The following is a 71,702-nucleotide window of genomic DNA, read 5'->3' as shown; positions in this document are numbered from 1 at the left end:
AGCTCCTTCTTCTGTGCTAGAGAACCCACACCTAGGAGCAGATAAAAAATACCTTTTTTATAATAAAATACCATTAGTTTTTATTTCTGTCCTAAAGCACACGCAGCTGGCTTGGTCGGCTGTTTCACCGGCTTTGGTGAGAATCATCCAACAGAAAAGCATAAGGATCAGCAAAGGTTTTCCCAAGGTCAATTGCTCTTATTAACTGCTAATCTATTAACTGTTTACTGATCTTCTCCTGATAGTGGATGTGATTCTACCTGAACTGCCACATACAAAGATATTCATTAAACGAAAGAAGATCAAGACTGGTATAAAAGATGGAAGGAGAGGGTGTTTCCTTCAAAGGACAACACATGAGACAGGAACACAACCAACACAAACACAACCACAAGGCTCCTCTCGATCCATCTTTGAAATAATCTGGTTTTTAAATTTTCATCAATGATCTTGGGCATGTTAAAAAGTAGGAGCTGAAATCTGGATGCTGGAGGAGGGAAATACCAGAAGAGAAGGACCAAGCAGGCCCGAGGCACTGAGTGATGGCAGCAACATGTGAATATAGTAACAGATAGTGTCAAAGCAGGAATGGTTATAACAAGAATTTTTGCTACATGTTCAGAATATAACACATTAAAAAAAGGGCAAAGAGGAAGATGTGTTTATAAACAGAGGAAAAAGATTAATCCAGCCCTGGAATATATCAGAGGAGATATTAAGAGACAGGAAAGTATCACTGTTGTTGTACTATTGTAGATGACTTTTTTAAACTGGAAGACTATGTATTTTTTTTTTTTAACTATAATACTTTGTTCAATATTCTGCACATTTCTCTATATTTGGTGGAATGGTGAATCAAACATGAAAATGGCACCAAAAAGGGGATATACCATTAGTTTATTAACTGACTACAGAATCTTGGAAATGCTCATTGGGAAGCGTACAAATGCACAACTGACTTCCAAAGAAGAACCCATCTTGTTTCCTTTTCTTTTTTCCTGGTCTTTCTAGAACATCTTATCATTGACTCTGGTCTCATTGGGATGCCGAAACTCATTTTGCATCTTAAATTTCTTGATTTTTGTCTCTAAATACTTGTGCTGCTTTCCTATAGTCATTCTCAGTAATCAAACTGCTTTTAGAAGCATATCAAGTTCTTCCAAAAATTAACAGTTTTTGAAGACAAAAGGGGGAGAACAATGAACTAGGACAATTTGAGTCGGTGCCAGACTTGCCAGTCATCTCATCCGCTTCGTGTTTTAAAAAGTACCCCTTGCATTCTCCTTGCTAAATGGTTCTAGTGCAGCCTTTCAGATCTCATTCCACAATTTTTTTGCTCCCTTATTAAAAATAAAAGGAAAACAAACGTTAGATGTGATAGGGCTTTCAACAACAGGGTTTGAATATTGTGGATGCTCCGAGTCACTGGCCACCCTCCTCCATGCCCCCAACCGCTGCCCGTTATTGAGCTTAATTGTCTTTGCAATCACGCACAGCCAACTTCATTATGATTATTATGTCCCTTTATGCCGGCGATGTTTCCATCCATTCCTGCACTTGAGACCAAATTGAAATTAAAGTGATGTTTTAGCATGTGCATGCTGTGCACAGCACACTTGCCTATTTTTCACTTCCTTTTCACATCATTTTTAATGGGCCTTTGAGGACATATCTGTATTCCCGCAGCGTTATTTATGGTTCTGACATCATCCCTCAAGGTGAACAGCACTTTGCTGTAGAGTATTTACTCTTTTATAGTAAATCTGCCTGCTGCTTTCTATAAAAACAGGAAAACAGCTGCAGCTTTTATAGGTGAGAATGAACGTTTCTCCCTCCTCTTAATGTATATTTTGTCATGGGGAAGTTAAAAGTGATCTTGGGAGGAGAGACACAAAGCATGAGTGTGGTCTTTCATGGCTGAACTTTATCTGTATTCCTTCAGCTGACGTTAAACAAAATGCATAAAGCCACACCAGATGTTTTCATTATCATTCGTTACTTACACGAATGCAATATGGGCAAGAATGGTACAGAATGCAGAAGGAAAAAGCGGCCTTGGCTCACAGGACCAGATCTTTCTTTGCAAACATCTTGTTAAATACTTAAGTGTATGCACAATGTCTTTGGATTAATCAGTGTTGAGTGAAACAAAACCTATAAGGAAATACAGCCAAATGAAGAAATAGGCAACTTGTTTGTTGTTTTTTTTTTTTTTTCTCTTTTGTAACCGCAAATTTAAAAGAAGTTGCTTCTATTATTTGCACTTGTATTTGATCTGAACAAAGCGATACCATGCAGTACACAACACGCCTTTCACTCCAACTGCCCCCAGCCCTTTCTGCACTCAATGCAAAGAAGCTGGAAAGATTTTCTGAATGGCTGGGTGGGTCGGATGGAAATTGCTGAGTATTATCACCTCTAGGACATGCCCTTATATCAGCATTTGGGGTGAGGGATTCTCATGAATGAGACCCTGCTGCTCATCAGTGGGAGGGCGTCTGTGCCAACCCATTCAGGTAAATTTGAATACCAGACATTTACACACACAGAAAAATATGGAGTAAATCCACGGCCAAACCAAGAATCAACACTGTTCTGATCCAAAATGTCCACTTGCTTAAAGCTTCACGGTTCCTAACACAGGTAATTCACAATATTACAGTTGCACCAGAGCAGTGCTGAACTCCTCTGGGCTTCAATAGCAACTAGAGGCTTTATTTTGTTAATCGACTGGTCAAACATTATTTCTGGATCTTCAGGCAGCTTTTCCTCTAAGTGTTCCCCACCAAGCTAATGGGGATGTGTGACCACAAATGTGTTTAAATAAAGACAACTGGTGGAAAACTTCCCTAAGGACAATGCTGCTTCTCTTGAGCAGCAGATCTTGCTGATGTGTGGAGACTGAAACTTCCAAAGAACTTCAGAATTTGATCTCTCACTTTTATTTCTTTTCACTGCCAACTGGCCAAATATTTCAAACAAATATTTCTTTTAACAAATGTGTCCTTGTGGGGGAAAGTCCATTAGTAACAGAGTAGTTGCATCTTGTCAGGACCAGACTTTAATGGCTGTTTGAATTTTAACTATTATTTGCTCAGTATTCCTGTTCAAGCTAACTAAGACCATAATAAAAGCCATTACACACCGACTAAGTGGCCTCAGTGTAGCTGCAGGGTATAACACTGAGTATGATCTGAATTTATCCAGTGCAAAGCGAACACTTTGACCCTCACAGACTTTTTGGAGATGGAAACTTTTTGGTTTTTTCCTCAGAGAAGATTGCCCAGAAGAATAAAATTACTCTTCTTTGCCCCAGGGAAGGCCACGCACAGTTTGAAGGTAACATGACACACCGTAATCCATTTTCCTATTTACAGGATGAATGAAGATACTGTAAAATATCTGGCACTGATTTGCTAAAATACCGAGGACAATGCAATCCCGTGTTTGAATCAGTGGAAAAATACCCTGTGTAGGATAAGAGGCCGGACAAGCTGAGTGAAAGTATCGCACCACAAACCCAGGGAAAATACAACGCAACCTCTCCAGAGATTTATCCTCTACATTCTTCATGGGGTTTCTGCAAAGACCTGGGGACAAAAATTAATACTGGCAGCATTTTCACTTTATACAACAAATCTGATTTGAAGCCAGTTAAGATGCATAGAACTAATAAATCAAAATGTGTAAAAGCTAAAGAGAGAAGTCAAAGGCATGAATCGTCATCTGAAGAATTTGTATCTTTAAACATAGGTGTGAGGTAACAGGCACAAGTAAGATCATCAGTCCAGGAAAGGAGAAACGCAGGACCAAAGTTAAAATAATTAAAATCTCCTGGTTATTTATTCGTGGCTCAAGGAAAGTCTGTTGAAGTAAACAGCAAGCCTCAGTGGGCTTTGGAATAGGCTGTTAAGACATTTGCACATCTTAAATGATCGCTGGATGTAACCAGTGCACTGAGGCTGGAGTACAGAATGGAGAATTAAAAATAAGCAACACATTAGCTCAAATGGGAGCATAACAGAGACCTCACGGAGCAATTTTCCATGCAAAGCCCTTAACTCACAAAAACAACAACAAAAAAGGCCCAGTCCAAACCAAAACCCAGCCCTCACAAGCGATGTTCAAAACAATGCTTGGCTAGAAAGATGAGCTTTACACCACGTTCCAAATGTGAGCGAACTCCACAGCTGGAGACACTAATCCGAAAACGTTCACCGCACGAACCGAGCGCCGCAGGGATCCGGAAGGAATTTATTTCCCTGATGATCAATAACAGATTGGCGAGGTGGACCGCAGAAATCTTTCACCTTTTTGAACCAGCGAGTGTTGCTGACCATGAGGTGTCACTTGGTGAGGCAGCATCAATGCAAGAGTGAAAAATGGTGTTTAGCCGAAAGGGCTTTTGACATGTCATTCTGTGGAAATAACTTACTGGGGCTTCACTAACAAGTAGCCCAAAGCTGAGATTCTTACTCATAACATTTTGCTCACTATCTTAGGTAAACCACAGCACACGCTTTGCATTTAAGGTGCTTAATTAAAAGCCAGCAGGGCGTGGGGGAGCGGGGTAGAGTTCTCTGAATGAGCTGGCCTGTGCAGAATTGGCTCTCTGTCTCACCGAAAGGTATAATGCTGCGTAACCTGCGGGGCTGAAAAGCCGACACCAACATAGGTTGAGATTTAAACTGCTCGCAGAGTGCTTGGATCACCTCTGTGTGCGAGCGAAACGTGCCGGTTGTCGCCCAGGCCCAGGAGAGCATTAGGGAGCAGCAAATCCCAGCTGTCCGGCAGCGGTTTTCACAGAATGATATCCCAGTGCCTGAGTTATGAGACTAATTTGCTTCTAAATACGTTCTTTTCTTTTTTTTTTGCATGGTTTCAGTGATGTTTAATGGGGATTAGTTTGAAGTGAAAATGTGGTTTTCATTTGTCTAAGAGGGACACACCAGGGAGCAGAGCCCCAGGGATTATTGAGAGCTCTGGGTGGTTCTGCGAGGCCAAAGGCCGAGCGACTTCACATTTCAGCGCAGTGTAATAATCCCCTGGAAACGCACAGCCCGGCGCGTCTTATTGCACAATTATGGGATGGAAATTGTAGCAGGTTTCTGACCCGTGGATCATTCACTGTGTATCATTAACGCAGGTATGAGATGATCGTTAAGCAGTCGGGCAGCACCAGCTGCATCTGGAGTCACCTACAGAACCATCTCCACTCCCGTGCTCGCTGCTCCGTTTGGGTGCAGAACCTCTCAATCAGTTTAACAAGAGTTTAACGACAAGAGTAGCAAATAATGTAGCTGGTAAAGCTTATTCCCTGATTCATGGATAATGAGTTAGTCATTTGCCCACCTCAGGATATTTATACAGCTAATTAGTGGCACAAAAATTGCTATTTCGGGGCTCAAAGACATGACACTGTGCGTTGTCATTCTATTCAGTGGCGTCTGTGACATATGGTAGGCTTAAATTTTTGTACTTATTAAATGACTTGCAAACATAGGAACATACTGTTGGATTTATTTTTTCCATATTACTTATTTTATTTATTCACCCATATGAACCTTCCCCTTTGGCTGCTCAACACCCCATTGTCCCCAGAGGAAGGTTCGGTATCTCCTCAGGATGCAGCATCCCTGTGATCCTTAATCGCCCCTTGGATTCCTGCATTTGGAGAGCCAGGTTATTTTATTCGCCATGCGAGGTACAAAATAATATTGTTCCTATTGTTCCTCTCCTTCATCCCAACTCTTTGCTAGCTGCATTTCGTGGGACAGCTTTGAATGCTGTTGGTGACCTTGTGAAAACACCGTCTTCATTATTAAAACCAGGTCAGAAATACCCCTGGGCACAGTGAAATGCCTCACCTGCAATTCTTCAAATAGTTTCCACTGCTATTAATTCTTTGAGGTGTATGAGGTCTCACACATGTCTGTTCACTAAATAGATATCATCTGGAGGTAGCTGAATATAACATTTTGGCATCAACTGGCCTGTATATAGAACACCTAGAAGTATTATTTGTGGATTTATCAATGTACCCAATTCTTGATTTCCTGGAACAGCTCATCTGGAGGGAGGAAATCCAGCTTCAAACAGGAAACTGAACTTCTCCAAAGTTCATTGGTGTTGGAGGTCAAGCTTTAGTTCAGCTCATTACAGAGACAGATGTTCAGTTCAGATTAGGAGATACATTTTGGGAAAGTTTAAGAGGTTTTGGGATCTGTGGTTTCGGCCTAACTGGCTCTTGAATCAAAACCGACATCCCTGGGCAAGAGTCTTCAGCTCTCTCCGAAATCTGCATTCGAGAGGTACAGAAGCCATTTCCATCTCAATGAGGAAACCCAGGTCATGCTTATTCCCCTAATACAGTTGAATAATCTCCTCCAGTTCACAAGAAAACTGTTTTCTCCACCCACATTTCATTGTTTGTCTCTGACTTTTACAACCTTGCGGGTGTGTTCTGTTTTGATAAGAAAAAACGCTTGATGGGGATTGTCAAGTCAAACATCCTTGATTCCCAAGAAAAATGTAAATAAGGACTCTTCCAGTTTGTCAGCCATGACTTCTAAAGTGGTGGTTGCTAGAAATGATTTGCCATATATATGCCCTTCCAGACAATATTTTGAGTTGTTTTTAATTACTTTGATTAGAAACACAATGACTAAAGTGATGTTAAATTTAGAAAACAGCTTCAAGTCCCTGAAATGAATTCTTGCACACTCATTCAGTGACACTGGTTTTGTATCTTCCACTTAAAGGTCTGAAAAATCCCTAATATCCCCTTTATGTGAAGCATGTGGGTGTCAAGCTTGGCCCGTAGAAATAGCCTGTCAGGTGCAGGTGTCCTCCAGCCACCTCCCCGCCAGAGGAAAGTCTGTGCTACATCCTTGTTTAAAAAAATCAAATATAAAGCCTTTAGATAACAGCCAATTTACACGATCGTATTACAGGCACAGCTACAAATGCGATTATCGTGATGTATTATGTAAACAGCATTTATGAATGCTTATAAAAACGAATGTAGCTACTCAATGTTACTCTTTAAAGGAGGTAAATATAATTTGCATTTTTATCTGCAGGTGAACACCAGCTGGCTGCAGTCATGTGAAACCTGGAACTGACCCCAGGCTCCAGGTCTGCTTTTTCAGTCTAACATTACTCTGTATAGAAAAGGAATTTACTGATATATTGCATTTTCCACCCACTATATATGCCAAAGAATTAGACAAACAAGTTAAATGAACGCAGGTGAAAGAAAAAGGAAATATCTCCATAACTATTAGTAGATGAGAGTAGTTAGTTCTTGGTGATATCATACAAAAATAGTATTATCAGATTAGACAGCATTCAGAAGTGATCAACAATAATGATTTTGAACAGGAGACACTGATTCCTAAAAGTAAAATAGTATTATTAGTTTGCAGGCCCCGTTTTACCAAATCTTACATCAGCATTGGAAAGGGACAGCTTAATGTGGTGTATGGACACAGCTACAACTAACGGGGTGAAGACAAGGAAAACAATGCCCTGTAGCAGGGAAAACTTCTTGAAACTGCTATTTCTTAAGCTGCAACAGTCTGCATAGAGAAATGACAGAGGCAACGTCTCTCGGAACGTTTGAAACTCGCTTCACCAAAGCACCAGAAGCTGCGAATGGTCCTGGGCGAATGGTCCTGACAGTGCTGGCAAAGGGATCCCCCCAGGGGCTGCTGGGGGCTCAGAGCTATTTGTGTCTTTTACGACAATTGTTTGATGAAGAACTCTTATTATTTCCCAGTCGTCAATGAATTAGAGGGAAGAGTTTCCTGCGGAGTAAAATCTTTCCTCCAAGGTGAAGAATCAATCGGAGACAAATACCAATGTCACATTCCAGCCCTTTGCTCCTTATTGTGCTTGGCACGGCGCTTCCTCCGTCCTGCTCTGCAATTGGTCCGTACCAGGGCAGAACCAGCCTGTTCTGTCTAATAAAATTTTATTGCTTTGCTTTTCAAAATAACAATTCCTACACTGGCACTTGGAAAGCCAGGAAGGCACACAGGCAAGAAAAAACATGCCTACGACTCGTTAAGGCTACTAGAATAGTTGCATAAAGGGATCTGACAACGCAGCACAGTTTGTCATTCCAGTTTCATTCCACTAATTGTTCTTTTTTTTTTCTTAAATGAAGAATTACCACCCCAAAATAGACTGTTTTCGTAAGAACGAACAAAGATGAAACTGCAAATAAAAATCATTAACTCTTGTTATGTGTACAGTCATGCATTTTTTTTTTTCCAATGACCTTCTCAAATTATTTCTTTTTCTGTCAGTTGTGCTCTTGTAAGTCCTGCTGGAAAGGAGGGGAAAGGATGAAGGGAAGTGATCGAAGCACCGTGTTCTCTGGCATGACAATAATGAGAAGCTGAGCGTATTCTGAGTTGTCAGTAACTCCTGTGCAGGTCCAGCCCCAGCAAAAACGCGTCACTGAGGGTGTGCTGTCTGCACCAGGCCCCTTCAGTCCCTGACTTCCAAAAAACCTAAGGAAAACCTATCAGAAGCTGGGCATGAATCCGCTTTGCCTTTGGATGTCTGAGCTTCCCACAGTGGCTCCATCCCTGGGTACAGAAGCAAACCGGCTTCTCAGGAGCCTCGGTGGCCTCGCGGTGCCCTGAATCTCAGCCCACAGGAGCAGCCCTGGCCTGGCACCTGCCACTGGCGGCCTCGGCACCTCCTTTCATTCATTTTTTTTTATTATTTCCCTAAAAGTCACACACTGAACAGCCCAGCGCCTCCTGCGTTCGGCCGCTGCCTGAGCCCCGCACTGCGCGGGGGCTGGGGCGGCCCAGGTGGCTGCCAGCTGCGACCTCAGGCCTCGCTTTGAAGCCGTCTCGGGCTGTCTGGGGGCTGCTCTGCCTCTCGCACACCCTTTTGCCTTCGACGTTGCCGTGAACTCTTCCCCTGAGCGCTGCCAGAGCCCCCTCGGACCCCCCACTTCCAACCCCGGGTCCCTCCATTGCCCCCGCCATGGACCCGCATGCGCAGAAACCAGGCAAATCACGTGACAGCGCCATCACGTGAGGGCGGCGCGGCCCGGGCGGCGTTGCCATGGCGACGCGCGGTGCCGGGGTGGGCGGGCCGCTGGGCCTGTAATCCCTCCGGGAGTCCCCAGGGGGGTTTTAGGAGATAAGGAGGAGATAAGGAGCCTGTTTGGTGAGGGAGGTAAGTGTTAGGGGCACGTGTGGGACGGGGATTGTCGAGGTAGGGAGTAACAGGGTGTAAAATGTGAAATAAGCGGCTCCATCCCGTGGTCCCAGAGGGGGATCAGTGGGGTGTGAGATGTTCATTGCAGTGACCTGCATGCAAAAGCTCCCAATGATAAAGCCCATGCCCACGGCAAGCTGGTCACTTTCAGAAAACATTCACTGAGAAAATTTATATTTCTCCTTCTGGTGTTTTATTTGTTGTATTTTTTGTTTGTTTGTTTCTCTGCCAGGGTTCCCCGCAGAGCAGGTTCCAGCGCTGCCCCTTCCAGAGGGCCCAGAGTTCCTTGCTCAGCCCTGTGTTCCAGTTCAGACACCAACCTGAAGGGAGAGGAAACTGGCCCAGAAACCCCGCAGGGTACATGCGAGCTCCCCTGGAACACCAGGACCAGCAGGGCAGCGCAGCTGTGCAGCAGCAGGGTCTGCCATTTCACCCCAGAAATGCTGCCAAGCAGAGAAAGTAAGTGATTGTATTTTCCCAGGGTGTTACTTCACTTAAAAATAATACAAACCTGCTACATCTTTCTGATCTCCCCCCTTTCTCTCACAGCCTTGAAAGCCCAAGGAGAGGTCTGTGTTTGAGAATGGGAGAAAATGCTTCGAAGATGGTTTCAAATGAACTCTTTAATATTAAAAAAGTGCACATCTCCATTTAATTTCCGTTGTTTGCGGCAAGATAACTCCATCCTTCTCTTGTTACATCCTGCAACAGCCTATAATCTCTTGTTTCGTCCTTCTGCGAGATAAGTAGGAAGGAACCTAATGTGTCCTTGGCTCTTGCATGGGTTGATGGGGCAGAGTCACCCACAGAAAGTTAAGAGCGGTTCCAGCCTGTTTAGCAACAACCGCCCCAGAAGGGCTTGAAAAAAAGGTGGGTCATTGCCGGGCACAGCCCATTACACACACTTAAAGGCTGGTGCATCGTCAGCGCACATTGATCCTCCAGGCACAAGCTCCTATTTAGGCCGAGCATCTCCACGGCGTCTGTACTTTGTACTGTCTCATTGTGTGCACACTTTGTTTGCCTGTCATATTCTGCTAATGGTGAAAATCATTCAATTTTAAAAGGGGAAAAAAATGGAAAAGAAAAGCATAGTGCCATTGAGTCCTAAGAGTGCCATTGAGCCCGTAACTCGTTCCCCAGCTGTTGCTCTGAGGCACTGGGGAGTTACGAATCGCTGGAGGCAAGAGTGCAGAACAGTGGAATATACATTTTGTAAATGGAGCTCTAAGCAATGTCCTTGTTTCAGGACCAATGAAGTCAATAACGGCCTAGAATCTACCTCCATGTGCAGGTTATTATAACAAGGAATAATCATAAAAGCGTTCCTGGATTTTCACAAGTTCAGGCCATAAAGAGGAGGGAAATTATATACTTATTCTGCCTTCCAGTCTCTTTTTGTAGCTTTTATTGTAATTTTTCTCGAAGAAGGGAAGGGAAGGGTAATGTTGGCCTTCTCTGGGTGAAGAAGAAAAAGAAAAGGGGGGAAAAAGACACAAAAGACTCAAGTCTAACTTCAGCTCTGCTGGCATCTTTCAGGCTTAACACTGCTGCACTCAGTAGTAATAATCACGGAAGCAAGTTGGTATCTGTTCCAGTGGCTTCCAATTATAGACAGCTTTGCAAATAAAGGAATCAGTGACAAAACTACTGTTGATTATCATGCATTATTTGCCAGTGCAAGCAATGTTTCTTCATTATTACCAAGGAGAATTACTGTTAGTCATTCTAGCAGAAAATTAGAAGCATGCACCATAGTTAGTAGTAAATGTTAGGTATATTATGCTCTAGGAAAAAAAAAATATGAGGACTTCTGTAATATGGGACTGGGTACAAGGATTTATGGATACATCTCCTGCTATTCCATTGGGTTCTATCACAATAGCAGTGCACTGAAACCAAGATTCGTGTACGTGTGAGCAAAAAAATCAGCTAATTGAAATTTCCCTATTGGATTGAATTTTGCTTGGTTTGTTTGAGGGGTTTTTTTTGAGTGAAGTAGAATTATATTAACTGAAGTAATTTGTTGTCTCTGCGCTCTGGTAAAGTGTCTCTGCACCGAAGTAGAGAAAATAATAAGTAGGAAAAGAAGGAGCGTCTGACCAAATCAAGGCTAAAAAGAAATGCAGAAATGCTACAATCATCAGGCAGAGCAAACGGCGATTGGTTCAAGGCAGGAAGAGCCAAGGCAAAAAAAGATGCTTCACATGCAGCTGCTTCGGTTCCAAGTGTGTGCTGTGCACATGCTACTGGAGCTCCAGCTTGTGTGACGGGAACATTCATCTGCAGGCAAAGGGGGTCATGTATTATCTACTCCAAGATGATCTTGTTTTCATTTTTATCTTGCGTGTGTTGTCATCTCCTGCTTTGTAGTGCTACGGTCTTGTCTTTGCTACAAGCATGAGGCTGCATTCAGCAGCGTGTGATAATTAAGCCCTTTGAGGGGCATGCATATTTTAATTATTACTTGTTTTATTGTCAAAAGCTTGCCCACATGAGATGCAGTCTTGCATTCCATGTGGGACTGAAATAAGGGTCAACACATTCCTTCAGAACCCCAAATATTAAACAGACATTAATTTGTTTTGAGCTTTGCACATTTTAGATGAGCATAAATCATGGATGTATAATGGTGAAAAAATTTCCTCCATATGTTGGAAAGCTGAACTGAGACACTAACTCTAAGTGACAAAAAGTGGTGGCTGCAACAGAAAATGATTAAATGATTTGTTTAGCGTTTATGTAATGTATGAATTCACCTTGTCTGTGTTAAAGCAAAGTAATGATTGGTTTTCCACCAGCAAGGGCTGTGAATTTTAGCTCTATTCCCTTTTGGGATTCTAAAGTTCTCGGGTTCCGGCTTACACAACAGCAAAGTCTAAACGCAGACCAGTTTTTCATCCATGGAATGGAAGTTAAATAACGTTTGACTGAAGTAGACAAAACAAGAAGATACGTAGACTAACTGGAAACATCAAGATTTCAAAATTACCTGATAGGAAAAGGGAGGGGAGGGGGATCAAAGACGTCCCACAGAATGAAAAATTCCTTCAGAGCGCTTCCTGTTCTCTCTGTTATGCTAACCAAGGTAGGATTAGGTTTCAGCTGCCAAAAGAAATAACATTTGTAGCTTTTTTTTTTCTTTTGGTCTGGGGAAGTGGGATAGAAAGATTTAAGACAGCTTTTTCCAAACTATTTGCTTTCTGTCAAGCAGTCAAGTCTAGTTATTGTTATTAATTTGTATTACAGAACTAGCAAACTGAGGCTGGATTTCCAATGTACATGGTGCTGTACAAATACCCAGTCAGAGACCGGTTGTACCTCAAGGAGCTCAGAGCCTAAAGAGAGCACACAGAGAAAGGGCATTTTGCACTAAGTTGTGTGGCCGCTCAGCAGAGCTGGGAATGATCTCTCCTGAGGCACAGGCTGGTGCCTCAGCTACCTGAGTGCAGTTCTGGAGAACAGAGCTGTTGTTAAAAGAAATGAGCCTGTCACCTTGTGTTCAAGCACAGGACAGCGTGAGACTGATTCAGCAAAACCAGGTCAATGTGAGTGAGCAGAAATTACCATTGATACCTGTATGAGCTGGGGAAACCTCACGCCACCTTGCACCAAGTCAGTTCTCTGTTTAGTCCTTACAGTTTGCTTTTGCTTTGGTTTAATTACAGCTTTATTTCATAGAAAAGGTTCAGAAAGGGAGAGGGTCTCTGTGCGAGGATTGCGTTCTGCACCACTCCTGACCTCGCGTGGTACAGAACCATACCTGGAAATTCAGAAGGCCTATATTAATCTTAAAGTTCCTAAATTAACAGCCTGAATGTCATGTTGTGAGAAGGAAAAGCAGTAGCTGGTATGCTCTCTGAAAGGTCTTGAGACAGCAGAGCTGCTGAGCAGGGCCGAAGGCTGCGCTCTACACTCACCTTTTCCAGGAATGTGCCCAGCAGGAGCTGACATGTAATGCTACGTGCTCTGTGACTGCGATAACAAAGGAGATGACACTTCTTGTGTAAAGTGGAAGTCTTTGCCTTAGCCTTATGCTAATATGGGAACAAAAGAGTTTCTGTAGAAAAAAAAAATGAATTAATAAAGTAGAATGTAAGTATAAACTTGAACCTGTTTATATTAAAGTTGTATGTCAGTGAGTAATTCCAAGTCCAATCCCATGTGTCAACATTTGAAGTCCCATTTGAATTGTGAAGGGCTTTTCTTGCATGGGAGGATTTCCCCCTCCTTATGTTTGAGCTCCTGGCCCGGGCGTGCAAGGTGAGTTCACGTTTGGCCGTGTGTCCGAGCTGCGGGCAGGGAAGTCGCTGGCCCAGCAGCAGACGGACAGGCAGCGCTTTCTCCAGATGCCAGCGCTCAGCAGAGCAGCCCCTCGGAGTTTGCTCCCAAGAACAAACTGGAGTAAATGTTTAACTTGAGTCTTTAGAGTCTGTGGCTCGTACCTTTCTTTATTATTAACCCAACCCCTGTTTTTCTTTACAGTTGCACAGCTGCTGGCACACAAGAAACAAAGGACCCTTGAAATAACTTCCTCATGGAGGCATGAGCAAAGGTAAAGTACCTTTTGTATTGTTTCCGTACCTCTGCATGGGAAAGCAGTTACACATTTCTGTGTTCTGCATTTCTGTTAGGGCAGAACAACCTGTCAATAGCAAGCATGGTTTAATCTTTTTTTAAACTAAATCACTAGATACATCCAGCTAATTCATCCTAATTGGACACAAACTGGAAAAGCCTCTATATACATAGTATAAGGGTCTGCACGGTGAATTTGTTCAGATATTCACATACTCAGCGGTATGCACACTGCTTTCCATCACTTTTTTCTTCACACCAATAGCTTTATCTTTGTAACAATTGATTTCCTCTTAATTGTTTTTTGTGCTGCTCAAGTCCGAAAAGGTCTGCCTCTTCTTCTCCCTGAGGAAAGGTGTGACCACACCATGAAGATCTGGATTTACAGCAGCCCTTTCTCTAAGTTCACACAAACCAGCTGTACCGTTTGTTTTGCATTCATTCTGCGCCCTTGATCTTTTCTCTTCTCTTGGGTAAGCTGTGAATTCTAGAAGAAAGCTTCGTGGGGAGGCAGGCAGCCACCAGCAAGTACAGAAATGTCTGGACTCTCATACCATGGTGGGAATACTTGTTTTAAATGTTAAATATCTATGTATGATATGTGGCAACTCAAAATTGGTTTGCAGAGAGAAGGATTCGCTTGCTCAACTCTTATTTACCATGACATAAATTTACATAGAAAATGATATAATTGAGCTTTAGCCATTAGGTTTGTAGGCACATTATGAAATGTGGCAGGATCACAAAGCGCTGTGAAGACACACCATCTTCATAGCTCCTGAAAAGAGACTAAAAATAGCTGTTCAGGAGTAGTTCACACATCTCTGATTCCTTTAAGCCTATTAGATTAGGAAAAAGACTCTGCTGTTGTGTGTTTTGATCAGATCCAGCTGTTTGTTTAGCCCTAAAGATCATTGGCACCACAAGCGAGGGATGGTACAGGGATGATAATGTGGCTAACAGATATTTCCAAAACATCTGTCAGATATAGCTAAATTCTGTCACTTTACTCTCACTGAAGGATACTAAAATGAATGGGAGAATTAGTGGAATAAATTAGTATGTATTGGAAGGATGTCAGAATACAGGCCCATGTGACTATGAAAATCTGAATTATAACACACAAAAAGTAAATGGAGAGTTGCATGAATTTCAAGAGATTTTCACCTTGGTTGTGGTGTAAGTGGGAAGTCAGTTGTGAAGCTTCTAACCTGTTTCTACAATGGTCAAATTCAGATTTTGCAATTTACTCAAAGATTAAGAGATAAACAAGCAAAGAAAACACAACAAAACACAAACCCATTCTCTAAAAGAATGGGAGAACTGACAAGTTGATAAAGAACCTGTTGTCTGTTCAAAGGTGACCCAGGTCAGCGGAGGTTGAATTTGCCTTCTTTTTTGTCAGGAGTTTAATGTTTGTCGAGGGTCTGCGGATTTCTCCATTTCCTGAGCATTTTTTTTTTCCAATCTGGCAATTCTACAAAGCAGACGTTGGACTTTAAATGTATTTGCCCAGCTTGTTCTGGGTGCTATGAACTGCAAATAAAGACGCTGGCATCAAAAGGGGATGGGGTGCTTTGAAGATGAAGGGCTTGACAAGGAGCCAAGGGGCCGATGGACCAGTGAGAACTGGGATTCTCATGGGACTTAAATGACACTGCCGGCTGGTGAAAGCAAATGCTCCAGAAAGGAACGGGGGAGATCTTCATGGCTTCTTAACATGCTTCTCATCTCCTGTATCTCGGCGGCAAAAGCCTCAATTGGCTGGGAACAATGTGTGGTGGCAAGTGTTGAAATGCAGCGGTAATCACAAAAATAACACTGTCTAATGATATGATCAGGCTTCCTTTTTCAGAATCTAATGATGTTAAAATAAATGGAATTACGTTGCTTTTCATTTTTTTTAAGTCAGTAAATTCCAAAAGAGGATTTGCCCCATTTCTACAATGTGCTTAAGGACTTAGAGCACACGATCAACTGCAGATTTATTAGGCATTCGGCATACGGCATTCTCTGCTTAAAGCTGCTCAGCGCCTTTTCGTTCTGGTCAAGGAGGATTTTTTTCATCTTAATCATTATTTGTGAGACCATATGTGGCATTGCATTTTCGAGAGCTTCTTTTTTATTGCACAGAAAATGCGATGAACACTCTTTACTATGAACAGCAAGGAAAGCCGATGTTATTGGTAAGACCTCGAAAACACAAATTGGAGAAAATACCACAGAAAGGTCTCTAGCGGAAGGTTTTTCCCTTTTATTGGTGTGGTCAGTGAGAATTCTTCCCGTGACTTCAGTGGACCTTGGATCAAATCACTCTCTAACTCTCCCCCTCTGCTGGCAGTTGAGCTCTTGCTGCGCTGTCAGAGCTGCACAGCATCTCTGAGCTTTGCTAAAAAATCTTTTAACAAGTCACATAGCGGGAAAAGTAACAGACCCTAGAGAAGGACAGGGAGATTCTGCAGTCTGAACTGTGTCTGTTTATTTGTTTGTAGCAATTGGAACCAAGCACAGAGACTGTGATTGATAACAGCGGGTCAAGAGGAGTTTGTTTCTGGTTCAAACACAGAGCAAGCATTCGGTAAGGGCACCTCAGACTTTTACCGTCCTTTGTTTGATAAACCAAATCAATCTCCACCACTAAGTCAACAAAGCATTATACTGTTCTTATATTTTGAAACACAAAATAGATAACATACAAACCGGTGGCTGCAGATAAGATTATTTCACACACTTTTGAAAGCCACTGCAATTTACAGAATATACAACACCGGTGCAGTCTGTGCTCTGCAATATCGTACATTATAGATCTTAAAAATTGTGCTCTGTAATGTGCAGGAAGATTGGATGGTTGCATCTGAAATGTTTAGGTTTTACGTGTACATCATGTGAGAGTGGTTTGTCTGACAGGAATATTTTCCTGCTCCTGTTTCACAGCCCTTCTTGATGCAGTTTTGTTTTTTGTTAATCTGCTCTGCACAAATCTGTGCTTTGTTCAGCACAAAGGCATGAAAGTTGCCAAAAGTAAATGACAAACTCTATTGGAGGAAGAGAAATCCAGTCATTTAAGTAAACTTTTCCACCAGTGTTTAGAAATTTCCTCTCTCAATAGAAGCTGAAGCATTTCTTTTCAATGTTTCTTCTGGCCAGCTGTGAATATGTTTTAAATATATAACGCAGAATACTGGGGTACTATGGAGGTCCTGATTTTCAACAGAAACTTAAAATTCTCTGCCTTTGATGGAAAAATTCTCGCCTGAAAATATTTTGGTGCCTTAGGAGGGTATTAAATTCCCAGGTATTTGCTCAGTTCTAACGACAGCTGTTTCCTCCTGCAGACCCAACTGGAAGCGGTGATCGAGCTGGCTATGAACTAAGTTGATTTATTTAGTAGGCAGATTACTTTGCAGTCGTGGAGTATGAAACACTCTCAGCCAAAAATGAAATTACTAATGTTCAAGAGAATGGCAGAGAAGTATGTCTTAGACAAATCAGGCTCTAACCTTCATCAACCCAAATGACAGTTTTATCTAAATTGCCAGATCAGCTCCACAGTGTCCATGGTTGATTCATTTTCTTCTGGCATAATTATGCACAGAAACATTTTTTGAGGAGAAAGTACAATCAATATTTTACTGAAAATAGTTTTTAGATAATTTTTTGGTTAACTCTAGGTAAAAAGCTCTTTTTCTTTATACTCTCTTAGTGCTGATGAAAGGTAAGAGAACATGGAGAAAAAGACTTTGCTAGTTTGGGACTTTGGCGCATTTTCAAAATTCAGACACTTTCACCTTGTCTTTTGTTCCTAGCTCAAATTCACAAAATCCTCTTAGGTTAATTTCTTTTCCAGTACAAAGCGCTATGAAACCTAAACCGACAGAAAGGCATTTTCTTCTTTTCCGTCCCCCCCACCGCAGGAGGGGATGATCCCGCTGCGGGTGAGCGGGCAGCGCCGGGCAGCTCCCAGCTCCGGGCCGTGCTCGGGGGTGCAGGTTTGGGTTTCACAGCTGCTGAGCGGGCCCGGCTGGGGGGCTGCCGGGTGCCCTGCTCGGTGCTGGCTCATCCAGCCCCCCTGGGACTGCGCTGGCCCTGCTGGACGGAGACCCCCCACCCGCTTCCCCCCCCGGTGCCGGGGCTCGGCCGCCGCCGGCCGTGGTGCTGAAGGGAGAGCGCCCGCCCCGCGCCGGGCCCCGCCCACTGCCGCCCTGACCCCGCCCACTCCCGCCCTGGCCCCGCCCCGGCGCCACCGCCCCCTCCCTCCCCTGCCCCTTCAGGGCCCGCTCCTGGTGTTTTCGAGTCGTTTTGCAAAAAATAAAGGCGGTGTCAAAGTGCTTCTGCAGCACTCACTAGGAGAGAAGTTGTTCAAAGCAGCGTTCCTGCCCCAAATTCTCTCGAATCATAGGATCATTTAGGTCAGAAAAGGCCTTTGAGATCATCGAGTTCAACCATAAACCCAATACTGCCAAGTCCACCGCTAAACTGTGTCCCTAAACAGCTCATCTACACGTCTTTTAATTATCTCCAGGAATGGTGACTCAGCCTCTTCCCTGGACAGCCCGTTCCAATGCTTGATAACCTTTCGGTGAAGACATTTTTCCAGTTTGCACCTCCCCTGCCACAACTTGAGGCTGTTTCTCCTCATGCTATCACTTGTTACTTTCAGGTAGTTGTAGAGAGCGATCAGGTCTCCCCTCGCCTTCCTTTTCTCCAGGCTAAACAACTGCAGTTCCCTCAGCTGCTCCTCAAAGGTCTTGTGCTCTAAATTCTTCCGCAGCATCGTTGTTCTTCTTTGGACACACTCCAGCACCTCAGTGTCTATGGACAATGTCCACTGTGCTCTGTAGAACTTAATTTCTCCTTCTCAGTAACAATTACTGAGATCTTAAATATTACAGTAGTACTTAATGCCCCCAGTAATGGTCTGTTGTGCTGCTTTATTAACACAGAGCAAAGGATTGGTCTCCAGCCTCAATTGCCTACAGCTTAATTAGGTATGACACATTACTTCTTGTGCTCAACTCCTGCAGGGGGATGTTGTATGTTGTTAAACAGCTGCTGGAATCTGCCCGAGAGGGAAATCTATTTATAGGTTATATTTCAGGTTGTAAAGTTTGCAACTCTGCTTAGGAAACAGCAAAGCTATAGAACTGCGCTGGATTATTAAGAATGTTCAGTCGCACAGAACAATAACTGTAAAACAAGGGGTCAGCCACCGGCGGGCCCTGTGTGGGTGGTGTGCGGGGATGGAGAGCACAGGTCACCCCGGGTGCAAGGGCTGCTGCTGAGCAGCAATACCTAAGTGGTCAGAGACCATTAACAATGACCCTCTGGCCTGTGGAACTGGCTGGATCCAGACAGCTCAAAAATAATGTAACCCCACTGGAGGGACTGTACTTATGCAATGGGGAGTTCTGGGAGAGATTTTCTGACTCAGTGAGGAGTCTGGGACCTGGAAGTACAAAGGTTAGTGAAAATTAAGACTTTTTCTACTTCAGGTACTTTAGAAACAATGACTTCCTGGTGCTCAGTAACATCTAAAGACCAAAGGGTTAGCTATGCAGTTGGCGAGGGCTGCGCCATTTCTATTTATCAGGTATCCCATTTGAATTCCCCTGCCAAGAGCTGAATATTTAGGATTTCCATGGCAACATATTTCTGAACCCATGTTACAGTCAAACTGACGTGTGTCAACTGATACAGGGATCAAGGAGGCAGTGGCTGAATTTATTCAAGCAATCACATTCTCTTTTCCAAGGCTAATGCGCATGAATACTGAGTTAGCAAACTAAATTGACAGGGATTTCATCTCAATGAACATGTATAATGTTCCAGCCCAGTAGAGTAGCATTTAATTGATGAGTGGGATTATATTTACATAGCAATTATAACAAAGCCGAGGTTGGCTTTATGTGAAAGACTGTTTGCTGTAATATCTTGCTGCTTGGGTGTCCAGGAAAGCTGTTCCTTTATGGGCAAGAAAAAACATCGGCACAGATGCACTCAGTTTCTACATGGGCTTCTTTTCATATTCTGCAAATACTCACTTCATGAGCCAACTCAATAGTCAGTTTGTGGTTGCCTTAGATACATACATTAATTTGCTCCATTATAACTTAGATGCCGATTGTTTAACTGCACGAGTATTAATAGTTATTCACTGCTATCCTCAAATGGCTGTTTGGTGGCTAATCTAAAATGAATAAGAGCTCATGCTAAATCCCGTATAAGTCAATGGGCGTCTTTCTCCTCATTTCATTCAGAGCTGGAATTATCTATCCCCATTGCAGTGCCCCCAAATATTCATTTTTTGTCCTCAAGACACCTCTGCAAGGTAAGGTAATGCCACTGACTCAGTTTCACAGATGGAAAGCTGGGGCAGAAAGTTACCTCAGAATCATCCGGCGAATATACAGAGGTCCTGACCCTCATCATCCCTTCAGTCTGGATTTCTTTCCGTGGATGGTGGGATGTGGAAGGTGCATGCCTGGGTTTGGTCCAACCCGGGGTTGGATTCAAGGGGAGGGAAGCAGCTTGAATTCCCAAATGGTCAGACATGATCATCCTCTTGAACTTTGAGAACAGACCGTATTTTAGGTCCATCTTCATTGCTACACTAGGAAGATATCCCCAAATGCCTTACCTAAGATCTGCTGGGCTAGAGACAGGGAAATAAACTTAGATCTCTTGAGACTTTTACCACAAGAAGAGTTTTCTTCTGTTAATCCAGGCTTTCACTGCTCTCAGTCTTATTGCCATTGAAATTGTCTCCAATTGGTATTACAATTGCCTTGTTGACATCATTAGTAAAGCACATAATAGATGGCTGCACTGCTCTGATATTTATCTTTAGGTCAGCAGCTATTGAAACTCCAGAGGCAAATAAGAAAAAGCATAGACTCTTTATTAGTAGAACTTAATTTAACTGTATTTAAACTTCATTAAGGAGTAAAAAAAATGACCTTTCTTAATGCACTCTTTCTTTATGAAGTATGAAATAAGGATATTAGATTAGTTTGATCCTGGTTCATATTATGCACACACAGTAGATGAGAATGCAAAAATTCCCTCATTCAGTTAGGTACTCTTGGATGTCAAATCAAAGACCAGGTGCTCCACAAGCCCATTTCCTTTCTTCAGTGTTTTATGTTTCCTAGCCCTGTAATTCCCCCCAGGAAACCAGAAGAAATCTTAATTTCTTGCCCCCTTCCCCCCATTAAAGTAACAGTTCTGGTCATTTAAACAATCAAGCACATGTTCTTACACTGTCTGCACCTCATGCTATCCATAAATGGTGATGTGGTAAGAAAAACCATGGAGGAAAGGAAAGGAAATGACATTAACCTTTTCCATCTGATAAATAAGGGCTCTATTCAGCTGCAATAATCCACATCCTCCCCTGGAGATCCAGTTAATGTAATACCTAAGGGCTCAGTTCATTTAAAATTATTTCCACACTGCCCAGCTGATTTCTTGGTGGATTATTTAGTCCCCAGACTGAAATATTCTCCCACAGCACATGTAAAAGGGCTGGAGCCCTTCTGTAGCTCCCAACAGCCTGAATGTGCGATCAGAGGTGCCAGAGGGTCCGTGACATCCATGTGCTTTATCTGCGCCCTCTAAGTTGACAGGAACCTTTGCACTGATTTTTCATGGGACCACCAATCCATAAGCGCTGAAGATATCACATCTTGTCCCCCTTGCTGCTCTTCCTTGTGGGAGGCTTCTCACCTCCCTATCAAACTTTAAGCACCTGCAGTTTATAGGTGATAAAAAGAGAGTTAGAACTTTGAGTGGGTGCAAAATTAGAGCAACAGACTCAGGTGGTTCGAAAAAGGCAGCCTGGATTATGAACGTTGTTGCTGGGGCTTGGGGTAATCGATGTAGATCAGTGAGCGCTGCAAGGTTCCTCGAGCAATCCACACTCCCAAAGGCTAAAAATGAGAACTGAAATGCAGGTTTTTTCTTCCCTTTCCCCCTTTGCAATACAGAGATGGCTCCAGTGTGATGGCCCAGCTGCCCCTGCCCAAGGAAGCTGCAAAGACAAGGGACTGTTTGTGTGCACCGAGACAGATGTTTTGAAAGCAGGACAGGGGAGCGAGGCTCACAGAATCCACCTGCAAATCAGTGGGAAACAGTCGTCTAACTTCAGTAACATTATGTGAAAATCCCAGATCTATTACATTAGTTGTATTGATCCATAGTCAGTTGAAAGCCATGGGTGTCTCGTCATCGGCATTTTGGATTAAGTTCCTACATTATGACACATGTTCCTTCCTTTTTTTTTTTTTAAAGGGAGTGTAACTAATTAAGTGTATTAAACCAAGGTTGTATGCAATTTTCCAACGTTTCTGATGCTGTAATAAGCTGCGCTTTGAGGGTTCATTAATAGACTGCTGCTAGTTAAACAGGAAAAACAAGAAATCTGACCTCACTGTAGTATTTAAGTGCATTTATTGACCGATTTTAAGCTGTTATAGCAAGTTTGTTTGCTAAGGGCTGTGGGCCCCTTAGCTTCTGGGGTGGACAATGACGAGCCACACAAGTCTGTGGCACGTTCCAGGCTTGGATCGGGGGTTTGGGCTGGCTCTGAGCTGGAGGCTGGTACATTCTCCCTTGGTGCTGCTCAGCTTCCCTCCTCCTCCCAGAGCCCTTGTGGGGTCCGTACGCCAGAGGGAAAGCGGGACTGTTGGACCAGGCATCTTTTAGTTCTTTGCTCTTTGGTGTTGCAGGTAACAGTGTTCAATAAAGAGAATAAACCCCTTTGGACCTGCCCTGCCTCCTGAAGGATTCTGCATGTTGCAAATCTTTGGAAAGATCTGCATCTCCAGCCTCGTAACGCTGAGGAGGGAGGACTGAGAAGGCCGTTATATATCAGTGCCAAGGCAAGTTACGGCTGCATCTCTCTGCTAGTAAATCTACCTTTGATACCGCGATGCTGAGACTGGCACGCACTTAAGGCTAATACATTCTTATCCCCATCCCATCTGTATTAGAAATTAAGGCAGAAACATGAAGACCGTTACCACGCTGTAACCTTAAGAACAGTTTCTCACTTCATAGCAGCACTCAGCAGGCACTGGTGCGTTCAGCCATGATTCATTAGCGCTGAACTTTGGTGCTGGCCTTGGCCGGTTTTGTCTGGATTCAGTTAAAGTTAACTTGTTCCACTGGCAGGAAGGATTGCTGAGCGGTTGTGTTATCTCTCTGGAAATCTTAAGTAGGAAGCTGAACACGATTGAGAACAGTTGCCTGATAGAGGAGACAGAAAATGCGTTCTGCAGGAGACAGGAGGGATGGAAGTCGGTCCTGGACCAGACGGACACGGCCCTCCCTGGCGGAGGAGAAACCCAAGAAGCTGAGTTAGCAAGAGGTGGAACTAGACATTACTGTATATGATTTCAAACTGAATTTGTGTGATGCCCCTTGAATTCACTTCTAATCTAAGTCACCATAATGTTAAACTAAATCGGCTGCGTTTTTTGCAAAAGTTTTGGCACGCTCAGGGCTTTGCGGAGTTGTTGCTTATCGGCATTCTGAATACCGTAACGCCAGCCGTAGTGACGCAGGTAAATGAAGCCTCTGAAACTTCATTGTTATAAACCAGCTGCAAATCTGACCCAGAGGAGATACGGATTCTATTCAAGGAGTCTGCAATGCAAATTTATGCAGATGACTGTCATTAGTCTACTGTATGTTTGCTTGAAACAGCAGGGTAGGGAAGAGACAGCTACTCTGTAGAGAATAGGCCATAGAAATTGCAGATTTGTGCCCAGACTGCCATCTTAGGAAAAGTATTAGAGCACAAGCGATGCTTGCCTCTCAATTCTTTTGATAGATTGCAGAAAAGTAGAAGTGTAAAGGCTGTTTCATCACCAGCCACCACCCCCTTGGCTCCCATCTCGTGGCATTTATTAACAAATATTTCTGCCTGCGAGTTCCCAGAAGCAAAGCTCTGTGGCCAGGTGTGCACAGAACCAGGAGCAGGCAGGGTTCTTCTGTCACAGCCCTAATCTGAGGACCACATTGATACACTCAGGGTAAGATCACTGCCTGCGTCTTGCGTGTCACTTTCTAGTAGCAGGAGTTCCCAGGAGTGCATTTGTCTGGGTGAGCCAGAACACCTGGGAAAGCCTGTGCAAGCACAACTGATAGTATTGCTCTGTACTGCATGCACGTCTTTTTACACTGACTTCATTTTTGTGGCCTGCTAAAGATCTCTCCCAGCTCTCTGGGATTACTATCACGTTTCAGGTGACAGTGACAGCAGGTGAGCTGGTTTCTATGCAACTGAGGCAGAGGATGGAGTAGAACAGGAGTTGAAAATAACCTGCATTCTGCTGCAAGTACAGGCGGGTTAGCAGCAGCAGAGGCTTCTGGGAGAAAAATGAGGACTTCAGACATCTACTGGTGGCTTTTATTATACATAGTGGTGGTGGGATGCAGGATAAAATGCAGGGTCCAAAGATACCTGTGCTGCATGCAAAAATCCCTTTCCACTTTTACAAAGATCCTCTTGTCAAGGCTGCCTTAAAGGGGCTGTAGTTGTTGGATCAGTTATCAGAGAAACGCTAAAGGTTTGGGGTCAAATTAGTTTCTGCTGTAAATCCTCTGGTTGCTTCATTCTTACTGCAAAGTAAACCTTGAGCCTTTTTGAGAAAAAAAAAGGTGGGGGGGGAACTGCTGGGCTCCCAAATGTAGCATATTTCTCATCAGTTCTCATGTGCTGAAAGGATGGGATTTTCTGTGAACTTTTCCCAAACAGTCTTGCACTTTTTTTTCTCTTTGAGAGGGGGTGGAGTTGTGCCTAAAAAAACAAACCCAACCTGTCGTTCTCAGCTCTGCCAACCTGTCAGTCCAGCCATGCAAGAGAGGGAGAGAGGCAGAGGAAGGAGGGAGTGAAGCAGAGGTTCTTTCAGATCTCAGCAGACATTAAGGTAAAGCCCAATTCTCATTTCCTTAATTACGCCTGCCTCTCTGTGTGTACATGAAAACAGAAATTCTATTACCTTAGAGAGTTTTAAACGAACTGAACAACCTGTATGGGAATAAACTGTGTATCTTGTTCAACTGGAAGTGTGTTTTGCCTGTAAACTGGCAGCTCGTTAGTTGTTGTTTGGAAACACAGCTTCTCTCTCTGAAATTCAGGAGGAGAGTTTGTGTTCATTTCAATATTAAAAAGAGGTAGAGCTTCAGTGCTTGTATGAATAAATGTTTGGGAAGGATATTAAGCTGTGTATTTCAGGGCTGAAGCCAGCCTCTAGTTACTGAAGATCAGGGTAAGAACTTGTTAGAGGAGGGAAATTCCTCCAAAGCTGCCTGTTGCAGGGTCTTACACCTTCTGGAGCATTTGGTAGGAGCCACTGGTGGAGACAGGATATGAGACCAGACAGACTGTGGGTCCGATCCAGTTTGGCAGTTCCTCCATTCCTGTCTGTCCATTTCTGGTGGGGTTTATTCCACTTGTCATTACCAGAGGAGGAACAAAGGTAAGGTGCAGCACAACTGCCCGCATGAATTCTTGAGTGAGGAGGGCAGACCAGCAGAGACACTTTCAGCTCATACCAGAGGAAATTGAAGGTTACAGACTGTGAGAAATGTTGGCTGAAATGAGGGTGAGTCAGAAGAATCATTCTGCCCCAGAACGTGCCTTGTGAGTCTGGTCTGGGCAACCAGTTTGTTAGAATGATTGTAATAGAGGGAGCCTGGTAGTGAAGGCCTGAAATACAAGAAAGGACACGATTTTGTTACATCTGAATATCTGTGCGTGAGGACCTGTGTGAATGTGTACTTGTGCACAAACACATATAAGGAGTCTGCTGAGAGATTCTGACCTCTAGTATGCCATGGAAATCCACAAACAAAGGTAAGAAAGGAACAATTATGTTAATCCACCTTAGAGGTCCTCCCTATTTCTATATTTCTGAATCCATTTTAAACTGTCCTGAAGACTCTCTAATGTCTTTCCAAGTAGGCTGAGGCTCTAGGAAGGTCACGTAGAAGGTCAACAGGTAGACAGGATTTCCTTGCTGTACATTTAGGGTTTTCGTGCCTCCTGCCAAGGTGTGCCTGCTGGAGATCACCTGTCTAGTAATACTAACCTGACAAAACAAGTTGGAAGGTGGCAGAGAAAGACAACACAGTCGTCACGTTGCTCAGTGCATGGGTTGCAATGCCCTTGCCAGGGGTTTGGTTACACACATACTGGCCACTGCGTCTTCCTTGTTGTTAAACTTCCTCAAATACTGGTGCCCGTGCCGTAGTTTCGGATGGAAGCAGCAGCCACAGCAGAGCTCTGAGCCCGGGAAGAAGACAGAGATGATCCAGGGTAGAGAGGGGTGGTCTGGGAGGTCGTCTGTCCATACGACCGTTCCTATAAAAAACCTTGAATTACATCACTTTCCTTTCTTCTGGTAGCGTGGTCTCCTGGGAGCATTGAGCTGGTGTTTCTTATTACCCCTGACTCATTCCCCGTGGGGATGCTGATACAGAGTGAGACTATAAGCTTTTAATACACAAAAGAAATTATTTTCTAGAGAGTGTTTTTTGTATTATTATTATAAGCTTTCCTGCCAGAACCAGAATGGAGAGGGAAGTGCTTTTTCAAGTGACCATGGGAGCTGGAGAAGAGGAAGTAAATGCTTCACTTTTGATGGGGATAAACATTCCTACTGCTAGTTACAGTAACACAAATTAGTCACTGAAAGAAGGAAAGGAAGAAAATTCTTCAGCTTTCATGATCTGCAAAGACTTCACTAACTAACCTCAGCACTTCTACATCTTTCCTTTTCTTTACATGATTTAAAGCAATGCAAAGTAGTCTTGGGGCATCTACACGACGCATTCCATAATGCTGATGGGCATTTCTGAAATGGGGGCATACATTCTGGTGCACTTGTTTCATTGCTGCTTTTGAAAAGGTGTGAATGTCCTGATTGGTGCTACTAAGTCAGCCAAGCTCCCTGGAGATCAGACAATTGATCTATGTACTGTCAAACACCAGATTACGGTACATGCTGATAAATGGTTCAGCACTGCTGAGCAAATGTCACTTGATCAATGAGAGTTAACCAGCTGCAAACTCGCTAAATTCAGGCAATGTCCAGGCAATCCATATTTTAGACTGGCTTCGTTAATGTAGCTGTAACAACTCCGCACTGCAACAGGAGGGAAGAAGTGTCAGAAATACAAGTCAAGTTCTCAAGATTTCTATATCTGTCATTCTGGAGTCAGGAAAAGCAGGGACCGATGTATTGGTAATTTGTTTTCTAAAGAAACTAAGAAATAAGCTTTTGCAAAGGAAGTGTTACCAGACTAAAAGGTTGAAATCTGAGAAATCCTTCTGCCAGAAGAGGGTCTGAGTGGTTCTTGGAAATATCCGTTGGAAAAGAAAGTTTCTGCCTTTCAACAGGCCACTGCTAATTTAGCTCTCTCGTGTTCTCCAATGTGAATAAGAGGCTCTAGACTGGCTGATGCCTTGTCCTTCTTTCTTTCTTTTATTAGTTACCTTTCTTGCCTGATACTTTATTCTCACCATGAGCTTTTGGTGAGAATGTTTGGTAACAGAACATCCATTTCCAGTAACCTATTGTGCAGTTAAAATGCCACAGGAGAAATACAAAGAAGCCAAACAACCAAAACCAACCTCAGGTTTCTTCTCTGTTTGCTTTTTTGAATTGGGATAAGAGCTTGATTTGATTCTTCATCTTTTCATCTGGTGTTGTAAAAGCAGGTCAGTTGTCCGTCCTGCCTGGCAGGCAGCAATGCTGTAACCCAAGAAGCCGTTGTGCTGCTTTTCACAAGGAACTGTTCGTTTTTTGGAGTTTGCACTCAGATAGTAGCACTGCTTCCTCCTTTTAAAGCAGTTAAATTTGTGTTTTGAGAGTGCAGACAGGGAAGAATATGCGTCAGCTCCTCAAATGTTATTTGTGGTGACACGCTGGATCAGAGAACTGGAAGAGTGGGGAGTGTTTCAGCCCTTCGCTTCCTGTGGAAAGATTCAGCTGAGGAAGCATTGAATTTTTGGTTTCTCTCTGCTGTCAACATGGCAGAGGGTAGTAGGTCAATACCAGCCTGAGAAGTTCTAAGAACTGACATTTGATAAAAATCAACAGTCCGAGAAGCAAACTGAATAGAGACAATTTCAATGGACAACCATTTTTCAGATGAGTTTTCCTGCACCCCAAAGGAAAACCACACACTAGGTGGTGTGAAATGTAGACTCAGCTGGGTAAGAGAGTAAAACTAGCCGGAGATTTTCCACGTATAAGAACTAAAGGCATCTCCATTCCTGAGGCAACTTCGAACACGAAGGATCGCCAGGTCTTTTTAAAATGTTCTCTCTCAAACTATTTTCAGTTGGCACCCAATTCTGTGCACACCAAGGGGAGGGCATTGACTCTGTGTTGCAGGACCAGCATCACCAGTTGTTTCTTTACAAAGCTGCATCCCAGCAGGGATCAGACCCGAAGAAACTTTACTGGCCTGATTTCTGACATGACCAGGTGGCCCAATTTGCTGTCCAAGAGATGCTGATCCTGAGCAGCTATGGGAGAACAAGCACATTTTCTAACTAGCATTCTCCCACTCAAAGATAGCTCAAATGAAGACAAATCTGAGCCATGGAGATATTCTTTAATACATATAAAAGTAGATGCCATAAAACACAGCCTACTTTCCACCAGAAATCTCAGTAGGGAGATTAAAAATGTCTATTTCCACTCACAAGCCTTAACCAGCTGTTTGACTGCTAATGAAAATCCTTTTAGTTTTCCACAACTAAGTAAGAACTCTTTCCAGGAGTGGCCTGTGGTGAGATTCCTACTGTACTCTTGCTTGTGATAAACTAAAAATATTAATTTCTTCATTGCATTTTGTCACCACAGCGAGCTATTCCCCAAAGGAGCGAGACAATTGATGCCTCATGCAAAAAACCCTCAAACAACTTCTATAAGTTTCTGTTATTCAGGTCTCAGAAAGATTTGATTTAGACTGTTTCAGTGGGAATAAATAATTAGTGCTTCGCTTTATCTACGTGAGTCTGCTCAAGCCCAGTTAAATGATTGGTGCAGCCGAGTTTTGGGTTGAGGTGCAGTTTCCCTGGTAACAATCAAGAGTGAAATCAGAACCTTTTGAACCGCCAGTGGAATGTGGTTCTACTTGGATGACAATAGGTCACAGCATTTTAATGGGTAAAAACGTAATCCAGTACAATAAGATTTATTGCCACTATGTCATCAGATTGACACTATTCCTGCAAATTCTTTAGCTTGTGACAGACTTCAATTGAAATCTGTTTAGTGGAAAAACTTGTAAAGTGCCATTAATCATTTTGTTTTCCAAATCAACCAAAGAGTCTGTGTGTCTCAGGGGGTTAGAAAGAAAATCTTCCAAGCGAGTGAAATTCAACCTCTCTGCACAAAGCCCTAATGAAGGGCTGTTCTGGACACAATAAATGGTTCTAAGAACTAAAGGTTCATTTCTGCAGGGTGCTGAGTGCTCTGGTCCAAGTCTATTGGAGAACTTCCGCACTTGCTTAATTTTACACTAACAAAATAGTTTCCAGTGATTTCTAGGACGGTTATTCATGCTCTTAAACCTGATTGTATTTGCTGACAGACAAGACCTCGCAGGATTAAGTCCTAAACCAACACTGCAAGAAAAGATTCCCTGTTCCGTACGGCAAGGGCATGGGGCAATATTTCATCCCTTCTGCTGACAATTTTCCAACTTCTGCAATAACAAGCCTTTTATTCTGAAAGATCCCGAAGTGCTGTCTAAGCTAATAAAACGCAGCCGCCGCTCGGAACAGCACCGCGAAAGATCAGGACAGGAGAATGTGGCGCCTGCAGTTTGGAGGAGATGGCAGGTTAGGGTGCCCAAGTCTGCCCCGAAGCCAAAAATGTAGAAGACTTGACATCCTTTGGGGTGGCAGTAAGGGACCTCTGTCACACACACACCTCTAGAGCCGTCTGGTTTGGTGACAAGATAGCAGAAATGACCCTTAACGTTCATTGTTGGTGGGTACCTCGTTGAAACTTGTACCAGTTTTCTTTGCGAGTAGATGGATGTCATTGCCATTCATTTCCCTTTAATATGAAAAGCAGATTCTCCTGGGTCATGTGCCTGGTACCGTGCGTATCCTTTCATTGTTGATAGGAGGCTTTGACAACAATAAAACTTCAAGCTAGCAAGTTTTCCTCTCTTTGGAATGATTATGTAGTTATGAAGAACAATTGAGCCAGACAATGACACAACCTGTTTCTTGTCTTCCTCAATGGGAAATGGGCTTTGAGTTTTGTGAGGATGTTCATAAACAGCCAAGAGTGTGTAAGGCAAAGAATGACCTCAAAGCTGAGTTTTACACAGGAGAACAAAGGGATCTCAAGTCCTGATTTGAAAAACACCCGAAGACCAAACCAATGGCATAATATCATAATTATCAACACGCGTCATAATGTTGCTGGAACCTACTGGCCGCTTCTGCCTTTAAACACAAGTAAACACAAGCTCCTCTCCTAATTGCTCTGCAGCTGTCAAGCTTCGTCAAGGCTGTTTGTGCTGGCAGTAGCTGGAGATAACTTCATCTACCGAGCATTCATGTGGACTGGAGATGCATCCTTGCTTCTTTCCGCGGGATGTTTTGTGACATTATTGTTTTCACATTGCTTTCCCTTTGTTACAGTACTTCTGGCTCCCTTCCAGAACCTTTTTGGTTACTTTTTAGCCTCCTTAAGCTGGACTTTCTCTCCTGAGCTTAATCAGCATTGCAGTTGCTCCCGGCCTAAGACACCCTTGCTTTTTCTGTGGGAAACACCACTTGGTGTTTTTCACAGGCTTCATTCCCAGAAGATCTTTTTGGGATGAAGTGAATACAGCTTAGCACTACACAGAATGTTCCTGAGGAAGAATGCCACCGATCCAAGCTCATGTGATCCAGAGCTTGTCAGGCCTTGAGAGTGATTTGAGGTTTAATTAATCACCTACAGATTTGGGTGACTTCTGAGTGACTCTGGCTTTGTGGCAGGAGAAAGTGATGCTTTTACAAAAACAGGAGTAAAAATGTCCCAGGGAAAATATAGGATGAAATATCTCCCACTTAGGCTGGGTATATCACTTTGGAACTTAATTTTTTTGGCCAATCACTTATCTAATTCAGAGTGGATTGGGTGACAATGAAAGTAAGAGCAATTCTGTTCAGGCACGCTGCTGTCTCCAGTGACAGCACCCCTGGAAAGTTAATGTCTACTAAACAAGAGAGACATTTATTTCCCAGGTCCGCAGCACCTATGAAGAAAACCAGCAAAGTTGTTTCTCCAAACAATCTTTGGGAATTGCTTTGGCAATAAAATCAACTCCACTGTAGTTCAGATATCTTTTTGAGTGAGTGTTGACATCTGTAATACAGCAGATTTTTATTTGATGTGTTTTTGTTAACATCGTCCTGATAAGATCTGCTCGCTTGTTCACCGTGTTTGCCTTTGAGAAGGGAAACAGGGAGAGCGCAGCTGACTGAGCAGCTTCATGACAAACGTCTTGAAATGAGCCGAACCACCCGTAAGTGGCTCATTCGGGCAAGAGGTTCTGCTGAGGGAAAATCCCCAACGCAAAGATCAGCCATGGAGGCCAGACTGTAAAGAATGTATTGACTTACCCTGAGACAACTGGGGGATCTGCTGATTGAATAAATTCATTACAATGGCATTGAGAAACCAGTTTGTTGCATTCCTGCAGTGATTCACTGTAAAGCCTTCAACAAATATTTTACCTCTCTGCCTCCAATCTCAGGAAGATTTTGAAGCAGGCTTATGTTCATTCTTATTATGTACTTATAGTTAAGCATATGCACAGATGCTTTTCTTAAATTTGAACCCAATGGTGGGAGAGAAGAGACGAGCTTTAAGAGGAGATTCTGCTTTTTTTTCATATTTCTTAGAATACTAATCACTGTGTCCAGATCTCACTCAGGTGGTCAGGAATAAGCTGTGGGACAGTTGCAAGAGACTGAAGAAGAGGTTATGCAACCCGCACACTGAGGTAAAAATAAAACTCTTAAATGTATGGTCCAAACACACACACGATTTTCCAGTTCCACGTTATTTTAATTATCTGACTTGCAAAACACCAACATACTGTAAATTAGACTGCTAAGCTTGGGAAGAGAACGACAGCTGAAAACAAGAGTGGCCAACATCATGCTGTGCGTAAGTCCTGAAAAAACAACCGCAGCGTTTCAGAGTAACCTGCCTTTCCAGATGAGCCGCGGCCGTGCCCGGGCTCACGAGGATCCCCGTGCGGAGGTTCAGCCGTCTGCTCTGCAAGGTTGGGAGTCATCTCTGAAAGAAGCAGCCCATTCCCAAATTTCCTGTAGGCTCCGGTGGAGTTAAGTAGCAATATGGAAAGTCAGCATTCTGCCAAAGTCTGTGAACCGAAGCAAATGAAGATTTTCTAAAGCCCGTGTTCCTTAGAAAGTATTGCTGTGATTCCAGCAAGCCCAGCCAGCTCTGAAGAGCGGGGATGGATCCTGCCCACGCTGATACTGAGAAACCCAACAGCTCCATCTGATCCAAACCCAGAAATCAAAGACAAGCCCTTCACTGACTTCAGTAGGGTTTGGATCAGGCCTCTGATCTCTGAAACCGTTTAATAGATTTCACAGGCTTTTAAAAAGATGTGACATGTATAGCCCAGCAAATATGGCAGCGTGTTTTGGTTTGGATGAAGAACCTGAAACTGGAGATGCCCTGGAGGACTGGGGGCCGTGGCTGAGCAGCTCCGGTCATGGGAGCTACATGGGATCCTCCACCAGACCTGAGAGAAAATCATGTTTAGACATATCAGATGTATCTGTATTCACAAATGAGAGCCATACAAAGCTGCTCAGAAGAGCAAGTAGTCGTTCTTGACCTTATTAATGGTTGATAAATGGATCTGTTGAAGCACAGGATTTGATGGCCTGGTTTCTCTGACTGCGTGTGTTAATGTCAGTCACAGAAAACTCTGGTGCTTTTCCTAAAACAAAAAAGCATCAATACATTGTTTGACTTGATCCTTTGCTAATACTTATCTCAAACTTTTTGCTTTGGGCATCAGTCTGGAAAACCTGAGACAGCAAGTTTTTTGAGGTATTTCCTAAAAGATTAGGACATAGTGGATGTGATTCATTTTACGTATTTACATGTTTCATTTTGTTTGTTTGTTTTTTCCTCCTCCCTTTCATTTCTTAAAGAATGCAGCGCAAAATGATATTTTCACTGTTAGACCCTACTTCAGTTTTGGAAAATGTAAAGTCTTTGGTGACTTAATTGGCATTTGAGATATTTTATTAAGTGGACTGCAACAGCTTCTGGGTATTGTGGAATTCCTGCTGAGGTCAGTAGCCCAAAGTTGAGATCGGCAGAAACTTGTAAGTGTTCCCGTTTGACCTTGGAAGTTAATAACTGGTGTCAAGCTACATCTTAGGAAACTTTTTGCTGGGGTAGAGGAAAAAAGAAAATCAGAGATGCTCAGGCTTCCTACTCACATCTTACTTCTCTCATCTGTTGAACAGAGCTCACTCACGCTGTTAACTTGGGGTTCTGTTTTATTCTATTCTGTTCCGTATATGAAATACAATAGCGAGGCGTCTGATCCAAACTCCGCTGACACCAGCACAGGGCGTTCCATTGTCAGAGCCGCAGCCTTTGGAGCTGGCAGGATTCAGACTTGCACAGGCAATGTAAGGCGGTCTCTGATCTTCACATAACCCTTTGGGGAAAGCCACGTAAGTTTTCCCTCTCTGAGCTGTTTTTGCAACGTGTGCACACACAGGGAGACACAGAACCGGGGAGCACCGAGGTACATGGGACAGCAGGAGCTCACTGGGGTGCCCCAGAAGAACAGCCCTTTATCTCCTCGCCTTTCTTATTCTACTGACATACTGGAATAAAGAGCACAAGTGGGAAGACAGTCACTCCACATTCTTATGTCGCAGTGCCTTTCCCTGGATATTTGGTTTAGAATGTACTCCAGAAAACAGGAAGAAAAGGAGTACGCGTTCTGCCTCAGGAAGCAGAACTGCACAGCGTGACGTAAAGGAAACGGCTCCCGAGACTGGAAGAACCCTTTTAGAATATCAGCTCTTGCCCACCCCCAAAATCTTACATTTTTAATAATCTGTTGTGTTTTGAGAAGAGATATAACAGCACTGAATTGCGGCAAAAACAGAGCCGAGGGTGTTGGCTCTGTTAAACGAAAGTGGTCAGCATTATCTAATCTGATTCTATCATTGTTCATGACCTGCCACTTACCTATTGTTTAATACATTATTATATTACATCATGTCTATTAAGAGCTGCAACAAACTGTTCTACTGTTCCCTGCCAGCCAGATCTGGTGGAAAAGTTCCTTGAAGAATTTTTCTGTGCCTCCGTAGGCTGAATGTAACCCCTAAGGTTCAATGTGGGGAGAAATCCCGCTGCACACATCCATCTGCAGAACTATTGACATGAACCTGCAGCGTCGCTGCAGCCGTCAGTGTGTCAGGGGAGGAGGAAATGATAATTAGCGCTGACACTTGCGTTCGATTGCCTCACAGCCAACTTGTGTTTAAACCCGGGGGATTCCACCTGCTGAAGTGCAGAATAGGTTGGCTACTGGTTTCCACAGGGAGAAGACTGGTTATAAAATGCATCTTTTCAGCTGTTCTGAGTCTGTGTGTCTGGTAGATTTTCAGGTGTAGGATGTGCACCAGATATACCATTTTTAAGAACTGAGGCTACAGGGGCTTGAGCAGAGTCAGAGACTCTTTGGTCCTACCAGCTCAATACCACAATGCAAAGGGCTCGGAGCCGATGATCAGAGAACGGGAAGGAGGAATTTTCCGGCAGGAGGAGAAGACAATGGCCACGGGTGGATTCAGCAGCTCCATCCAGGTGTGGGCCGTGCTGGACACACACCAGGCTCACCTGGGAGGGCTGGCTCAGGTGTTTCTATGGTTATTCTCCCCCCTGGGACAGCAGCTGCTGAGAAACGAGGGTTAAAAAGAGGAGGAGAGTCCTGAGAGTCAACAGTTGGAGGTTTCGCCTCTGCCAAATTGTCTGAGACAAAGAATGGCAGGGAGGCCCGACATCAGGAGTTTCAAGTTGCCAGCACTTTCCATTTCTCATGGTATTTCAGTGTTTCCACTGCTTGTTCCTGGCTAAAACCAAGCAGTGCATACAGTGCAAATAAATTAAAATAGACGTTTGCAGCTTTGTACAGATTTGGGGAGCTGCTCGGAGTGGTGAGCAGGGGGCTGGGTCACTTAAACCTGTCCTGTGGCTCTGAAATGGGGAACCAGCCTTCAGCAAGGAGCAATTTGAGAGTCTGTCATCTCAAACTTAAGGGGCCAAACTGATTTCCTTTTTTTGGGGGTTGTTTTAAGGAGATCTGGTTTCACTTAGATGAATTAAATGTCAATATATCTGTTACTGTGAGTTGTTTCAGCGTAGATTACAGCACCGTTGCATGACTCTGTGCAAAAGTCTCCTTTTCCTCCAGCTCTGAGCTAAGCCTATCCAAAGTTTTATTTCTGTATTTGCAATCTTCTCTTTTGCTGCTGCAAGACCTGCACACGCACGGGGATGGAGAGGAAAGTGCTCCGTGCATGGTGACCCCTGCAGAACCGAGTCCCAGTGCAGCCCTACCAACCTCTGCTGTTCTCTGACATCTAAGCTCAAGTGATCTGCACAACGAAGCTTTTCTTTTAAGGGGCAAGCTGAGCCATTTAAAAGCTTTGCTCCGATGCCTTTAAAGATATTACTGTGCATGTAAGAAAGTTCTGTGACTGAAGTTCCTGACTGGGCTGTGTTAGGTCCTTTTGCAAAGAAGAATTAAAGGAAAGAAGGAAGGGAAGAAAGAAGGAAGAGTCTCAATGCTGTCCTATAATAGACTTAATTAGATTTTGTGGGTGGTGTTTGGTTTGGTTTTTTTTTAAGGAACAAGTATTTGATTCAGTTCCAAAGCAGCTCAAAAGGTTCCTACTTGTCACATTTCTGGTCTCGGAGCTGAACGTCTTCCAGGGTTACACAACAATGACTAAAACTGGAAACCTTTCAGACCATTTCCAGAATGAAGCAGGAAACTGAGGTGATTGCTAAACTGAGGCTGGAGAAATCCACTTCCATGTGTGTGGGGTTAGGGTGAGAGTACCCAATTTCATGGGGAGCTTTCAAGTTGTTTTCTTTTTGATTTAATCTCAGAACAGAATTATGCTGGAACCAAGATCTTCACATTGTTTTGCTTAATGTTTTACAAACAGGCTGTTGACTGAAGTTGTCACTGAACAAAAATTCACCCCTACTTGTTTACATAAGGGGAAAATGTAGTCATAAATTGGGTGTAGCAACAACTTGGTAGGTATTAGGTTAAGGTGCAATGTAGAGATTATCCTCATAAAACACTGAGCCCTACACTCAAAATACCAAGATTAAATTGACGATTACATTTAGTGAAACTCTTTAAAAGGCTGAACTCAGTGCTTAAGGCTCTTCAGTGTTGTTCTGGGCCAGCTGATGAAAATCAAGAGCTCAGGTTCCTCTCGTAGAGCTGCTCTATTCAAGAGGAACTAGATGCAGGTGATAAATACGATAAAAAGCCTTGTTTCTGCTAGTGTTTGCTCTGTGGTAGCTCTTTGCTGGATAGAAGTGTTTGGTTTGTTCCTCTTCTGCCACTGCACTGCTTTATGGCCCTTGAAATACAGGAATTTCCTTACCTTTGTCCCATATCTAACTGGGGGGACACTTTCAAAGGTATGAACACAGGTCTCTGGAGCAATTCTGTGTCTCCCTGTATCCAGCACAGTAAGATCCTAGGCTTGGCTTAGATAATTAAGAATATACACTGATTTTCTGAACTCTGAGTCTGATACATACACGCTTCAAAAGAACTTCTGAACCCTCTCCGAAATCATTGAGATTTCTCTATTCCTGCCATCCTGCCTGGCTTCACTGCTCCCTTTTTAGCTCTCATAAGTTCTTACTTGGGGAGGGAAATATGTTTTTAAGAATAGTTAGCAAAAGTACTGCAAATTTCAGCACAGCTCCTCCTCTGAACAGTTTGCAAGAGGAGGCTCATGATGTGTACAGACTTGCCCAGAAATAAAGGGAAAAACCACAGAAAGTAAAAGCAAGACACAAAAGGGCGACAGTTTGTGTGCGAGTGTTAGAGGAAGGTGAAAACACTTCTGGCAACATCTGAGAATCATTTGCAGCAACCAATTCATAAGCTTTAGTGAGTAGAGAATGTTTTTAAATCCTCCCCCACCCCCTTTGTTAATCTTTACCAGGTAGCGGGACCTTTAATGTGATTCATATGGTTTTCTTAGGGGTGTGTAAAAGATTTCCATTTTGCAAAGGAAGGTTTTTGAAATGGCTCTAAGATTTGAGTTGGTAAGTCTGTGGCCTTCTCCCCTTTAAAATTTGGTCGTCATAATAGTCTTCAGAATGTTCTGCGTGTCTGAGCAGAGCGAGCGATGAACATCTGGCTTCACAGCCTCGCCGCCTCTCGTTGGGAATAGGAAAAGCACGTGCCTGCTTAAAAGTGTCCCCATGAATGAAGTGCAGATTGTAATTCAGACTTACATAATTCCGAAACGTTGGCGGATGGTTTTTGAGACTTAAATGTTTTTTCTGAGCGACATCAGACAGTGTAAAAGAGTTATTAATTATGATGCATGATTGTTATTGCACTCGAGAGACTGGAAGAGGTAGCCTGGAAAAGCGCAGATTTGGCTTTACCTTTAAGCACACCCCAAATACTGGGCAGCGTTTTGAGATGTTTTTGAGTGGCTGAGGAGGCTTTTTCCTAAGCCTTTCAAGCACATTTGGGATTTTAGGTCATCTGGGGCACGTCTCCACTGTGCGATGCCAAATGGCTCGGAGCAATCCAATTTTCAACACGACGGAGAAAGATTAACGCAGATCCTGAGAGCAACGTATGTCTGTTAGCATTCCCTGCACTGATTCTTTTTTTACCCCGTCCAGCTTTACGGCTAGATCATTCGGCTGTGGTTTAGAAAGCTCTGTGTCACGTTCCCTTTCTTATTACAGACAGACTTCGGATTGTTTGGCAAAATCCAATCTAGCATCTTACTACATGGCTTCATCTATACCAGTCAAAAACCCGTCGCGGGCATCCGTGAGCATATAAATGTTGCTACAATCTGTACTTAGGAGAGACCCTGAGTAAAGTCAGAGTTGTCGCGCAGGATCCGTCATGGTCGCAGTTGTGTCCCGTGTGTGACAGGCTACCGGAAAATCAGGGTTTTGCATGTGTGACAGTCCGGGATTCTTCCCAGCACCAGCGCAATCCCAAGGTGGTGCCAGCAAAACACCATTTCTGAAATATGATGATTTGCTGATGGCAAGAGCAGAGAGTGGAATCAACTCAGTAGCCTCTGATTCATGAACTGTTTAGTCCCTTGTAGAGTCCCAGGATGTTTGTGAGTGTTTTCACAGAGCTCTAGCTTGAATCAGTCAATAAGGAAAACAGTATAAGCTTAAATATGTTTTTTATTTAAGATTATATTGGCTCCTGATTACAATTTGCTTCATTTTCACACCTCACATTATGAGGTTCTTAAAAAAAAAATAATAACTCAACAGTTTCCAGTTTTTGTTTGTTGTTAAATATGACTTATAAAATGTTAAGTCAAAAGTCTTCAATAGACTGGGCTACACTGTTTGTTTAAAGCTATGAGTAAAGCAAGTCATATGAATGTTTCCAAAGACTGTATTCCAAGAAGTATTTTTGGAAACATTAATGTTGTGTTTTTTAATGAAGGCCACATTCTGAGGCTACGACACCATATGTCACATCCATTTCTGTACCGAATTAAAAAAAAAAAAAAAAGAAAAAAGAAATGGAAACTATGTTTGGCTTTTAAGTGTTTTTGGAATAGTGTCTGTGCATGCTTGTCATTGTTCCTTGGATGGGAGCAGAGTTCTCGCTCTGTTAATCTAGTCCATCCAATATATATTACGCTCTGTGGGCCTGACCGTGAAGTGTGTGCAGTCACTTAAGCTCAGGTGAAGTGAATGAAGAGCTGAGGAAAAAAAACTACCACTTCTTTTTTAAAAACTCCTTTTCCATGAATCTGTTGGCTTCATTGTGAACCTACAGCTGAACTTCTGTCAGCTGAACCCTGCCGAAAAATGAGAAAAGTAGTTGTCATTTTTCCACCGAAAGCTTAGAATTTTTGGAAGAATAATGACTGTTTTCCCTGCAAAATATTGGCTTTTTTCCTTCAGAAGTATCTGTTAGAAGCTTGGCATTTGGCAAAAGTTTGTGATGGTTCTCGCTGTGTCCCCCTGTCCCTTCCAACTTGTTGAATTTGGTGTGTAAGCAGTTGGGATGTGGCAGAAGGAGCTGGAGACCTGCAGGAAAAAGCATTTGCCTTTTCCAGTGCCGTATCCTACCAGTAATTCATGAGCATCCTGTAACTGATTACTTCAGCTGAGTCTTTCCTTTTTTATTGGATTCCAGTTGATGAGGTCTCAGTTTCTACCATAAGTTCTTGTTATTAGTCGCTGAACGTATAGCCTGGCGCTCCGGGAGCTCATCTGGTTGCAATCTGCGCAGACATCCGAATTCACAGCGCTTCCTAAATTTGTGTCATCCACAAATTTTATTAACATACTGCATGTTTGTTTCAAACTCATTAATAAAAGTTTAAATACTTTCTGGCAGCTGGATTTTTTGGGGGGTGTTGTTTTAAGGAGTGATTTGTGAGGCTTTCCAGGACCTCAGAGAGGTTTCTTTTTCACTTGAAATGTAAATACCTACAAATTGAACAAATATGTCTCTGTAGCACTAGCCCGGTAAAGTTCAGTTCCACGACCAGGTTTTTCTGGGCAATAGTCAAACACAAATAATGATGAATGATTGTGTGGTTGATCCATTTTCTGGTTAAAACACATTAGCACTGAACTTGCCTGCCCATGCTACTGAAGCTGATGTCTGAATGAGGGTGTTTTCCTAGACATTTCTTCTAATGGAGGAAAACAAACAAACACGCAGCAAACAAATCATTAAATACTTCAAATATTTAGCTGACTTTAAGAGGGTTCGTGCCATTCGTCTGATCCTTCATGAGAGCCCGTTTGAATGCTACTTCACCAAGATATTAGAGAGATACTTACAGAGGGGTCACCACAAAGCCTTTTGATTTCTGGTTTCATCCTCATACCAAATTTGAGGATTGATATGGACATTTCTAACTGGTTGAATTTCTAGCTGCCTCCTATTTCCAGGCCTCAGTTTTTGGGCTGTTTTGTGTAATGAACATCAGAGTTCGTTCTCTTGGGAAAATTGCTCATGGCGGCCACAGAGTGTATGTATTTGGATTTGGTGTTACACAGTTCTGGCATAGGAAATTAAAGCAAAAATAAACTTTTTCTTTTATTTCATAGATTTCCAATGGGCAAAGAAAACAAGTAGCCCCTGGGACGGCCAGTGTGTTCTGTAAAGTGCTACCACGAGGCAGGTATGAGAAAGACGACTGAACACGGTGGTTGCTATAGGCCTGTAAACACCCAGGGAAATAAGCTCAGTTACCGAGGCACTTGTAAAGAAAGCCCTGAAACGGGGATGAGAAGACCACAGAAGCGTTTTCTCCACAAGGATGGCAGCTGCAACGTGTACTTCAAACACATCTTTGGGGAATGGGAGAGCTACGTGGTGGACATTTTTACCACGCTGGTGGACATCAAGTGGCGCCATATGTTTGTGATATTCTCCTTGTCCTATGTTCTTTCGTGGTTGTTCTTTGGACTGGTCTTCTGGCTGATAGCAATGCAACATGGAGATTTACTCAATGATGATGAAATAACTCCCTGTGTTGCAAATGTCCATAGCTTCACAGGAGCTTTCCTGTTCTCCCTGGAAACCCAAACGACCATCGGTTATGGTTATCGCTGTGTCACAGAAGAGTGCTCTGTCGCAATCCTCATGGTTATCCTACAGTCGGTATTAAGCTGCATTATTGACACTTTCATAATCGGAGCAGCCTTGGCGAAAATGGCCACGGCTCGAAAAAGAGCTCAAACCATTCGTTTCAGCTATTACGCTGTAGTCGGCTTAAGGGATGATAAATTCTGCCTGATGTGGCGTATTGGTGATTTCCGACCAAACCACATGGTCGAGGGCTCAGTCCGAGCTCAGCTCCTGCGCTACAGGGAAGACAAGGAGGGGAGAATGACCATGGAATACAAGGACTTGAAGCTGCTAAATGACCAGATTATCCTTGTTACACCAGTGACAGTCGTACATGAAATTGATAGTGAGAGCCCCTTGTATGGTCTAGACCGGAAAGCTCTGGCCAAGGACAACTTTGAAATCTTGGTCACGTTTGTCTACACAGGTGATTCAACAGGAACTTCCCATCAGTCAAGAAGCTCATATGTCCCCAGGGAGATTCTTTGGGGCCATAGGTTTAACGATGTCTTGCATGTAAAGAAAAAATACTACAAGGTGGATTGCTTACAGTTTGAAGAAACCACAGAAGTTTACGCCCCTCACTGCAGTGCCATGCAACTGGATCGGAAGGAGCAAGAATGGAGCCAAATCAGGAAAACACGGGAAAAAGAAACAGAGACATCAGCACTGGAGGTCAAGACATTTAATAAGAACCAAAAGTCATTTAGTGCGGTTGCTCTCATCACCAGTTGCGAAGATCCAGAAGACCCAGTGACAGCTGTCAATCAGCCTTCCGAAGAAGTTTCTTATCAGAAAGCAGCTGTGACCTTGAGTAGGCTATCAATAGAGTCCCAAATCTAGCTTTTTACAGCAATTAATATCGCTTCCAACAAATTCTCCCAGCGCAGCTTTTAGAATGTAAACAATGAACTCATATGCACAAGTATTTATATTGTAAACCTCGCTGACAGCGTGTACGGGGTAATACAGCGCTGAGCTGCTAGAAGGAGCTTCATTCTGCTTAACATGGGTATCAGTAACAGATAAAACCAGCGACTGTTTGGTTGACTAGACAGCTACTGCACTTGAGCAGACTTATTGTAAACTATTCCCCTGCAGGGACCAATGTTGGACGTAACCAGAGACAGACAGAGATCTGGGCAGGGAACAAAACCAACAGAGCGTGCCCTCGAGGGCAGAGTTTTTCAGATTTATTTGGGAGGCCGGTTCCCAGTCCCTCCGGGAGGCTCCAAAACTCCTCCACCATCACAACAACCCGTTGTGCTTCGGTTCCGATTGCACCTCTCAGGGTGAAGTCCCCGTCCTAGGGTCACATTGGTGGATCTACGGGGCTGTTCTTTGTAGGAGGGAGTGAAATCCCAGTTCCAAATCAGGTTGAGCCTCAGAGAGACGGTCACGTTTTTAGCGTGAGCTGTGCAATATTTTAAATCAAAATGTCTTTCATTTCAGAATGTCAGCCTGGCGTTTCTTTTGAGTATAGTATGCCTCTTTAGAAAGGCAAAGATCAATCTGGAGACCAGTGTGATTTTGTCAAAATGTAATATTTTTGTTCATCTGAAATGACTGTGTAAAAATGATCTTTCACAGAGAAATTCAACATGCTCAGCTGTCAGCTCAGTTTGGAAAAGAGGAAAATGTCCATGTTTTGAGGTTGTGTGTGACGTGGAAGTTCCATACTCTGCACATCTCTGTCATTACTCAATAAGCAATATCTCATCATGCTTTTTTTCCCCCTGATGATTACAGTTCATTTGCATTGTGTTTAATTATCATGCTAACATAAAAATAATTCTCTCTGAATTTGTGGTTGCCTTAAAAGGGATTTATCTCACCTGACCTCGGCCATCAGGCAATCGCGTGGTTACTGGAACTGTTCTTCTGTCTTCACAGGGGAGTTCATCCTGTCTTCCTCGGGCATTTTAGGGAGCTGAAGGCAATCGGATGTGTTTATCCTGGAAATGTTCATCCCTCTCCATTTATTGTTGAAGGAGATGACTGTTGTGGAAACGCTGGCTAATTTTAGCCTGCTAAAATTAGGCCTGACGAGTCATTCACATCATCCTGACTAATCAGAAATTTTTATGAGCTCATCACATTTAATGAAGAAAAATCACATGCTGAATCTTTTTTTCCTGAAATATACTCCATATTGTAGTAGTGCTGCATTATGCCAATGTATCTTGCTTTTCTCTTTTGCTCGCACTTATCTTTGGATATACGTGATCCCTTTAGGTAAAATGAAGCATATTAACAGGTCTGGGAGGAGGTGGCTATTCCAAAGCTCATTAATTAGCTTATTTTATGTCCGGAATCATCAGCAGCATCCAGAACTGCAGAAGAAAACATCTTCTTGTATCCTGGAAGTGAACACTGGCAGACATTGGAGAAATAGTCTGAAAAATGGGAAGGAATGTAGGAAAATGTGTAAGGGTCTCAGTACTTATGTAGTGTTGGAAAAATGGTATAAAATAGAATATAAGCTTCAAGACACGTGAAGTAATCCTTCCACACTCCTCTGCCTTTGAAAGGTCTGGGCTGGGTTGCTTTATTTGGTGTTGGGCACTGTGCTTTGGGGAAGACATGGAGCAATCTGAAGAAAATCTGGAGATCTAGAAAACACGTCAGCGAGGAAGCGGGGAAATAAGGTGTTTCAGTGCAGAGAAGGGTTAGGAAACAAAGCAACGGTTCTCCAATAGAGGAACTGCAATTCAAGAGAGAGGAACAATCTGTTGCCTGTATCTGATGGGCAGGACGGGAAAACGTGGTCACTTAGTGCTTACACACGTGGGGGTATTTGAGTAATTACTTAGGTAAAGCTACTCAGAGAGGTGAGATACTACTGCGATGTGTAATCAAAGTCTCCACAGTATCTTCAAAAGGTGCCTATTTCAGGTGCTCTGTGTAAAAGAAGCTTCCCTTGTGAAGCTCGGCTGCCTCTCCCCTCCCGGCCCTGTGCTGCGTGAGCCTCCCGCGCTCATGGAAATTCTTTCCTTGAAATGATTTTCCTGTAAGTGAAAGTACCAGGAGTCTGATTGAGCGTTTTGTCACATGCTTCTTGGTATAGATAGAGATAAATACGTGAGCATGTATAGTAATGTATGCTTTGGCATATAAGTCAACCACTAACTGATGAGGGTCAGGAAGAAACTTCTCTCCTGGGCATGTTAATTCATAACAGGCTACTCTACAATTTCTTCTACTTTTATCTGCAGCATCTGATACCAGCCAGTGCTGGAGCCAGGATACTTGTTGAACCACTGCTCTCAACCAGTCTGCCTCTTTCTGGGTTTCTCTGTTTGATATTTTAATTTCATTTATCACAGTATAGAAACTATGTACAGTAAAGCATGCATCGCATTTTTATGAAGAAAGACACAGAAATAAAGAACATGCCTCTACCACACACCTTGTGAGAGCACATTGGACTTTTCTTCCCTTCAGCCGCAGTTTTAAGCTTCCATATCTTTTGCACTAAGAGGTCATGGAAAGATTGATAAGGTGCAGAGCGGTCTTTTGACTTTAAGATATGCCAAATCACAAGCAAACCCACAAAGTTATAAATACATTCTGTGGAAGCTTCTTAGCATGAGCTCTGTTTGTTTGGAGGAACAAGCCAAGCAAAGCCCCGCTCAGACCCCCCCATGTTTCTGTCCAAGCATCGGGAGCTTGGACTCACCTGCAACCTCCTCACCCCGTGAAGGGTCTTTGGTGGCACCAGGTGGATGCGACAGGAGTGGATGGAGATGCAGAAGGGCTGCACAGCCACACAAAATGTGCAGGGTCCTTCCAAAACTACGTTTAGGTGAGGCCTAACTGTGCTCTTGGTAGAGCCAGTTCTTGTGTCCTTGCCTAGGAGAGGACTTGGGAAAGACTCTTGCAGGACCTTGGTGTGCAGCAGCTTTGGGTAAGTAAAAGGAAGGCTCTACCTCACCCGTCTGCTCTTTCTAGATGAGGATATTATTGGCTTTTTAAATTCATCATTGCAGAGCTGAGCAATGCAAAAGCAAACAAGACTATCTGAAACCCAAGAAAAGTAATAACACCTGCATCCTTGCCGCAGAAACTCAGCCCTAACCCTTGAGCTGTGCCTAACGACTGCATCAAAGTGCCCACCAGGCCAAAGCGAAGTGTCTGGCTGCAACCTGGGCTGTTCAGTGAGCTGGGAGCTGAAGCGAAACACAAGAACCCTCCTGATCTCCCAGGAATTTGCACATGGGCACAGGGGCTTCAGAGGGCCAGGGCATGGGGCTGACGATCAGCAGCCTCTTCCCAACCGCCAAGACGCGGCAATGGGTATTTTGGAGCTGGAAGCTGCTCACCCTGTTCCCCTCTTTTCCACGAAATTTACCAGACGAAGCAAAATTGTATTAATAACAACAAAGAGAAAAGACAAACCACTTTGCGTTGGACTCCTGCGTCATGATTATAGCTGCATCTCGTTTATTTTCTCTTGGAAAGCAGCACTATTGTTCTGGGTCAAGACTAGTCTATGTCAAAGGGAATATAATAAGAGATTATTATATCATTTATTTTTCCAGATTTTTCTTACCACTGTTCATTAAGGCTGCTGGCATTTCCCTCCCAATTACCACGTATCATTTAGTGCATACTTTCAGTGAAGCTGATTTTCAGATGTGGGTGTGATATATCCCTTTGTTTATCCCTTGTTTCTGTGCTGCCCACCTCACCCAGAGCATTACGGTTACACAGTTAGTTCAGGAAGGAACAGGTACCTCTCTGGGTATCACGAGTGTTTGTGTGCGAAGGAAAAATTGCTCTCAAGGTTTTTTTAGCTTTTATCTTTGCTGGTTTTGAACTGGGAACCTGCAAACAGAAAGAGTTGGTGTCTCTGTGGTGGGCCCAAGAGGCCCTTTTTGGGAAGCATCTGACAACAAATTCGCTTCCAAGCAGACAAGAAGAAGCATGAGAGAAATGAAACAAAAATGAAACAAGGAGCAGTTACAATTTTAGTTGGGGCTGAAAACTGTGGATTGCTTAAAATCACAACACGCGAGCTGCTTAAAATCACAACACAGGAGCTGCTTCCAGAATGTAAAGCTTTTCTTGGGGTCAGTCCCCGTGGCTGAGGAGATGATGGAAGAATCAGGAAAACATCAGGCAAAACCGGTATGAAGTTGGATAATTCTGTTTCAGGCTCATGTTGCTCCCTAGAAAGCTCGGAATTTTTTTTTTTTTTTTTGTGATATTAGAATCAGAATCATTTTGGTTGGAAGAGACCCTTCAGGTCATCGAGTCCAACTGTAACTTGACTCTACCGCTAAACCGTGTCCCTAAGAGCCTCATCTATGTGTTTTATAAACCCCTCCAGGGATGGTGACTCCACCACTGCCCTGGGCAGCCTGTTCCAGTGCTTTATAACCCTTTCTGTGAAAAAAAGTTTCCTAATATCCAATCTGGCGCAACCTGAGGCTGTTTCCTCTTGTCATATCACTTGCTATTGGGAAGAAGAGACCAACACCCCCCATGCTACAACCTCTTTGCAGGCGGTTGCAGAGAGCGAGAAGCTCTCCCCTCAGCCTCCTTTTCTCCAGGCTCTATTGCCACCCATCAGGAGATGTTTCCTTCGTGCTCCGCAATACAAAGTTACGTGGAACCATCAGAAACGCCCCAAAACTTCCAACCCGCCCCCCCCCGCGCCGGGTCACCGGCCGCGCCGCCGCGGGCCCTTGGGCGCCACCTGGCGGCCGCCGGCGGAGCAGCCGCGCCGCCCCCCCCCGGCCCTTCCGCGCCTGTCCCGGCCGGGCTGCCCCGCTCCCCCCGGGCTCTGAGCGCCTGCCCGGGGGCACCTCGTTGGGAGAAAAGCGCCGTCAATGGCAGCGAACACCCGCGCTGAACCCCCGGCTCTGTTTCCCTATTGCACTGAGAATCACCATGATTTAGGATTTGTCCCCAGCGGTGCGTCCCCCCGGCCGTTTTTAAAAGCCGCGTAGAACGGTGGGGTTATAACCACGGCATAAGCGGGGAACCTGTTGTCAGCAAATTCCCCGACCATCCCAGGCAAATTTGGGACCAGAATCTGCGGCTTCCTATCCCTGCCTTCTCAGGCTCAGCAGAATAAATCAGACTCAGAAAGTAAAAGATTTTGGTTTAGAAGTTGACCCGACATGTGCTCAGTCCAGCTGATTTATTCTATATCATTCCTCTTTATATATAGCAGCAAAAGCTGAGAGGTTGCTTGATTTGCCAGCTTAGGTATATATAGCCAGTCAAAACTGGCCACACTCCACTAGGAACTTTTCAAATAGGGCAATGATCTATTTGTGGCCAAAGATACTGACTTCGAGAGGTATCAGTGACAAGAAGCAAAAAGCTGCTTGTTTGTTTGGACCAGGGAACATGTGTGCATGTAGAAAGGCAATACTAATGTTTATTATGTAAAACTGCACACAGAAGGGCTCCAAAATAGAAATGCCTTAATAATTATCTCACATTCAGTGCCATGTCCACTTTCTGAGCGCGCATTTTCCATTGAGCAGCTTCGTGCGTTCTCTCACGCATGGGAGTAGCTCCAACTAAACATCTGCTGAACCATCTATATCATCATCCTTCTTCACATCCTTTCTTCGGGCTCTCGGTGGTGTGGAGGAAGCTCCACAAGTGTCAGGCAGCTGCTCCGCTCCCACTACTGGGCATCGTGTGTTTGTTCCTCGCGTTTCCCCATCTTTGATCACAGGGTGTCTCTCCGACTCGCCTGACAGGGGAGGGACTATTTTGGGACTGATATTAGTTCAGCAGGATTCCTGCTTGGTCCAGGTGCCAAAAGGACCTGATGACCACTATGTGACTGTTGTACAAAACAGCGCTCGAGGAGACAGTCCCAAAGCCTCCCCAAAATCACCGCTCCCTACTGTGTCTATATTGGGTGTCTCTAGCACACTTTCCTGGTAGAGACACCTTTTCCGTGGCATAAACTTTCAAATTTTGAGTGACAAATGTTTAGTTGTGATAGGAGTGCCCTAAATAAGGCACAAAAAGAGGAATTATGCATGAATGGGCAGGTCTCATTGCAATCTCCAAGTGGAAAGCAAGTCGACCCAAGGGGAACCTGCCTTGCCCACCGGGTCAGGGGCCTTACTCATGGTGAGTAAATGTGACCCCACCAATTTCAATGGGACTGTTCCCAGAGTGACCTGCCGTAGGATGTGAGTTGGGACACAAAATTCACTAAGTACTTTATTGCGGTTCTTGGAATTACTCACTGTATATACTGATTAAAACCTCTTCGCATCAGTGATCGCTTTTTCCATAGGCAAAAAAACCCCACCTTTCTTTTGTCACTTGTTTCGTTTGAGAGGGTTCAGCGGAGTGCCGCTCCAAAGTTGGCAGTCGCTCTTTTTTAGAGGGCCCATAACACTTTGCCTCGCTGTTTCTTCTTTCTCTTTCCTCCCATTTTCTCCTTCTTTTTGGGGAAGCAGCAGGTAAAGTTGTAAATGCAGCTCTCCACACTCCGTCTTTACACACCACCAGCCACGAGCTGCTTCCCAACACCCTCCAGCAACCCCATGGCTGGTAGTACAGCAGAGCAAAAACCACAGGCGTCCCTCGATATCCTCTGTCCCAAGGGTGTGGAGGGATGATTTGAAACCCTCAGGCGGGCACTAACGATCCTCTGGAAGTTGGGTGCAGAGTGCGAGCGTCGCATGGGAGGGTATGTCTGCTCATGTGGACGTGCGACCGAAATAGCTCCCAGCATTTTCCTTACCTTAACCTTAATAAAAGGGGACGGCACCTCCCAATTCCGTCTCAAGTTTCGTCCCTCTGAAATATGTGCACTTTCACCAGCTGCATATTTGGCTCAGGGTAATTACTGTAGCGCTAATTTTACTTGAGATGATGAAAGCGCTGGAACAGCCTCACCGTATAAAGGGAGGACATCCATACAGCTGATCCAGCCTTCTGGGGCCTTTTTTGAGCGAGGGAAGTCATGACTTTGTCTTGTAGATTTGCTCCTTAGGGAGGCTTCTTCTTACAGGAGTGAGCTGGAACACAACTGAGGCAGGAGAAGAGCAAGGTCAAGGGTACTTGTGTGCTGGAAAATAAAAGCACTGAGGACTGAAGTGTTGCCTTGTAGTAAATTACCTTGTATAGATTAAATTACTCAAATAGATCTGCTTCTTTTCTTTTCTCTCCTGTGAGAGAAGCCACTTCCAGACACCAAAAGCACAAAGATGCTTGAAAGTCTTTTATTTTTCTCTGAACCTTCCAAAAAGATTCAAAGTCAATTGACGATTCTAATGAAGATTCAGAACAGACACTTACTCTATCCAAACCAGTTCAGCTTGAAAAAATTACAGTGAAGTATGGTCGGAGGAAAAGCAATTTGCCAGAGCTTTAGGAGTGTGAATAATGCAAAGCAAACAGCTCTCTGCTGCGTTCACTCTAATACGCTCACCTCAATCCTGCGCCCTCCCCGGCTTCACCTGCAGGTCCTGCTGACCAGTATCACGGATGGTGATGAAGGAAATGTGAGCTGGTTGGTGATTTCAAACTTCTGTAAATTTGGAGGATTTTGTTTTGTTAACAAAAGGCCCAGCAATGATTAATTAGCACTGTTGGCACTCGATCCTAAGCACTGGAGTCACCCCATCAGGAAAGATGAACAAAGCCGGCCCTTTGTGCTCTGCTCTGGTCTGTTCTGCAGAGGGTTTTTATGTCACCTTTGCTGTCAGAGAGCACAAGCACCTTCCAGTACTGTAACCGCGACGTGACTCTGTCCATTCTCTTTATCTCTTTGTCTCTCTCACTCTTTACTTTTTGCCACCAGTTGCCATCTACATGTGATCTCTGGCCTTTGTGAAATGAAGATAGTCAGGACCCGGGTGCTGGATGTTCCCCGTGACCGATGGCCTGGGTTGGCATTTGGCTCCCAAGTGTGCTCAGATCAAAGCGAAATGTGTATGGAAGTGCTGCTCTGAATAAAGGCAGTTCCCTGCTCTCAGGCCTCTGAGGAGGAACGTGAGCTTCTTGTGAGCAGCCGGTCTTCTCCAGGAGCCACGGACCAGCAGCGTGTTCCTGCAAATCCCCTTACGCCGACTACAAACTCCAGAAAACGCAAACTGGTGCAGGCAGGGAGGGGACGGGCACCCTTCCGGGCACCCTGCACCCACAGCACCCATTCGCATGGGTGAAGAGCAAGCACAGCCCCAGTGAACCTCCGGGGTCCTGGGATTTGTGATGCCACCACGGACCACGACGTCTCTGGGACTCGCGGTCACCGCAGCAACTTGGACATTTCACGCGTTTCCATACCGATTTTTTAATACTCGGTGGGAAATGGCACAATCCTTTCCCCTCCAGGCTCTGTCACAAGGTTGCTTAATAGGGTTTGGGCATTAGCTCAAATAATATCAGAGGATCAAAGGCAACTTTGGAAGTATTATGGAGATTACAAAGAAACGCGTGGCTTGTGCCTTCGGATGTGCAACTTTTCCTAGTGCAGGCCAGGGGGGAGCCCCCTCTGCACCCATCCCTGCCCTCTGCGCGGCCCCACCAGGCAGCAGACAGCACAGGACATGCGGTTTGCCCCGAATTTTAATGCAGGATGCCCAAGGGTGGGTGAGGAATCCTTCTTGCCCTGTGCGTCTGTATAGAAATGAAAGGCGGAACTCAGCCGGGAGGCACAAAATGGCATCAGAAAAGCAAATAAGCAGCACGAGATCACGATAGCAGGAGAAAGGAAGCTGTGGCATTTACCCGCTGAGGATTATTTCCTCTCTGACGACAGATTTTTCAAACGACAGAGGTGTTTGAGCGGGTGGGCCTTGGAGGGCTGGTCCAAGTAATCAGTCAAAAACAATATCAGGAAGTTTAACCCACGATTTGAGCTCGGTTTGGTTTTACTCATCTGTTCAATTTTAGTTTTGAGGGAAATTTAGGAAGGTGCCAGCTAATCTAATTTGTCCGCCTCCTTCCCAGCCATGCAGGAGTTCCGAGCAGGGCTGGAGTGGCACTTTGTGCCAAGGATCAACTCTGATTGCCCACGGGCCGCATCCCCTGGCCAGGCTCTGCTCATCTTGGCTTCCCGAGCGGGGAAGCGCAGGGCCGGGAGATGCTGTGATGGCCATGGAAGGTCTGGACGTTCTCCCAGTGCAGGTGGGACCGTTCCACACCAGCTCCAGCAGCTCCTCGCTGAACCTGCAGCCCCGGGACAGGGATTGTTGCCTTCAATCAGACTGACTGTGCTTTGGAACAGTCACGGCTCTCCGGCCCGTGAGCGGTCTGCAGCGCCGCCATCGCCATGGACCTTCACATTCGGTGTTTGTGGGCACAGCGCTGCCTCCTCGGGAAACTTGGGCTTGTTTTCTGCTGTGTTTTTCCTCCCACAGTGGCCAATGATCTAACCCTCTGTTTTTAGCAAAGTTTATTTGCTTTTCAGGAGAGAAAATAAACTCTTATATCGTCAATTACATTGTGGCCACGGAGCCCAGGCAAATTCTTAGGTTCTGGTACAAACTGATAGAAAACACTGAGGACATTTGCATCTAAACCAATATACTAAAATAAAAACTGTGCCAAAGTAAGGAGAGTAGCGGTTTATGCGGTGTTAACACAAATCCGATGCTGCTGAGTTTATAAATGCAGTTTTCACTGGAGTGGATACACTGATAGGTAATAAAGCACAGCAATAATAAATGACAATCAGCAGAAATGCAATATGTGCATTGCAATGCAGGAAAAGTGTGCAGGGTTTTAACAGAGGTGCCTCTGAGTCACTTCTGGGTATAGTGTTCTGCTCTCGGGGTGGGTTACAGCGTGTACCCACGGATTTCACATCATCTTTCTCTCAGGAACTGCCAAACGCCGCCTGAGAAACTGAAGCTGCCCAACGTCAATCACTTTGGTGAACCACGTTTTGCAATACAAACGGGTCACTAGGAGAGCTGCAGAATAAGCAGGTGCTTTGCATTGGTTTTGTTTAGCAAATATGAAAGGGTTTTAGTTCTTTCCTTCGCAATTGACTTTTTTCTTTCTTGCCGCTCCCTTTTCCATTGGAAATTTGCCACATTTCCACCCCTGGTGGCACACACGTGGTGACAAAGGCCGAAGCAGACCTCTGCTTCATCCCTCCTCTCACAACCACGGGGAAATCGGGGGAAACACGGCTCTGTAATCATCACCCCCTCCTCACCCCCAACACAACCCCAGAAGGTAGATCACCTGCTTTTTTTGCTAACCAGAACACTCTTGTGCCAGGAAGGTTGGTGCCAAGATGCAGCACCACATCTGCAGCCCCCGCCGCTCTCCCCACCCTCACACCTTGGCTCACAACCCTTCCCAAAGCATCAGCTCATCAATCTGGTGACCCCCAGGTTGAGGGGAGGGACGCGGCCACCATCTCTGAGCACAGGGGACGCTGCAGATGGACGGTCGACAGTTGGCCGAGCGCCACGTGGGCTTTTGAGCGAGGAGGTGACCACACCGGTGGGAGCCCACAGCAGGTTCCCATTGAAAAACCTACGAACATCGACCTCCTGCTGCCATCCGGGACCGACACAACCGCAGTTTGCAAGCCAGAGAAATGCAAAGATGCTCTTACCCTGTTCTCTGCAGCTGAGTGTGAGCCTGTCCTGATTTTAGAAAACCTGGCAGGCCAGGAACACTCGCAACGGGAGCTACAGTCACAGTTTTGTATGGGTGAGTTGCTGGCTCTTAACCCTTTTCCTTCCAGGAATTGTCAAGTTCTCTGTCAGCTCCATGGACATGTTCTCACCGCTCTGGCAAGTTTTATTAACCATTAACTCCCTTTTCCCTTGAGATATCCAAAGAATGGGAAGGGTGGAAGATCATTAGATAACTCTGTGATTAATAGGGAAATATTTGCCTCATTAATATGTAATTGCTTGGAGAGTTTCATCACCTATACTGAGGCCCTTCTCATAGATCCGAATAGACATTCCCCGTTGCTGCCTTTGAGGACAAATTGCCACAGCTGACAGAGGGCTGGCCAAGACAAAATCAAGAATATTGCCAAGCCACAAATGACGCTGGATGCTGGCTTACTGCATTTCTGAAAGATTATCCAGAACCCTCAGTTGTGGAAATAGATCACTAAATGATAATACAACTGTCTTGCTACAAGGCTTCTAGAAAATGAAGAATGGGCAATGTGTACATTAAATAAGATACTAACATTTCCTCATCATTTTCAGGCCTTTGACACTGCAGAGATGAGCATTTGTTGGAAACTGAGAGAGCTCACTTTTGCCAGCAAGTTTTGATCATATTTTGTTGGGTCTGAAAGTTGAGCTGGAAATTAAAGGCCTTTTAAATTAGGCATCTTAATTTATTGAAAATGGAACCACATGGAATATAGTGTTGGAAATCAGTTTTATTTGGCAGAACTTCCTGGGTTGCTGTTGAGTTGCTGGTTCTGTACAGTTACTGTGAGCAGTGGATTTCTGTTTGATTCATTATTTCAAGGTTTCTTCACCTTGCTTCCCGCAAGAGAAGAAGAGATCTCCTTGGAGATCCCAGCATTAGACATATAAAGATCCAGTTAATGTCGAAACCCCACGGGTTTACTGTGAATGGGGAAACCACCTTTTCCTGATGAATTTTTTCCAGTTGACTTAATGGTTAGAGAAGAAAGGCTCGCTTATGCCACTTTACATGCATGGAAATGGTGAGACCAGAAAAAAAAAAGCAAGCCCAACGCCTTATTTATGGCACTTCTTCTCATCTTGTGGAAACCGACTGCTTTGATTCTACCAGACCATGTTTTCTTTGCAAGTACAATACAATTAAGCTATTTTCAGCTGGCAATAAAATCCTTGAGAACCAAAGCAGATTTGGCCACTTTAAGAGATGAAGACTAATGCAATCTGATAATTAGGTCATTTCAGTGCCAAGACAGAAAAAGCAATTTAATAACATCTCCCGCGCAGTAAGACAGGGGTAAAGCCTCTGGTCCCAGCTGGCAAGGACTGTGTCTGCAGCACGACTCGCCGCTTCGCTTCCATGGCATCTGCAGAGCTCGGCAGGACCGAGGGGTGTGATGGGCAAAGGCGACGACGAGGCCAGAAAACAGCAAATGTGGGGAGAAAAAGCCCTTTTTTCGCTGGTATGGCCTGGCTGAAATTTGCCTCAGAAAAAGCATCTCGCTTTGTTGCTGGCTCCTTTTCTTCCACCTCCTACGAGAAATGAATGTTCTGCTTTCCCAGGGCCCTTCTCATCCCTCGACACCATTTCTTCTGCAGATAGTGGTTATTACCTTGAAAACTCCTCCGACTGTGACCACTTCACAAAGCTCTTCTAATATTCCCATTCAGGAGGCTCTGTAGTGAGACTTCTGTAGCTAGACCGTGTCAAATTAGAAAACTATTCATCAAGAGAAGAAAAACAAACCCTGGCTCGCTCTTGAGGGTTATGTTTTCAGCTGTCTCTCAACCCCTTTGTCCTGGCTTGTTGCAACAGGAAAGGGTTTTTTAGAAACTGTTCTTGTAACTTCAGCTTCCCCGTTTGGGGGGTTTGGAGGTGTTTCTCTCGCTGAAGTCCATGCGGACGCGAGCCGGCTTTGTTATGGTTCTCATTATCTACATAAGAGATGAGAATCGATATTTCATTCTAAGAAGAGCTTTCTGGGCAGAGCTGTTCCAACATTAAACAAGCTGCAAAACAGTCGTGATGTATCTGCTCTACCCTTCCTCAGGATGAAACACCAAACGGCTGAACCTGCAAGTCCCCGCTGCTGTGATTAAGTCTTAGTCATGTCGGCGGGTCTGAGATCTCTGGGTCTAACAGTCCTGCAGTTTTTAGCAGTTGGTTTGCATGAGTAAAGGCTGAGTAAGAGTCCACAAGGTCGGGCTGTAATCTGTAATATCTTGTGGATTTTGTGCAGAGATTTGGCGAACCCAGCCCCCAGCAAACTGGGGCTGTTCTCAGCAAAGCCCTTCTCAGCAATAGCAATCACAGCTCTGCTTTATTTCACCTGTGTATAGACAAGAACATACTTCTTCAAGGTGGCCCAAACTGCTGCTATTCAGCTGCTCGCAGAAAGCCCACAGACCCTCAGAAGAATGAGGGATGCTTTTTCTCTGATACAGGTACATGAACTGTGTAGTATTTGTGCCTATGGCTTTCTAATCCTGTGGATTTGATGATTTTCATCTTACTGAATGAAGAAAATAACTGCAGTCAGTCCCTCTTATAGATGTTTTTCCAGGTTTGTCATTCATAAGAAACTCACCCGTGTTACAGGACTTTTCTTCCACTTACAAATGAGCAGAATCACCCAAGAATAACTCACACACAATACGATTGCCCAACATGCCAGATTGCTCAATGTACACAAACACTTGTCTTTTCTTCCCCTCTCCCCATCGTGTAAATTTTGTGCATCCTGCACACATAACACTGGGGACTTTTACAAACCAGCTGCACTTGGCCATTGTATTTGTTGCTGCAACAATGCGGCGCTTCCTCATTCGGAGTATGGGGAACTCAGCAGATCCTGTAAGGGACACTAAGGGCGGGCGCTGGAAATTGTTCAGCAGCAATATGTTCCTAAAGCATTTGGGCAAGACATTTTCATTGAGTATTTAGACAGCTAATGTCAGGTTGTAAACTTATGAAACAAACGAGAAGGAGGACAGTCAAAGTAACTACAAGTGACTGCAGGCACTGGCGTTGCTGTGGGAAGCAGAGAATCTGATTTAGAGCCTGTTTTGGACATTGTAAGGAAGCTTTTGGACCAGTCCCTCTGCAGCTCCAGGCAGAAAACCTGGCTGCAGATTAACACTGCTTGTCCCACACCATCCCCAGCACCCGTTCGCTGGGTGTCGCAGGAGCTACCATTGCAACCCTGAGCTGCAATTCGAGGCGTCCACAGCACTTTCTGAAGCCTTGTGTGGTCCGCAGCCCTTGCACTCAGCAATCACCTTCGCTCTGAGTTCTCCAGCGGAGCGCACAGGGCTCCCCGCTGCATTTCAGCTGTTGGCCCTGGGGAGCGCGGCTTTCCGAGGGCAGAGGAGCGGACACCTGCCTCGGAAACCAACACCCCTGCACTGTCCATCAGCGCCGGAGCTTGGCAAACTTCAGAGTGTGCTTACAAGGCTGTTTTTGTTCCTGCAAGGCTCCCGGCCAGACATTTCATCCTTTCTTTTTTTTTCAATCTTAGGCCACGTCCACTGCAGGGCGGACAGGCTATTAAAAATCCTTCTGATTTCTGCACGTTTCAACACCGGCCGGCCAGCCTGCGGATCGAGCTGCCACAGGTGATCTATGAAACAAAGAACTGGATCCTACGCTCTGCAGCCAGGCAAATACTTCTCTTGCTTCCAGCCTTGCTCCGAAAGATGTTAGTTCAGGGATCAAAGCTCCTGTTTTGGAAGGCACGTTGGATCTCAGTGAAAGAGAAGGATGTGAGGTTTGATGCTTGAGTGTTGCTTCTCCTGCTAGGGTCAGGTGTTTGTGGTGAGATCACAAACATCTTAGCATGTCACTGAAATAAAGGAGCAAAAGGAATAAAACTGGGTTCAATGGGTTCAAACTGGAACACAGGAGGTTTCACTTAAATATGAGAAGAAACTTCTTCTCAGTGAGGGTGGCAGAGCCTGGAACAGGCTGCCCAACGGGGTTGTGGAGTCTCCTTCTGTGCAGACATTCCAACCCGCCTGGACACCTTCCTGTGTAACCTCATCTGGGTGTTCCTGCTCCATGGGGGATTGCACTGGATGAGCTTTCCAGGTCCCCTCCAGTCCCTGGCATTCTGGGATTCTGTGCAAACTATTCCCTCTCTGATAGTTTTCCTTAGCACACGGGGTCCGGACACCGGCTCAGCCACACAGATCCCACCCGGGACCTTCCCAGGTTCCCAATAAAATCTCGCAAAAGCTTTTCTCGGAGCTGGGGGGGCGGGTACCCGTGGCAGGTGCCGGGTGCCCGCGGACACAACCGGAGGGAACCGGGCGGAGCGGCTGCGAGCGGGACCCGGGGAACGCCGCTCGGGGGGGGGGGGGTGCGGCCGCCCGGGGCCGCCCCCGCACAGCCCAGCGGCCGCGGCCGCCCCCGCTTCCCCCGGCAAGTCCTCGGGACCCCCCAGCCCGGTGCCGCCCGCCCCCCGGCCGCGCTGCCCGGCCCGGCCCGGCCTCCCGGCCGCCATTGGTGCGGGGCGGCGGGAGGGCGGGGACGGCGGGGCCGCTATTAAACATCACATGGCAGCTCGCGAAAAAAAGGGGCAGCGGCTCATTGAGAGGCTCAGTGGGAAGCGGTGCGGCGGCCGGCGGGCACCCCGGGATTGGCTTTGCTGCGTCCCCCACAAAGCCGCGGGATCTTACACCTTTTGAACTCTCCCAGCACCTCCGTTCGGGCCACCGGCAGGTAAGCAGCGCTTGCTTTCCACACCTATTCGAGACGCCCACGCAGGGTCACCCCGGTCCGCAGGGCGATGTCGCGGTCTCGGTGCGAGCACCGTGTCGCGATATTCCCGACATAAAGCTTTCTTGCTCGGTGAATGTGTGCTTGGACGTTTGGAGGGGGAACTCCTGCGTTTCTCATGCACCATCCACGAGCTATTCTCAGTGCCTAAAATAATTAGATAGGTATGCTGGGAACACTCGAGCATCTGCTTGCAGCATCTGTTTATGTTCATAACTTTCCATGCACCAGCTGCTCCCCCCTCCCGCCCCCGAAATATTTTATTCTGGGGAAGGGCTGGAAGTTTGCATGACAAGCCCGTGTCGCAGGAGCAGCGCCGCTCCATCCCTTCCCATTCTTCTCGCCTGTTGTTTCCTGTACAAGAGAGAGGTCGAAAGTATCAAGTCTTGGAGATCAGATGTGCCTTTTTGAAAGGAGTGTCTGAAACGTTCTGGAGGGGCATGAAATGAACCTGTAACTTCATTCATTGGTATTACGGAAGCGGGGGGGTTGTTTGTTTTTAACCATCTTGCCAAAAAAAAAATAGGAAGAAAGAAAACAAAAACAAAACCATTGCAGCTGGAGAGCCCGTGAAGGGGTGTATTGTTCCGAGTTAGTTCATGACAGTTAAAGGAAAAAATACTGATAAGAAATGGCAGATTTATTCGCGGGGACTCAGTGGCTGCTTTGTCACCTCCCCGGGGACCCGCAGGTGCCACCGCGGTGGCCGAGCCAGGACCCGCATCTCGGTCCCCCCAGCCTGCGAGGTGTCAGTTCCAGCCTCACCTTTACACTTGTTTGCTTTTCCATCCTCCCAGCCGGTGCATCAAGTACACCCCCTGGTGATGGCTGCTTCACTTGTAGATATTTTGTCATCAGCTAGAAATACCCTGAACCCGTCTCCTTGGCAGGACAGCAGATGCAAATACCACTTGTCTTTTCCTCTCTCCTATTTCTTTGCACCATCATCATCTGCTCTTTTTTTTAACTTATTTCCCCCCCCGTCCCCACTGCCTGATTGTGGAGGACAGATCCTTCTCCTGAAGGCAGCTGAGCGCTTTGTGTCACTCGAGTCTCCCCAGATCAGTGGAGAAGCCCTGGGGAATGACTTTTCAAGTAAGGCAGGGGTCCAGAGGAAGGTTCTGGGGGTGGCTGTCCCCAGCAGCGAGGGAGCGGGGACTGTGGAACAGGCTTCACTGCTGCGAGTGGCTCCTTTGTTCTGTTTACCGAGGGCAGGCGGGGAAGGCGCTTGGCTGAGCTGGTGCTGGTGCTGTCTTAGCAACATGTGCCCGGCTCTCGGCAGGGCTGTGCGCTGGGAATAACTGCTCCGAGCGCTCATTAGTGCTCCTCTCCCCACCCCTCCGCTCTTTTTGCACTTGAGAGTTTTTGCTCAGTATTAAACCTTCTACACTGATTCCCTTCGAGCTCTTTGTTGCAGAGTTTAAACATGCGATGTGAACGTCTTTCCTGGGGGCAGATATTGAGGGGGATGCTTGCTGAAGGGAAAAGTGGGGGTTTGGGCTCCGCATCGTGGCATTTGCACACAGGTTGGGTCAGAAATGCTGTGGATGCGGCGCAGCCCCGTTTTTCTCTGCCTCTCCAAGCATCCCCTCGCAGCAGAGCAAGCGCAGGGCTCTCCCACCCCATCTCATCGCTCCCCAGTAACGCTGCGCTGGTGCCAGTGCTGGTAATTACAGGCTGCATTGCTCTAGTCTTGTATTCCCTTCCAAGAGGGAAGGCAGCCTGAATTAATCATCACTAGGTGTGTTGTTATTATTATTGCATCTACAGCTGCGTGTGCGTGTCTGGCTGCAGCACGCTGGGCCCAATTATACCAAGATTTGGGTTGGTTGGTGGGTACTGGGTGGGCTCTTTGTCTGGTGAGGGTTGCAGGGCTGGTCCCACACTCGCTTGGCATCCTTGGTGCCACCAGCTGAGAACGGGGTGTGGAGAGGAGCAAACTTGGCTCGTCTTTGAGCAGCAGGTAGATTAGTTGAATCACAAGGACCGTTAGATTTTCATCCTAGTTTGGTTGTTTGTGGGATTTTTGGGGGGAACTTCTACTGGAACTCATTGTGCAAGTCAGGGTGATGACTGATCAGGTGTGTGATGGGGCAGCCAGTGGATCTGCTGGGTGTTCTACTGGGCCAGGAGCAGGATCAGCCCCTCTGGCTGGTCCCTGCAGCCCCGAGCGCTCGCAAGGGAGACAATTTGTGCTGTAAAAGCAAGAAGCCAACTGTGCTGCAGTGGAGCGTGCCAGAGCTTTGTTGTATCGACTTCAGGCAGTCTGTAAAGGTAGCACAGGGTTTAAGGATCGTTAGAGCCAAATTGCTGCAGGTTTGGTCCCGAGGGTGGCTGGGAAGGAGACGTTCTCTGCAAGGCAGAAGGTGCTCAGCCACTGAGGGTAGGAATATGATGGTATACGGTACCTAATTCGGGTCCCAAACTTCTAAAAGCAGCCGGCTTGCCGCAGGAAGCTGGCCTTGTGATTTCAGTGATTTGTGGAATTCAAACCAATGTCCTTGGGTCAGGACTTCTGTCGGGAGAGCTGCGTATTCAGACACCTGAGGCTTTACAGCTTATCTTTCCGTCCACCACAAGTTTTCCCCTAAAATCCAAGAGACAATGCAGAGGAAAAAAAAAAAAGAGGGGGAACAAAGCCCAAACAAAACAACAGCTTCAAAATAAAGCGCTTCCTGGGCTGTGTATTTCAATCAGCTTGGAACAAATCAGGCTTTGAACGTGGAAGTTGAACATGACTGTGATTATTGGATGTGGTTTATAAAAGTAATCGATTTGCAGACCAATGCAGCGGCTTTTGAAGAAGTTGTTTTGTGTGGAATGTATTAACAGTAACTCCACCTTCCCTCTGTCTTTAGGTTTCTAATAGAAGTATTTTTCAGGCAAAAAACATAATTTAAGTGAACATTAAAAGATTTTTCTTTGCATTTTTGAGAGTGATATCCTGACAGGTGTTAGAAACCTCATGATTAAAAGGGGGTGTGTGTGTGTGGGGGGGAAAGTGAATCCTTATGCAGCATAGGCAAGATAGATAAATAAGGGCAGCTATACCATCCCCTAAGCCGACATTGCTGAGAGCAGCGCTCCAACCTGGGCTTTACCGAACTGATCAAAAGCTGCCAAAATGTCTTGTACACCAATGAAGTCACAGATGACTAATCCCGGCAAGTAGGTGTTGGGACGCGTTCTTACACAACAAACACAAGGGAGGAAGAAAAGAGAAGGTAAAAGTAAACCTCGAAGCGATTCTAGAGGGAAAAACATCCCATGTGCAAATACAACCACGGCGGTGGTTTCTGTTTGTCACCTGCTCTGTTCCTCCCAAGTGTTTGTGCCCCGAAGCCCTTGTCGTGCAGTGGAAGGATGTGGGAGGGCTGAGAAGCTGTTTGAAATCCCGCAGGTTTTTGGAACACCTCTGCAGGGCTTTCGGGGATGCTTTGGGGAAAGGAGAGAAACTCTTCTCTAGAGCTGTTGTCAGATACGGAGCAGAGGAAGAGCCACAAAGTACTGAAGCTGCTTTGTGTTCCTTGGTTGCTGCAGTTTTGTTGGGTTTTGGATGAACGCAGGCGAGTTTAGCTAATATTGGTTTACAAAGAGCATCGTGGTTTAATCTCCCATTACTGTACGCGGTTCTGAAGTCTCCTCTTCCCAGCAGACATTCCTCATCACTCCGTTTTAGTTTCATCTCCTCCGCGGGCTGCATGTGTGGATGGAGCAGCTGCATTAATGCATCTCTTCTCCTCTGCAGCGTTTCAATTACATTTCCTGATATACACTACACGACTTAATGGATGACGCACTTGTTAAAAGCTAAACCTGGGTCTAAGCCAGACCTCCCTGAAACAAGTTTGGTGGCTTCTATCCTCGGGAAGAAGGTTTTGTAGCTTCTCTGCTGAGTCTTAATTGCTGACATTTGAGACCCACGGGGCACTCAGACCCGTTACCCGTTGGAGATGGGACCGGCTGCCTCTGGCTCCCGAGGGGAAGGGGCTGGTCCTTGTCACCAAAGGTGTCACGAAGATGCTCAGCCGGTCCTACTCCATCTCAGCCTTTTACTAGTTGCATTAGCGGGAGCAGATGAGGGTCGTTATAAGGTTGAGTTTGCTTTGTTTGACTTAAGCCTAATGTGAGTGTAAAAACTGCAAAGATCCTAATGAGTTTATGAAGTTAGAGAGGAATTAATGCAGCCTTTATTCCTGCCATTTGCAGAGAATACACAATTCCTTTTTCTTAGCTTAATTAAAAATAAGCTATAGGCGATGTAATTTCATGGAAATCACTGGCATTTTGCACTTTCTGAGTTTACTGCTTTTCCCAGTAAACGCCACCTTCCCTTTTGCACACTCCATTGTTTGTTGTAGGTGGAACAGTCCAGGAGACACACATGGTGTGTCACTGAAAACTGCTTCAGTGTTTGTATGCGAACAGATGGACGTTAACGCTAATTGTTGGTTTCAAAATAAACAGAAAGCACAGTTGTAAACGGTAGGTAGATCCTTTGCATGTCCAGCTTTCAAGTGGGTATTTCTTAGAGACTCCTGTGACATGATCACTTCAGAGCTTTCACTCAAGAACAGTGATGCCTTCTCCGTAGTAATGATGCCACTTCTGTCAATACGCGGCTGTGCACAACGTGTCTTCCAGAAAATGCTCTCATTAAGAACAAAGAAACTTCTTGCGGGCCCACAGGAGTCATTTTACTTGATTCTTTCAGGTTTGATTCCTCCGAGATCTAATACGACATTTCTCTTTCTCTTGCAGACCATGCCCTCTCTATGACGGTCACTTGTTAAGCTAACTCTGCATGCCAGAAGACCGTCCTTGGTTGATCCAAGGGCTTTTGGGGACTCCAGCCTCTCCCCAGTTTTTCTGTGTGTGTGTGTTCCTCTAGAACTTTCAAAACTGTTTCTCCAAAGGGTTTTGCAGAAACTTAGACTGTTTTCTAAAGCGGAAGCACCTCAGTCCACAGCAGTAGTGATGGGCAGCGTGCGAACCAACCGCTACAGCATCGTGTCTTCGGAAGAGGACGGCATGAAGCTGGCGACCATGGCCGTTGCCAACGGCTTTGGGAACGGCAAGAGTAAGGTACACACCAGACAGCAGTGCAGGAGCCGCTTTGTCAAGAAAGACGGCCACTGCAACGTCCAGTTCATTAACGTGGGCGAGAAGGGACAGCGCTACCTGGCAGACATCTTCACCACTTGCGTGGACATCCGCTGGAGGTGGATGCTCGTTATCTTCTGCCTGACCTTCATCCTCTCCTGGCTGTTTTTTGGCTGTGTGTTTTGGTTGATTGCGCTGTTGCACGGGGATCTGGAGAACCAAGAAAATAACAAACCTTGTGTCTCTCAAGTGAGCAGCTTCACCGCAGCCTTTCTCTTCTCCATCGAGACCCAGACCACGATCGGCTATGGCTTCAGGTGTGTCACAGACGAGTGCCCCATCGCAGTTTTCATGGTGGTTTTCCAGTCTATAGTAGGCTGCATCATTGATGCCTTCATCATTGGTGCTGTCATGGCAAAGATGGCTAAGCCAAAAAAGAGAAACGAAACTCTAGTCTTCAGCCACAACGCCGTGGTGGCCATGAGAGATGGAAAACTGTGCCTGATGTGGCGAGTTGGAAACCTGAGGAAAAGCCACTTGGTGGAGGCACACGTGCGAGCACAGCTCCTCAAATCCAGGATCACGTCGGAAGGCGAGTACATCCCTTTGGATCAAATAGACATCAATGTAGGGTTTGACAGCGGGATAGACCGCATATTCCTGGTCTCCCCCATTACAATTGTCCATGAAATAGATGAAGACAGTCCTTTGTATGACTTGAGCAAACAAGACATGGACAATGCTGACTTTGAAATTGTAGTAATATTAGAGGGTATGGTGGAAGCTACTGCCATGACTACCCAGTGCCGTAGCTCGTATCTGGCAAACGAAATCCTCTGGGGCCACCGCTACGAGCCCGTACTCTTTGAAGAGAAAAACTACTACAAAGTGGACTACTCGAGATTCCACAAAACATACGAAGTGCCCAACACACCCATCTGTAGTGCCAGAGACTTAGCAGAAAAGAAATACATCCTCTCGAACGCAAACTCCTTTTGCTATGAGAACGAGGTGGCCCTCAACAGCAAAGAGGAGGACGAGATTGACACGGGGGTGCCTGAGAGCATGAGCACAGACACCCACCCGGACATGGACCACCACAACCAGGCCGGGGTTCCTCTAGAGCCGCGGCCGCTCCGGCGGGAGTCGGAGATATGACTGACAGACGCTTCCTCTCCCTTTTGGTTGAAAGGAAACTTAAAAAAAATACAAAAAATGAATCTATCGGTCAAAAGCACGTTGACCCGAGAAGTTGGCCCAGAACAGTTTTCAGACGACGGTACTGTTGAAGATTGGTGGGAAGGCAAGCAGACCTGAGAAACCCGGGCTGGTTTTAGGGCTGTCCTCAGAGGAGAGACGACGGAAGATGAACTCTAAACACGAAGCACTAAACATGTCTAAGTATGAACAGAAGGCACATATGTTGTAGAATAAATTATGTATATATTTTTTTACAAAACTTGAACTTGCAGGCAAGCTTTGGTTGGGTTATTATTATTTTTTTTCAACTTTTTCCAGAATGCTTCTCTCTAGGGAACAAGAATGTTTTTAATGGCATAACAAAGGCAAGAATCTGCCTTATTATTATTATTATTAAAATTATTTTTTAAAAAGCTGCTGCTAACTACATGAACACAAATGGTTATTTTTGTTGCAGTGTAGTTTTTATTTTCTCTTGTGTAATTTAAAAAAGAAAAAGTCAGTGTTGAACTTTTTGGGTTGGAAAAAGCTGGTGATCAGTTCAGAGAGGCCAATGTTGCCAGAGAGTCTAAACTCCTTTGAGGCCAGTAGGTTGATAGCAGGAATCAGTTTCTCTCTTTCCAATTACATAAGGGGCATTATGTAATATCAGGCCAATCAGGAGCCTCCAGCAAAATTATGATTTTTGGGGGGAGAATTTAATTCTCTGTCTAAAGGAAAAAGGAAATTAAAAAAATATATATGCATAGACAAAGGACTAAGTTAAAACTACCTAAATGGATACCAAAGAATATGCACAGTTTTGCACAGTGGAGTTTATTAAAAAAGAAAAAAAAAAAGCAAAAAAAAAAGGAACAGGCTGCTTTAAACAAAGAGAAATTCAAACCTCAGACACTTCTTTTGATTTTGATTTTTCTTTCTTTTTAATTTTTCTTTTGGAGATCTTTATTTTGCACCTTATTCTAAACGCTTAAGACTCAGATCTAAAGTGAGCTTGGGCTCCTCCCCTTCCTCCCCCTGCTTTTCTAGGGGGAAATCAATTCCCTTTCTTGAGAGGAGAAATAAATTGGGGTAAAGCAAAAAAACAAAGAGAAAAGTCCTGCCCGGTCGCTCGCTGCAGCACAAGGTCAAGTGCAGACGTTCCCAACCCAGCACTAGACCTGGGGAAATGAGGTTTTAATAACCCCGATGTGCTGTAGGCACCTGAGCCCCCTTGGCTGCCCCCAATGTCCCCTGGTAATGTCGGGGAGACGCGGAGCTGCCCATGGGGTGTTGGGGCAGGGACGAGCCGAGCGATAGAGAAACCCCCGGGAAAAAGGGTTTTGGAGAGGAAGGGAGAAGGTGATGGAGAGGGGAAAAAAGCAACTTTCACAACACGGCACTTGGGAATGGCACAGGATTGTAGTGTTTTGTAGAAAGACAAAAATAAAGGGGGGCAAGGGTGTCAGGAAAAGTGTGTTTTCCAGCTCATTTGGAGAGGGAGGATTTGGGGAGGATGAGGCTGCCGAGCGAGGTCCATCTCCTGCTGCCTGTCCCCACCAAACACCCCGTGCTCAGCGGATAGAACGTGTCACCGAGCTCTGAGCAGATTTTGTGACCTGTGAAGCTCCGGCTCTAGGGGGATTTTGGCTCCTTCACCCCGCAGGAGCCAAATTTCAATTCTCTGTGCCTCTAAGCTCAAGGAGACAGCGAACCTGCGCTCCCCGAGGGGCAGGTGGAGGGGCCGATAATCCTGGTCAGCTCTTGCAGTATTGCATCACTGTATGCCATTAAAAAACAGCTTGTTCTAGGTCTAATGTCTTCTGCAAACGGATATCTGTGAAGGCCTCTGGCCCCTGCCAGCCCTGCCTGAAAGAAATGCCTGCAACGAAATGGTTTCTGATAAGATGGTATCTGCGGTGGGTGGGTCCGAAACTGTGGAAATTCGACATTGTAAAAACGGATTTGGCTACTGGAGGGGGCAGATGATTGAAGTGCAAGTACTGAGGCTGTTCCTGGGGTGGGGGGAACGGAAAAGAAAGGAAAAGCTGAACATCTAAAGGCGATTTGATGGCAGTTTCTGGGTCAACAGTGGTGAAGACAACTGAGTGCTGCTAGTGCTGCTATTGTGATATTCTTGTACAAGGAACATAACTAAACCAAAGAGTATTCAGTGAAATAGAGGGTGCATGGAAACGCAACGGGGAAGGGATGGGAAAGGGAGGCTGGTGGGGAGGAAAGGGACCTTTTCTCCAGGTCAGCATCCCCCAGGTGCACAGTGCTCCCACTCAATGATACTTGAGATATTGGAGGGAGGGATGAGAGAAGGGGGATGGGGAATGCAGGACTCAGCTTGTTTCTTTAAAGCAAAAGAAATTCAGAGGAAAAAAAATAACTCCCCTCCCTCTTAACATTTCTGGTGCAGAGGTTTCGGGGGTTTTTTCTTGTTTTGCTTTGTTTTGTTTTGTTTTTCAAGTCAGTTTTTCAGAAATATTTTTAAAATGTACATTTTATAAAGTTTATCAAGTATTTTCGTATTTAAAGCCAAATGTAAATAGAAGTCTGTAAAGGAGGACAAGGAGAAGAAGAAAAGGCAACAAGAAGTATCAATTCTGCTCGGCAGTCTTGGCTAGCTAGTACCTAGATGCTACCGGTTAGCATGAGTTTTAGCAAATACTTGCAAGCCTTATAGGATTCCTAATGCTATGAACTTCTCTTTATTTATTTTTAAGCATGGACTTTTAATTTGGAAACATGTTCTAGTTACTGGCATTTTCGAAGTTACCAGCTTTCTGAGTGCGAGACTTGTGGAGGGCGCGCGTTGAGGGAATCCCTTACGCTCTCCGCCACATTCTTTGCTTTTAATTAATCCTTTGTCTTTGCCGATTGAATCTTACGTTGCAGAATTGCACTCAGCCTCCGGGAAGCTGCTAGAAAGAGACCCCGATGTACACTCCATGGTACCCTTCCCCTTTGCCCATCAGTTCTGTATTTCTCAGCACAGCGGGGTAAGCCCAGGAGAGGACAGGCTATGGTAGCACACTTCTACAGCAGCAAATTGGCTTAGGAATTTAAAACTATATATTATTTTTAAGGACCACATGGTGGCTGGTAGCGTTTCTTCAGTTCCCGAAGATCCTGGGCCAGGCTGATGCTTAATTAGGGGCTGGTTAAACTGACTGAGCTCTACCCGCAGACTCCAAAGGATGTTGGTTTGGCCTCTTTATCACAGATAAAGTCGGCTCAACTGGCTCGCACAGAAGGTTTTTACTGTATTGCGCTTAGGGGCTGGGGGGGAATATGTTATTTCTGCCCTTCCCTGAAAATACTTGAATGAGACACATTGTCTAAAACCTAATAGTGCGTACAGTGACAAAAAGCATTTCGGAGGCAGGTGGGGATGGATCTCTTCTTTCCTCTGGCTCTTCCGTGCGAGTTGTCCTTGGGTCAGTAGCAAGGGTGGAAATCATTACTTATTAGCTGTATTTAATGATACTCTCTCCCAGCCATGATAAACTCCTGTGTTGTTAGTTTAGCACTCGCTCTTCTCGGAAAAGACAAAGGGTCCAGATGTTTTATTTGTTCTCTTAGGTCTCCTTTTTCATAATGGATTACAAGGTAAAACTGAGAAGTACTGTAATGTCTTTAAATTATGGCTGCTCACGACCATTGTAAAGTAGAAGGGTGCTGCATAGTTGCCATCCCACAGCCAAGGAGAAACCGCTTTTGGAATGACTTCTGGCCTGCAGCTATTGTAAGGTGAACAATCGAGGCATCTGACAGTTGTCCATTAACTATTTTCCTGTTTGCAGCCTTTTTTGTATCAAAGTCTTCCTAATGTACTGCACAAATTGTGGATTGTACAGATTTTTATATATTATGTCTTATTTTATTATTTCTAAATAAAAAAAAAAAAATTGAGAATGACCTGGTGTGTGCGACATATGTGTGAATGAACCGGGGAAATGGGTCTGGAGGTTCTTACAGAGTGACGTTTATGGCTGGCTGGGCACAGGCGTTGTCTGAAGCACTTTAGGAAGAGACAGGTTGTTCTCTCCCTTGACAAAAGGCAGGAGGAAAGGAGATCCCCCCATTATTTCCCAGACACGGTGGTAGATCTGCCCTAGAGAGACTGAGGGACTTTCTTAAGGCCATGCCTGGAGCTGCAGAGCTCCAGATCATTAGCTACAAGCTGTATGAAATAGGAAAAAAACCCCTCAAGGTCTGCGTAAACTACAAAGCAGGAGAGGGGGGAGCGGGAATAAAAACACAGTGTAAGCAAGTGCATTGGAAAGACTGGGAAAGCAGAAAACTCATCTTCATGTCTGCCTGGAACATCCCCTTGTTGAAGTGATGCTCCCCAGCGCAGCTCCATCCCCAGCATGCAGTGATCCTCGTGTGCGGAGGCTGATGGCACAAGGGTGGAACCGGGATTTTGTGTAACGGGGACGGGCCTCAAGTCACCAAAAAAAGATTCGATGTCCTTATTTGCTGGGGTTGGAAAGCTCCTTTCCCGCTGTTTGTGTGTGGCCTCCAGGGCAGATATTGAGGCTGCACAACCGTGACTCAGCTGGGAACTGCTGATCTCACCGGGATCGGACGCGCTGCAGCGGCTCAGCACGGCCAGGAAGCATTTCAGCACAAGTTTTGGCCCCTTTCAAACTCTTTATCAGCCTGTAATGCTATTAAGTGATGCCTCAGATGGAGCCCTGACCCTGACTAGAAGGACTCGATTTATAAATTCAAATTTACTTTTCAAATCTAATGGTCTCTTCGAAAGCTTATGATAATAATTACAGGGTGGATGTAGAGGTACAGATCAGCTGTCACAGCTTATTCTCCCTGCTGAAAAGCATCCTCGGTGAGCGCTGCCCCTGGCTTTGATGTTTGCTGTGGGGGCAGCGGGTCGGCGGCCGCGATCTCCTTATTCCACCTGGTTGGTCCCTGTTGCCTAAATCATTAGCACCCTCTCCTGTCAGTGCCTTTCCCTTCTCTTGCTGGCCCCTCGTCCGGTCAGGTGGAGTCCGCATAGAAATAGTAACAAAACACAGTGTATTTTGGTAACTAGCAAGGTCATAGCTGAACCCTTCTCCCTCCCGCACCAGCTGGATGCATCCAGCAGGTATCAAGCACGTGGTACGGGATGCGAGCACGAACCACCTGAATCTAGATGGCACGAGTGGAATGGCACAGAAAACATCCAGCAGGGCTGGTGTGGGCATTTCATGAGCAGCAGGACCCAGGCAGCGTGTGCTCTCCGCAGGCAGCACAGAGGAGGGTGCAGGAACCAACTGTTCCAGGGTTTCTCATCAAACCGGCAGTGCCTGCCGACTCTATCGATGTGCCCAGCGCATGCTGACTGCAGCTTTCGCTGGTGGGCAAAAACGTATAATAATATTTAAAGAAATGTCCGTTCTTTCAAAATGTTTAAACTAAACTCCTGACCTCAGGAGAGCCTGTTTCACGGTTTTAGATTCTTGGCAGGTGGATATTTTCATACAGTGAAGGTTTTGGATGAGACGAGCGCTCTGGGATTCAACACCCCCCTTGTCTGGATTAGCTCCTTTGTTCTGATGTCCCGGGCTTGTCAGCTCTGCAGGGGGGTCAGGGCACTTGTGGGGTCCCCCCAGCTTCTTGCACCGCTCAGGGCAGCAGCACAAGGAGCTGGACTTTGTTAAACCTGTGAGAGGTAGATGAGAAGGGAAGCTTTACAGATCTCTCAGACTGATTTTCGCTTCTCTCTCCATTTGCTCTCTGGTGTGCAAGATTTGGCTGCTTTACCTGTATTTGGATAGCACGTTCCCCCACTGGCTTCCACACAGGTAGGATCTAAAACCGCTTGCAAACTTTTGTCCAGAGTCAATTAATTGGGAATTTGCAGGTGTGTTCACAGCTCAGGAGCCGTGATGGAAGTCAGGACAGGACTGTTGATGCTGCAAACGCAAAAGCCGTGTGTCCTCATGGAGGAAGGCAAAGAGCAGCAGGAGCCCTATAGAATTCCCTTGCTCTTGTGAGCCCAAATTTGACCTTGCTCTGGTTATTCCTCCTAATGAGGCAGCTGGGGGAGGATCCCCCAGGTGAATCCGCTCCCTCCCGCTGCAAGAGGCACATTTGCTCTTAGGAAACACCTTCCCTGCTTCAGCAGGTAGGAACCACAGGCTCTTGCTTTCCAGAATTACTATTTTACTATCTGTTTTTGTTTTTTAAATGCAAAATGTCTTGCTGTGTATAAACTGTATTTGATATGCAAATTAACTCACTAATTATTTTGCATTACATGGCATGCGAGGTCCCTCAGGGCTGTGCCTGCATTTCATCCAGGCTTGGGGCGCATGAGCAGCAGGGACAGAGCTGCCCAGGCCTCCTGCCACCCCCTTGGGGACCCCAAACCTCCTGTCTTGGGGACCCGCTGCCCCAGCCCACAAATACAGCCCACAAAGAACAAACCAAACCAGAGCACGCTGAGGTCACTGCCTAAGAAATTTCCTGATTATTAGGCTTTGAGAAAAAACTGGCTGCTACTATTGCCCGAGACTGATAAACTTGAAGCTGCTGCTTCCACCAAATAATTATTGGAGTTTCATTTAATTGATATATAACAGGCTGTTAACTGGGAAGGATAACTATCTATAGTTTAATAGCACAGGATCTTCATGAAGTGGGATGAATCTCACCCCGGGGCAGAGAGATTACCCACGGAAATGACACCACTTTAGCTCTATTTTTGAAGTCTTTTGATATTCTGAAGTGGTGCAGGAAGGATGAATGGCTACCTTTAGCCAAAACATTTCCATCTTTGCTCATGTATTTTTGTGTGTGTCCTTTGCACGCACACAGAGAATCCAAGACAGACCAGCAAATATATATATTTATATATATATATTTATTTTAGTTTTTTGTTTCTCATGTTGCTTCGTGCATTGACCTCACTTTTGCTGGAAAGGCAGAGCAGATCAAAAGTATTTTCTCTCTTTACATCTTTATGCAAGGGGGCTTTGGCTGTTTGCAGGTGACTTAGGATACCTCGGTGACCTACAGATGGAAACAGAGGGAATTCTGTTCTTCCTTCTGCAAGAGAGTTTAGCAAGAGATGTCTGCCTTGTAATGGGAATCCTAGCAGCTAACTGAGAAACAAAAAAAGGAAAATAAGGTGAATTAAGGTATGGACAGCTCAAATGAACACACCGCATTTCAAAGACAATGAAGTGCGAAAAATGTTCCATCAGCTCTTTCTAGCAAGCTCAGTAGCTCCATGCGAAGGTCCCTCTCTGCAGGTGTTGGGTGATTGTAACAGCAACACCTGGAGGAGGAGAGTGATTAATTGAGGGAGGAACAACATCGGCTGTGTCTTGCTTTATAAAGGCTGTGCTGATGGCAACAGGTGTTTTTGCTCTCCCTCCTCCTCTCTCTCTGATCAGCCTGCAAATCCCATCCTGGACAGAGAGTCCTCTCCAGGATAACCAGCCAGGTAAGGAGCTGCTGTTTCTGCTGTGGGGCCACACGTTGGGCACGGTCACTCGTTTGCAAAGAGGCAATTAGGGAAACTCTGCCATCCTAATTAGAGCTGGTACTGGGGCTGTGTTAGAGCTGTTATCTCAAGTTTTCCAAAGCTGTCTCTCAGCAGACTTGGGAGTTTCAGCCCTTCTCATTCTTTCCTCCTTCTTTTCTCTCCCATCCCAGTGCCGCTTTTCACCAGGCTTTGAGCTCAAGGGCACTTGTGGATTTGGTATTTACCTTTATAGTTACAACACTTTAATGTAGTTGGAGCATCACAATATTTTCAACATTTATAGCTCGTTAACTCCTGTGATGAAATCCTTCTGCAGTTCTTTATGCTCAGTGTCTAACGAGGAGGGGTTGCCAGAATTGCCGTGCCCGTCCCTGGTGTATTATCTGACGGTTTTTCTATTGAATTAACTCAAGGTATGCATTGACTAAACATCTTTAGAGCCATTGGACAAACAGACTATGTAATATTCATAAATTAATGCAAATCGGCTTCAAATATGTCAGCCTCGCTCCCCTAGGAATCCCTGGACCTCAGCATGTTGTGACAGTTCTTGTTTAAGCAAATCTGGATCTTTCAGTGCGAATAATGAGAGCGCTTTCATCCTCAGCGGTATTACCAGTGAGACTAATGTGCCATTCTCCTTCTTAAAACTGTAGTCTCATCAGATAGAAATTAAACCACTGGGAGAGAAGGAAAAGAAAATGCGAGTAGCATTTGCATGTATTGTCCCTCCTTTTCATCTGCT

At 45.1% G+C, this 71,702-nt stretch overlaps 2 protein-coding genes across 4 annotated transcripts in view; both read left to right on the top strand.

The window, feature by feature from the left end:
* Positions 1 to 24,686: 24,686 nt before the first annotated feature.
* KCNJ16 (potassium inwardly rectifying channel subfamily J member 16) lies at positions 24,687 to 41,610 on the top strand (the record flags this gene model as incomplete). The annotated part of the gene is made up of 2 exons (XM_082067230.1): positions 24,687 to 24,752; positions 40,245 to 41,610. Exon 2 carries the CDS (start codon positions 40,321 to 40,323, stop codon positions 41,608 to 41,610), a length of 1,290 nt encoding a protein of 429 aa, XP_081923356.1. The 5' UTR covers positions 24,687 to 24,752; positions 40,245 to 40,320.
* A 15,333-nt stretch (positions 41,611 to 56,943) lies between these two features.
* Positions 56,944 to 71,702, top strand: part of KCNJ2 (potassium inwardly rectifying channel subfamily J member 2) — a 20,908-nt gene continuing 6,149 nt past the window's right edge. For 2 of the 3 annotated variants that reach the window (XR_014185537.1, XR_014185538.1), the window contains exons 1-2: positions 56,944 to 57,108; positions 61,927 to 63,669. Coding sequence is in view for 1 of the 3 variants with exons in the window: in XM_082067208.1 (XP_081923334.1) it covers positions 62,143 to 63,426 (1,284 nt within the window). In the remaining 2 variants the exon portion in view is untranslated. Of the gene's footprint in view, positions 57,109 to 61,926; positions 67,369 to 71,702 lie in introns of those variants that run through there. The other variant, XM_082067208.1, reaches the window with a different exon arrangement.

Source organism: Streptopelia decaocto, assembly GCF_964273445.1.
Source record: "Streptopelia decaocto genome assembly, chromosome: 16".
Classification (NCBI taxonomy): Eukaryota; Metazoa; Chordata; class Aves; order Columbiformes; family Columbidae; genus Streptopelia; species Streptopelia decaocto.
Note: the sequence above shows the minus strand (reverse complement) of the source record. Positions and strands in the feature narration are given on the sequence as shown.